The sequence below is a fragment of the Marmota flaviventris genome, chromosome 8 (genome assembly GCF_047511675.1).
Source record: "Marmota flaviventris isolate mMarFla1 chromosome 8, mMarFla1.hap1, whole genome shotgun sequence".
NCBI lineage: Eukaryota > Metazoa > Chordata > Mammalia > Rodentia > Sciuridae > Marmota > Marmota flaviventris.
The window spans coordinates 47,815,414-47,887,502 of NC_092505.1; the positions used below are offsets into that span (position 1 = coordinate 47,815,414).

Below are 72,089 nucleotides of genomic sequence, written 5' to 3' on the forward strand. Positions count from 1 at the left end.
AATAGTTATGATAATTCCCCAGAAAGAAAATAAGTATCTGGGCACATCATAGTAAAATTGCTGCTAACTAAAGATAAAAAAAAAAATGTCAAAGTCAGAATTAAAATACTTTAAATGGAGCCACATGAAAGTTTCACTTCTCAATAGAAATAATGGAAGTCAAAAAACAGTTGACTGAAAAACTAGCTGTCACATCCGAATTTACATTAGTCAAAAATATTATTAAAAGGGGAGGGGGTGCATAGTAAAGAAATTTTTGGCAAAATGCTAAGAATTTTTTACAAGGAAAGTAGTATTAAAATAAATAGTAAACTGTGTATTTCAGACAATGTAAGATGACTCAGTATCACAGAAATGTAGAAAGTAATAAATACTTTCTACTATGGGTGTGGGGAGCAAAACTGATGACAAAAAAATCCCCATTGGAAGCTTAAGGAGCTCTATTGAGAAAGCCATTGCCTGTACCTCTGTGCCAGAGTGTTGACCCTACATTTTCTTTTTTTGAGGGGTTGCACAGTTTCTGATTTAATTCCTGGGTCTTTGGTCCATTTTTAGTTGGTTTTGTTCATGGTAAGAGATAAGGATCTAATTTCATTCTTCTAAATATGGATAACTTGTTCTCCAAGAATCATTTGTTTAAAAGACTGTCTTTTCTACAATGTATGTTTTTGGCATTTTTGTCATGGATCAGATGACTATACCTAAGTGAGTTTGTAGTGTGTCTTATATTCTCCACCATTGGTCTGTTTTTTTCTCCACCATGTATCTGCTTTTATACCAATACCATGCTGTATACCATGTATAACAATACTATGCTCTGTAATAGAATTTGAAGTCAGATGATGCCTCCTGCATTTTTTTTTTTTTTTTTTTTTTTTTTGGCTTAGAATTGTTTGGCTATTCTGGGTCTTTTATTCTTCTGAGTGAATTTTAGGACAGTTTTTTTCTAGTTTTACAAAGAATATCATTGAAATTTTGATAACTTTTTCATTGAATCTTTGTATTGCTTTTGGTATTATGGCCATTTTAAAAATATTAATTCTGCCTATCCATAAACATGGAAAATCTTTTCATCTTCTTTCATCTTTCCAAATTCCTTTCTTCAATATTCTATAGTTTTCTGTGTATAAATAATCTCCTTGGTTAAACTTATTCATAGGTTTCTGGTTATTTTTTTATTTGTTGAGATTATTGTGAATTGGCTTCTTTTCCTGCTTTCTTTCACAGTAGATTCATTATTGTTATATAGGAAAACTACTTATTTTTATATGTTGATTATATAACATGCTACTTTGCTGAATTTGTTTATTAGTTCTAGCAGTTGTTTGGTGGAGCTTTTTGGATCTCCCAAATATAGGATCATATCATCTGCAAACAATGATAATTTGACTTTTCCCTTCCCTATTTTTATCCTTTTTATTTTCCTCTCTTGCCTAACTGCTCTGGTTAGATTTTCTAGCACTATATTAAATATTCTTTTCTAGCACTATATTAAATATTAAATAGGAGGGAGTGAGTATGGACAAACTTGTCTCATTTCAGATTTTAAAGGGAATGCTTTCAATATTTCCCCATTAATTTATGACATTGGCTTTAGATTTTTGGTATGTAGTCTTTGTGACAGTGTGGTAGATTCCTTCTATCCCTGATTTCTTTGGTGTTATTTTTAATCAAGAATGGATGCTAAATTTTGTTACAGGCTTTCTTTTCATTTATTAAGATAACTAACTGATTTTTATCCTTAATTCCATCTATGTGATAAATTATATTTATAGATTTCAATATATTTAATCATTCTTGCATCCTGGTACCCTGAGATAAAACCAACTTGGTCACGATGTATAATCTTTTTAATATGTTGTTGAATATATATAAAATTTGCTAAAATTTTATTAAGGAGTTTTGCATTTAAGTTTATCACGGATATTGTTTTGTAGTTTTCTTCCCTTGATGTGTCCTTACCTGATTTTAGTCACAGTGATAATGGCTTTATAGATGAATTTGGAAGGGCTCCATCTTTTTCTATTTCATAGAATAATCTGAGGAACATTGGCATTAGTTATTCTCTAAAGATCTGGTAGAATTCAACTGAGAATCCATCTAGCCCTGGGCATTTCTTTATTGAAAGAATATGTATAACTGCTTCTATCTCATTGCTACTTATTGGTCTGTTTATGTTTTCTATGTCCTTTTGATTCAATTTTGGCATATCCTACATGTCTAGAAAATTATTAATTTCTTCTGGGTTTTTCAATTTATTAGCATATAGGTTTTCAAAATACTCCCTAATGATCCCCTGGATTTCTGTGATGTCTATGGTGATTTTTCCTTAAAGTTAAAATACATACACACACAGAGAGCTTAGGCAGTGTGTGAGTATAAAAAGAGTAAGATATTAGATATAAATTAAAATAGATTAGTGAAAACATGAAATACAAATGAAATGCTTACTGTAATTAAAAGATAAAAAAATGACAGACTGATTTTAGAAGTATCCACTATTTCTTATAAACAGCAACAAAAATTATAAAAGTGAAAAGGAAAAGGATATACTACATAAACTTTAACTTCAAGGAAACCAGTTTATCTATACTAATATCATATACTATAGCCTTTAATAAGGAAATATTACCAGAAATAGAGATGCTTCATAGTGACAGAAGAGTAAATTCAACAGGAAGACACAGTAGTTTTAAATTTTATGTACTTAAAAAGAAAACTTCATAAAATGGACAGAAATTGTAGCCAAAATAAGAATATCAATAATCAATGGGAAATTTTAAGACCCTGCATCAATTGCAGATGAGAAAACAAAAGGGCACATGTAATCTGAATAACACAAACTTTTTAGTGTGCAAAATCAAATCATATATCTCCAGTTCAAAACTTTCTGCATAGTAAACTCCAATTCAGCTTCTCCAAAATTTTCTCAAAAATGTTCATAAAGATATGAGCAAGAAAGAAACAACACAACTTCTCTAAATCAGATGTGTGCTGCCAGTTTCGGCAGTCAGAACTTGAAATTTCCACACAACCTCAATATAGGGTCTAGATCAGTGATTTGTTCAAATTGAAACCAGCAAATGGTTCAAAGATACTGTACCTTTTCTATAAGTAGTGTATAGTCAGTACACACAAAACTAGGAATTATCCCTCCCTTTTTTCTATTAATAAACTACACTTTTAGTGGTTAAGACCCACTCCTGCATTCTATGCTGTGGGGAGGAAAAGAAGTTTAAATTCAAAGCCATAGCAACAACAACAACAAACTGGAAATTTGTTATGTTCTTCCAGTCCTCCTCTTTGTATCTCTATTTAATCTACAACAGTGGGTTAAAGAAGAAATGTTTGTTCTAGGGAAATAAATCTTTAATGTTGCAATTCAGATCTTGGTGGTTCTAGCAGGAGCATTTATTTTTTCAGGGGTGTCTCAAATATCCCCTCACAGATGTGTCTACTACACTGACATTTTAATGTGCCTCTCTCAAAAGCAGAAAGTTTCCTCCCAACAAACTAATACACTGTGACATTTATCATTCTAGTTACATATTTGGTTAGTGATGAACTTTAGAATTTTTTTTTTTTACTTTTTAAAAGTAAATTGTGGTATTGATTTTTGGACATTTCTCATCTCCCATCATTATTTGGTTATCTATATCATTTCAATTGCTCTAGATACTAATGTTATCGGAACAAGTTAAAATTAATATCCTCCAGAATTCTTTCTCCTATCATTTGGTCTGCAGAGAGCATGACTTTCTTTAGGCAGAGGCTACACTGGAATCATATCTGTTCTTTATTTCTTAGCATAGTGCCTGACGAAAAAGGATGCTAAAGAGCTATTTGAAGAATAATGTGTTGTGATGATTAACTGTAACATAATCTATTGCTTGATATTATAGTCTCAGTAAATTTTTTTTCAGTGTATATTAACTAAAAACAGACAATGATATTTCTGTAGTTACATTATGCTACATAACTCTTTAAAAGGATGTGGTCCACTGGCATATAAAGGAATTTCAGTCCATTTGTGGATTAGAGATATTAAAATTGGATCTTAAATGGCTATTTTATTGGTAATCTGTATTTTTCACATATAAACGTTTTAAAAATGCATTTTGATGCCAAGAGGGGAAAAAAAAGTTCTGAAACATTGGTCAATTTCAAAGAATTTCACTGACTGATCTTAACATATCTTAATATAGGCATTTGTTAAATTTTAGGCCCTTCTTCACAGAAAACATCATTTAATTTATTGTGGAATCCAATAGAATCTTTGCATATACCAACAGATGTTTAAGTGCGAAAGGAAAAATGTTTGGAATATTTTTAGATGTAATTAACACAGCACATGTTATAAGTAATTTGTACCTTTAAAAATTGCTTGCAGTAGTTTTCTTCTTTATAAATAATTTGACCTTGAATAACACAATTTTCAGGAGGTGGCACAAAACTTCTGGCACATTTAATCTTAGATTTCTCTACAAATTTCTTCTGTATTTGTTTTCTTTGCTCTACAAAGAACTACTTTCAGAAATCAAGACAATTACAATATAGAGTCAAGGAAAAGTTTCAGATCTTTTTAGATATTGAAGCAGTTAGTTTGTTTAAATCAATTAACTGTAACTTTTACCCAAAGTAAGCATCAAAATTCTGATTGAGGGAGATACCCACTGGAGTCAGGCTTGGCCCAGGACTGCCTTGCTGACCTGTATGGGAGCCAGGGCCCAGGGTAGGCCCAGGTCCATCCAGCCACTGGCAGAGCCCCACTAGAGCTCAGGCCCGGCCCCGACCCACCTCACTGACCTGTGCAGGAGACAGGGCCCAGGGTAAGCTTGGGTCCCCCCCACCACCACCACCACTACCTGGGAGCCCAGGTCTAACCCACTTCCATCTTGAGACAGTGAAACCATCCCCATAGCTTTCCCCATGCAGTAGCCTTTACCTTGGGACAACAGACAGAGCCTAAAAGCAGCTGCATCTTGGAACAGGCATCTCAAAGCCAGTGTAAGGCCCACCCTTTTAGCCGTACCTCTGAAGGATGTTTCATCCATCTTGGGGCACCTCCACTGCTATCTGGAGTTACCTCCTGCTATTGCCATCACCACCTATAGTTGCAGTTGCATCCCTCCTGGGACACTGCCAGGGTCTGGAAGCCCAACACCAAGATAAGATCCAGATAATCTGCACAGATACTATAAGATTATAGGGTAGAAACTGTAATACCTCAGATCCACACTGCAAGTAAGAAAATCAGATAGACAACATGAAAAAAAGGACGGGGGTATGGGAAGGAAAGTGTCCCAAACAAACCAGGACACTATAATAACAGAACCCATGGACAGCGCAGTTGATGAAATGTCAGAGGAGTTCAGAATGTTCATAATTAAAATGATCTATGAATTAAAGAATGACCCAAATGAGCAAATACAGGCAAAAATGAATCACTCTAACAAGGAGATAAGAGAGCAAATACAGGCAACCATTGATGACACCAGTAAACAGATAAAGGAGCAAATATAGGAATCCATTGATCACATCAACAAAGAGATAAGGGAGCAAATACAGGTAGCAAAAGATTACTTCAAGAAAGAGATAAAGATTCTGAAAAAATACTCAGAAATCCTTGAGATGAAGAAAACAATAAACCAAATAAAAAACTCAATAGAAAGCATAAACAACAGACGAGATCACTTGGAAGACAGTATATCAGATAATGAAGACAAAGTATACAATCTGGAAAATAAAGTTGATCACACAGTGCCATGAGCAGAACATCAAAGAATTATTAGATAGCGTCAAAATTAAGAGTTATTGGATAGAGGAAGGCACAGAGTTACAAACCAAAGGAGTGCACAAATCTCTTCAATGAGATAGTATCAGAAAATTTCCAAACATAATGCCCTCTTTCACTGCTTCTATTTAACATAATTCTTGAAACACTGGCCAAAGCAATTAGACAGATGGGAATGGAACCACCATTTAACCCAGCTATCCCACTCCTTGGCTTATACCCCCAAAGACTTTAAAACAGCATATTATAGGAACACAGCCATATCAATGTTTATAACAACACAATTCACAATAGCCAAATTGTGGAACCAACCCAGATACCCTTCAGTAGATAAATAGATAGGCAAATTTTGGTATATATGCACAATGGAACATTACACAGCATTAAAAGAGAATCATGGTATTTGCAGGTAAATGGATCAAGTTGGAGAATATAATGCGAAGTGAAGTTGGCCAATCGCAAAAAACAAATACCAAATGATTTCTCTGATTTAAGGATGCTGATTCATAATATGCTGTGGGAGGTGATTAAATGCACCTTAGATAGGACAAAGGGGAAAAGGGGAGGGAGGGGAAGGGAGGGAGCATGGAAGTAGAAAAGATGGTGGAATGAGATGGATATCATTAACCTAAGTACATGTATGAAGACATTAGTGGTGTGACTCTACTTTGTGTACAACTAGAGAGATGAAAAATCATGTTCTATGTGTGTAATATGAATTATAATGTATACTGCTGTCATATATAACAAATTAAAAAAATTTTTTAAGTGAAAAATATAATTCTGATTGAGGTTCCAGTGTACTGGAAAAATGTGCAAATGTAGGTTATTGGTCTCATTCTAGTTTGTCACATGTACTTAAATATAATTGTTGCTGTTATGGTTTGGATGGAAGGTGTCCCCCAAAAGCTAATGTGTGAGACAATGCAAGAAGGTTTGGAGGAGAAATGGTAGGGTTATAGCCTTAACTTAATCAGTGAATTAATTTCTGATGGGATTAACTGAGTGGTTGCTGTGAGCAGGTGGAGTTTGGCTGGAGGAAGTGTTTCATGGGGAAGGAAAAGTATGGGGTATATATTTTGTATCTGGAGAGTGGAGTTTTTTTTTTTTTCCTCATGTGTGCTATTTCTCTTTGGCCACACTCTTCAGCCAGGATGTCCTGCTTCACCTTAAGTTCTAAGGAATGGAGCTGGCCTTCTGTGTACTAAGACCTCTGAAACTGTGAGTCCTCTAATGACTTTTCTTCCTCTAAAGTTGCTCTGGTTGTGTCCTTTAGTTAGCAGCAGAGAAAAAGCAGACTAAAATAGCTGCCTATCCTTGTCTTAAGAGGCTACTATAGGAAATAGAGATTAGTGTATTCAATAGGATTGTTTCAGATATCAAAATGTTCCTTTTTAAATGTATTCTAGGTATGAAGAATTCATAAAGCAAGATGTAAAAGAAATTGATTTTCCAAGCAACAGACACTTTAAGTATGTGTTGCCTCATTTCTTTCTCTAACAAGCATTTATTTAGTAGCTTGAAGGTACGAACACATTTGAGGCACTGTGGACATAAGGGAAGTCAGACAAGTCTTTGATCTTGAGTTTCCACCCAAACAAAGAAGATAAAAGAAATAATAATAAAAGGACACTTGTACTAAAATACAGAAAGCATAATGACATAGACAAGCTGAGTGTATCATGGCAATATAGAGGTCAAATAAACTAAGCTAAACGTGGAGATCACAGATAAGAAGAAAATTCTGGAAAAAGTAATTCTTGAAAAGTGTTGAACAGTAACTCCAAGTTAGATTGTAGTTTAAAGGACAAAGTGTTCCAGGAAGAACAGTGTGAGCAATGGAAGAGAGGCACAAAACAGTATACTTTGTGCAGAGTTGTGTATGATTACATGAGATTGGGTTTAGTCATGGTATAGACCAGCTGGAAATAAGCCTATCAATGGACAGGATCAGATCAGCAAGAGCCTAGAAAGCCTATTAAGACTTTTTCTTTAAGTGTGTAGGCAATTTAGAGCCAGCCACTGATTTGTACTCAGGGAGAAAGTCAAGAGGCAGATTTTGAATTCTAGACAGATAATTATGGAAAGAACATGGAATTAGTAGTTTTGAAATGAGCAAGACTGGAATCCATCAGAACTTTTGCAGTCATGTGAAAAATTATGAGAATGATGATAGAAACTGAGAGCAAGGAACAGATTTGAGAAAATATTTAGATAATACAATCACCATTACATGATTGCTAGGAAATGAAGGGTACACAGATAAGTCTTACATTGACACCTGGGAGAACGAATGAATGACTGCTAAATTGTCTGCTTGACTCCAATTTTAATACAAGATTTAGAAAATGGTATCAACATCCAGGTGAAAGAGATTTAATACCCCCCAAAATCAAGACAATTACCTTAGGAGTACTTTGAAGTCATGGCAGAGTGTCAAATCATTTAAGCAATTAAGAAGGTAGTTAATTTTTAGAAACTATTAATTACCTTCATCAAAATTAAGCTTCACATTCTGTATAAAACTCTAAACATGCTTTAAAATATTTCTACAAACGTTAGTTATTGCTGTCATAAGCCCTTAAATATAAGTTCTGCCTTATATTTAAGATATGTGAATATGAAGTTAATAAATGATGAATGATTATTAAAGTCCATACTTCCCAGTGTTATTATTATAAAAACATTCATATATAATTTGAATGTGAACTTTGTATCATACACACTGTACTGAACTGAAATAGCAGAGGAGAAATATACAATCCCTGATCACAAATAGTTGTTCTAGTTTAAAGAAGAATTGTGACATATTTTTTACATTAAAAATATCCTTTATGGGTCGCTATAATCCCCCCAGAATATGCTGTCATAACTCAACAGTAACACTAAAATATAAATGTATCCTTAGAAAAAATCTGCTACTGTTCAGTTATCAGTATGTAACCCCCAGAAATCAAGACAATTACCTTAGGAGCACTTTGAAGTCATGGCAGAGTGTCAAATTGTTTAAGCAATTAAGAAGGTATTTAACTTTTAGAAACTATTTAACCTGAATCAAAATTAAGCAGCACTTTCTGTATAAAACTCTAAACATGAGCAGTACTCAGTTATCAGTATGTAACCTACTGATAACTGAGCAGTAGTTACTTTTTTTATTACTTTCGTATTTTCAGACAATCAGTTTTTTGAATCATTTACATGACCTGGATATAATTTCATATGTCAATAGAATTCATTGCCGCTAGTAACCAAAGTAAGACTGATTTGTGTATTTTCTTTATCTACAATTTCTTACTCGCATACTATATTTTTGTGGAACAATCCGAAACTATAAAGCATAGATTCAGCCAAGTTCTGGGCACTTTCTATTCATGATAAGGCTGATTCAATCTCTGGAGCAATACATCTATATAGAAAAGCTAGTTTGTTTTTGGATCTGGGCCTTGAGATATGAGTTTTTCAAATTCTAGTTGTTCCCAATAATTGAGCAATGGGGAATGTAACCCCAAGATGTTTCTGTTTCAAATTGTCTCTAAAATATATAAAGGAGCTGTGGAAATTTTGGATGAAAACCTTCAAGTAAGGAGTTAAAAAGCTGCAAGGTGTATAAAATTAATGTGGCTTATTCACTAAGAGTAAATGCATTAGGCATTATCAGTTAGTTGAAGGGAACATTTAGGATTATGTAATAGCTTAAACATTTTATTTTACTTGTAAGGAATCTAAGACTCAGATACATTTTTAAAGTAATGTATTTCCTCAAGTCTGATGGCTAGGAAAAAGAAAATAACTTGAACCCATGTTCCATTGTTTTTAATAAATTATGTGTATTGAGATACAACTTAAATACATTAAATTTATTCTTTTTAGGTCAGTGGTTAGTTCAGAGTTCTGACAAGTATGTACAGTTATGTAACTAACACTCAACCAAGATATCCAATGTTTACATCACTATGGAGTTTCATTATGGATGCTTTTTAATCAGTATTCCATCTCATCTCTTGGCAACCTGATTGTTATCTCCTTGCCTACTGGTTTACCTTTCTAGAAAGCCATGGAAGTGAATAATATATTACATGGTGTTTGGGTTCTTTCATTTGCACAATTATATTTATATTAATGAATGTGTTGTACCTATCAGTAGTTCAGTCCTTTTAGATGATGACTAAACTTTTACTTTTAAAAGGCACTATAGTTAATTTATTTACCCACCAATTGATTTTTATTTATTTAATTTTGGTTATTTGGTTTCTTTTTATAGTTGCTTTTGGTTATTTTGAATAAAGCTGCTATAAATATTCTGTGTAGCCCTTTATGCAGATATATATTTTCAAATCTCCTGGGTATAAACATACTGAGTAAGAATGCTGTGCCCTAGAATTTAACTTTATAAATAATAGCCAAATTGTTTTGCACATGTGCCTGCAGCCATGGGCCATGGGCTTTGGAGAGGGATGAAAAATGGAATTGGATTTTTTTCAACACTTTGTAAACTCAGTCTTTATATTAAGTATCTCATTTTAGTTTAATTTTAGTTAGTTGGGCATAGAGCAAGATAGCACTGGAGTAATATCCTTCAGATATGTCTCCCCACAGACACAACCAAAGAGCTATTTATATACAAAACTATCAGCACAAGAGCTAAGAAAAGGAAGTGAGAGACCACAGTGTCTGATTTTAGCATAACAAAATGAAAAGATGCATTGAAGAAGACAGGAATAAAATTTGCCAGTGTCAAACCTTCTCCCTCAGTTCCAAGTTGCTTAGTTTGGAAAGAGGTATCTTCCACTTGGAACAGAGACAATTAAGTCCAGCCTTTTATGTGTGAAATCCACTATCAAGTCCACTCTGATGAAATGCCATACTAGGTAAAGTCCCATGACCTTTACCATCTGAGGACTGAGCCACTGGAATTGCATTAGGCCAGGCCACTGACTGTCTCACAGCTCAAGTGGCAGAGCTGGAAGCAAGACTTTACTTACTGGGGAGCAAAGCATGAAAGCTATCATAAGGCTCAAAATCAGTTCCACGTTAGTCATGGTGAGAGACCAAGCACCTTGTAGAAATGGAAGTCCCCTTTGATAGGCCAAAGCTCCTAGACAGAGACCCTAGACCTATACTAGTGTAGGTGGAGACCTGTATGCCTGTGGAACAGACCCAAGTTTCACTTGCATCAGTTCCAGTCCTGGAGTAGACCTGGGTATCACCCACCCCAATACTGTTTAGGCCCCCATGGTTGTGAGACTCAGTCATGTTCCAGCTTAGTTAGCACCTGTCCAAGTAACCAAGGATCTATTTACATCAATACTACCCCAGCCTCAGGCAGTATAGCATGGTGCAGGACCCCATTCCTTGGGAGTAAAACAAGGTAGTACATATAACCTTGCCCTAGAACTTAGTACTGAGCTGATAAAACCGAATACTGGATATATCCTAATCACCCTCATCCCTAGGGATGCATGTGAATGAAACTTCTAGAACACCTCCAGAGCCAGAGGACAACACATGGCCCCAATTTATTGGCCTTGTATTCCAGTTAGCATTGCATATGCCCAGTTGTAGTATGTAAAATTGTGTAAAGATGTAAAATTGGCTATCAAAATTCAAAATGGCGGGAGGAATGAAATACAAGTGGAGAGTTTTATTTAATGAGTACTTTTTTTTCTTTTTCTTATATCTTATTATCCATAAGATCATGTTAAGTTACTGAATCATATTAAAATAGCTTGTTGCAATCAAAAGGTAATTTTGAAAGCCTCAGTCACCACAAAATGAAAGTCTATATAGACAAACCAGAAATAATAAGGGAGGAATCAAAATATACCAAGAGTAATTTACTTAACCATCAAGGAATATTGTAAGAGAGGAAGAAAGAAAGAAAGGAACTGTAAAAACAAAACAAAACAAATTCCAACTAGAAAATAAGTTACATAATGGATATAGTAAGATGGCACTTATTAATAATTATCTTGAATGTAAATGACAATTAAAAGACATAGACTAACTAAATAGACTTTTAAAAGACCTAACTATATATTGCTTTCAAAAAATTCACATTGTCTCTAAAAGATCACACATAAACTGAAAGGAATAAAATAAGGCACTCTATGCAAATGGTTGCCAAAAGAAAGCAGAAGGATACTAGAATCAGATAAAATATACTTTAAGTCAAGAGCAGTACAGACAGACAAGCGAGGTCATTATGTAATGAAAAAGGTATCAATTTAGCAAGAGAAAATAACATTTCTAAATATGTATGTACCAAATATCAGAGAACTCAAATATATAAAGCAAGTATGATAGACATAAAGGGAGAGATTGATCCCAGTATAAAAATAGTTGGGGACTTTAACACCCCACTTTCAGCAATGGACAAATCATGCAGACAAACTCAACAAAGAAATAGCAGAATTAACTTTTACATTGGCTGAATGGACCTAACAGACACCTACAGAACATTCATCCAGCAGTTGCCAAATACACATTTTTCTCATAAGAAAATGCATATCAAGGAATTAACAAAACAAAACATAACAAACCACAAAATAGTAGAAGGAAGGAAACAATAAAAAGCAAAGCATAAATAAATTAAATGAGTCTAAAATCAATATAAAAGATCAACACAAAAAGGAGCTCATTCTTTGAAATAATAAACAAAATATAAAATTTTAGCTGAGAAAAGGAGAGAAAACATTTTAATACATAAAATCATAGCTAAAAAGGGAAAACAACGGATACCACAAAAATACAAAATATCATTAGGGATTATTATGAACATTTATATGACAACCAATTTTATAATCTAAAAAAAGTGAACAAATTCCTAGACATACATCTTTTCATTACTAAACAATGAAGAGATGGGAATCCTTAACAGACAAATAACAAGTATTGACATTGAATCAGTAATAAAAAGCTTCCAAAGAAATCCCAGGACCAGACTGCTTTACTGTTGTATTCTATCAAACACTGAAAGAATAAAAATTATCTTAGTTTACTACATAAAATAGAAGAGAGAGGAATTCTTCTAAACACATTCTACAAGGCCAGCATTATTCAGAATAGTGTAGTAAACTAAGATAATTTTATCCACAACCAGATAAGGACACAACCAAAAAGAATACTACAGGCTAATATCCTTGATGATCCTAGATGAAAAATCCTCCATATAATTGTAGAAATGGAATCCACTAGCACATTAAAAAGATTATTCACCATATTCAAGTGAGATTTATGCTAGGGATGCAAGGATGGTTCAATACATACAAATCAATAAAGCAATAAACTGCATCAATAGAATGAAGGACAAAAACCATATTGCTATCTCAATTGATGCAGAAAGGCATTTGATAAAATTCAACACCCATTCATGATAAAAGTGCTGATACAAATTAACCACATCAGGAACAAATAAAGGACAATTATAAGCTCACAACTAGAACAATATTGAATAGGGAAAATATGAAAGATTTCTATGATCTGGAACATGATAAAGATGCCTACTGTCATCGCTTTAATTCAAATTGTATGTTAGTAGGGTGAGAGAAATTGTTCAATAGTATATTTTATTTTTTTAAATATGTCAAGTTCTGCTATCAACTTTTGTTGGAAGATTACCTTTTTTTTCATTGAATTACTTTGTATCTTTATCATTTTTTCATGTATGTATGATTCTGTTTTTATACTCTGTTCTTAACCATTGATGTATATTTTCAGAGTAATATCACAGTCTCAAATATAGCTTTCTGTAAATCTACTTTGGTCATCAGTTAGTAGAATTTCTGTTGTTCTTTTCTTTCAATTTTATTTTGGCTATTCAAGAACATTAGCTTTTCCCAGTAAATTTTATGACAAACTTGCCAATTTCTATCAAAAGTAAAAGAGTCAGGATTATCATGGGGATTATAATGGTTCAATTTGGGAAGAACTCATCAAATAATAATGAACTTTTTAATCTTTGATTATGGTATGTCTCTGCAATAATTTATATGTTTTGGAAATTGAAATTTCTCTCATCAATGCTTTGTAGTTCTAAGTACACACACATTTTATACATGTTCTTAAGTTTACCTTAAGTATTTGTGGTTTTAAAACTATTTTAAATGATATTTTAAAATTTTAATCTAATTTTTTATTGTTAGTAATTAGAAAGACAACTCAATTTAGCATATTTTTATTGTATTCACTTCTTAGCTCACTTTTTGGATTTAGTAGTCTGTAGATTCCTTTGAGTTTTTGGATAGACAGTCATATCATGTGTGAATAAAGACAGTTTTGTTTTTCATACTGATCAATATGCATTTTATATGATATATGTGTGGGAGTGCCTTTTGTTTATTTACCTGATTGCACTGGGTGGGACTTTGAAGTCAAATATTGGGAGTAACAAGATGATACCCAAATTCTTTCCCCATTGTGTATGATATTGAATGTGGTCTTCTCGTGGAAGAATTTCCCTTCTGTTGCTAGCTTAGTGAAACTTTTTCATGAATGAGGGGATGGATATTAACACATTTTTCTCCTGTGTTTATTGAGAAGATCAAAGTTTTTTTCACTTTTTGTCACTTAATGTGAATTCCATTTGTTTAAAGCTATACTGAATTTTTACTTATATAACTCTAATTGTTCAGGAAGGATTAGTCTTTTAATATATGTCTGTGTTTGATTTACTAATATTCAAGCTTATTTTTCCATGTTTTTGAGGGATATTGGTCTATAGTTTCCTACCTTTTAATGTCTCTGACTAGTTTTGGAATTAGGGTAATGTTGATAGCATAAAATTGATTGTGAAATATTCCTTCATCTCCTAGTTTCATGAAAAGTTTGTGTAAAGTTGGTGTTACTTCTGTGTTTCCAAATATTTGTATATTTTCGAGATGTCTGTTTTTTTACGTGTTCTTATGCTTACCTTAAGTGAAGCAAACGTTTCCTATTTCAAAAGATTTATGATTAATGTCTAACTTAATTTCATTGTGGTGAGAAAAGACAATTTACATTTTTTTCAAATATTTTAAATTTGCTGTGGTTTTGTGATACAGAATGTCATCTCTCTTGAGTATCTTGGGTGTACTTCGCATAGATAGAGTTCATCTTGTATATGACAATTAATTGCATTTTTTGGTTGTGTTTTTCAGGTCACTGATATTCTTACAGATTTTCTGTCTACTTTTTCTATCAAGTACTGAGGAATGTTGATGAGCTCAATTATCCTGGTGGGTGTGTCTATTTTTCCTTTCTAACAATGTTCTTTCTTGGAAGGGATGTGGTTAGATAAATACAAAAGTATTACAATGTCTTCTTGATGAATTGACCCTTTTATCCTAGTGAAATCCCATTTTATCTGACATTAATATTATTCCTTCAGCCTTCCTGGTGTAAGTGCTTACATTGGTCACATTTTCCAACTCTTTTCAAATTAATACATTCATATTTAAAGTGGCATGCAGTATAGAATTGCACCTTGCTGGGTTATACAATCTGACAACCTCCTTCTAACTGAAGTGCTTGGATCATATAGATAGAATGAATATCATTGAACACATTAGATTTAAATTTACTGTCATTCTAGCTGTTTTCTCTTTGTCTCATCGGTTCTTCCTACTTTTTAATAATCTCTTCCTGACTATTTCACTGAGTTTTATAATGATTACATTTTATCTCCACTATTAACTGATTACACTTTTAAAAAATTTCTTTAGTGGTGCTCCAGGAATTATAATAGTTTTATTCCACTTATCAAACTTGAAATTCAAACAGTATCTTTTGGGTTTTTGTGTAGTGTAAGAACTTCTCGAGGAACATGAGCATCTCATTTCTTCAATACTTGTGTGATTACTCTTATACTCTTCCATTTCTACCTATACCAAATGCAGAAGAGGAATGTTGATGAGCTCATTATGAAAATTTTGTCTTAGGGGCTATGATCTCTTAACAATTAAGTACAATTTAAACTATTTCTGGTGTTCTCCTTTTGTATGGATGCAAATGTCCATTCCTATTATACTTCTCAATGAAGCAAATGTTTCCTATTTCAAAAGACTTTGGTAATGAATAATCAGTTTTGTTTGACAGAACTTTCTCTGTTTTGCTACTTCTGAAAAATACTTTTCTTACATATTGAATTGGGTTGAATTTTTTTTTCTTTCAACTTTGAAGATATTGAAACATTGCCTTCTGAATTTCATAGCTCCTGAGGAGATATCTATTGTAATTTTTATGTCTTTTGTTTATAAAAGTTCTTTTCCTCTTACTGCCTTTAAATTTTTATTTGGTTTTTAATAATTTGAGCATGATGTGTGCATGTCATTTTTTTCCCTATTAAATATATCCAGCTTGTAGTTTTCAGAGTTTTTAAATCTATATTTTATTACATTTAATTAATTCTAGAAAACTCTTCACATTATTTGTTTGAATGTTTTCAGTCTTCATTATTTTTTTCTGGAAGTTATATTACAAATGTGTTAAACTGTGTGGTGTTTAACAGATCATGGATACTCCATTTATCTTCTACTTCTCCTTTTGTCTTTCCCTTTCATTGTAGATTATTTATTTATTTATTTTTAGCATTCACTACTTCCATCTGTGGAGGTCTCTCTCTCTCTCTCTCTCTCTCTCTCTCTCTCTCTCTCTCTCTCTAATATCATGACTTTTAAATCTAGTATTTATATTTTGCTATATTTTATAACTTCTATCACTTGGCTGAAATTCCCTGTCTTTTACGCATGTTGTCTGTCTGTTACACTAGATAGACAATATGTATAACATTTAAATTATCAAAATAATAATGATAATAACAAAATATTAATCAAAGATCTTGTTTAATAGTTCTAATATTTAGTTCATCTCTGAGTCAGAACTTGTTAATTGCTTTATCTCTTAACTAGTAGATATGTTTTTCATCTCTTGCTTTTTTTGTGAAGTCACATGATTAGTGATCAAATGCCAGATGTTGTATGAAGAAGGGCCAGAGGAATTAGAGTAAATAATATTTATGCCCAGAAATGGACCTACCTCCTTTTTCTGGCTGATAGTGTCAGGGATTGAGTCTGTCTAACTAGTAATAGAGTAAGGCTAGGTTTCATTGTTCCAGGCTTTGAACATCTATGGTAGAGGCCTCCCATTACCTGTGGTTTGTTTGGGAACTGGGATTCTGGCATATTTTGTTGTTGTTGTTCTTATACTACCCTCAGCTTTCTGAAATCTCTGATGATCTGAGTCAGAGAAGGGGGTTTTTTCCATGTTTTTTTCTTCCCTTACTGGTATTGAGACAGAAAGGTAAACCACCCTTAGGTAGCCAGGAAAATGGTTTCAGAAAAGAAAAGGAAGAAGAAAAGATAAGAAAATCAAGCTTCTAGCCCCAGATGGTCCTAACCACAAGGACAGTCCCTTATTAGTTCCTAGATATGGCCAACAAAAAAAATTTACCGAAAAAGCACTTCTGTTTATAAGCCCTTGCCCCCACCTTTGTGCCGATTAAGGCTTAGAAGTCATTTTTCTCCAGGTTTGTTGAAGAAAGCAAAAAAGGAGAGTTGATTGGCCTTTTTCTGGATCTTACTTTTATGTGTCATCTGACTAATCAACTATAGGGATAAATTAAGCCCATAAAACCCCTTTATGGAAGATAGTCAGCATTGGGACCCCCTCCATGCTGTGGGATTCTCCTCATTGCTCTAAATAAATCTCTCTACCCTCCATTTGTCCATGGATTTTATTCTTTAAATTTGGGTGCCAAAAACTCACCTGAGCTGTGGCTGTAGCTCAGTGGTAGAACGCTCACCTGGCATGTGTGAGGCACTGGGTTCAATCCTCAGTACTACATAAAAATAAATAAAGGTATTGTGTCCAACTACAACTAAAAAGATATTTTAAAAAAACACCTGATATCCACACTCTGTATGACAGTATATTATTGCTGATTATAATTCAGTGTTGGGCTAATGGATGGAACTATGGCAATTGTCATTTCTCTGGACCTCTCCTCACTCTTAGGCAGAATCCGTTGTGTCTGAGTCTTGGGGATACCCTTGGGACTCCTATTCCTACTATCTATTACAGCAAATCTATGCCTTCTATCTCACAGGACCTGAGCTGGAGAGTTTCTCTTCTTTCTATCAGTAGCATCAGATCTCTACTTAATTATTTCATTATCCTGCTACCAATTGTTTTTTCTGTTCCTCTCCAGAGTAGAAGGTTTCATTTTGACAAATCCCTCAAGAAGCACCGGATTTTTTGTCTAGCTCCTGGTGGTGTATGGGAGGATTCCCAACTTTTCTGCAGAATATTGGATTATCTCCCTTATGTTTTAAGTTTGCTTGTTTTTTTTTTACTTCATATGAAGAAATTATTCTGTGCCCACTGCAGTCTGGGATGTGGACAGATCTTGCTCCAGTTTCCTGCAAGCACCCAATAGGACCTTATGGAAAAGAGCTTTGTTTCCGGGACTCCACATCCAGGAATTATGAGTTCTTCAAAATGTAGTCAATTTCTGTAGGAGTTCTGTGTTTGGGACTGAGGTCTGTGATAAACTTCGTGATTGTGGCATGCTTGGTGGCTAGGAAGTTTGTGTGCAAAGGTATAGAATGTCTGGCTGCAGGGAAACTCCCTTGTAAAAGACATAGGATGCCTGGCTACTGTAGCAATGTTCTTCAAAAGGAAGCTCTGTGTTAAGAGTTTTATCAGTTTCCACCTAAATCTTAGGCACATAACTCCTGGGAATAAAGGAACTTGCTAGATAACTACAATGTTTCACTAAGCTCCAGTGCTTCTGGAGTAATTTTAGACAATGGACTTTCTTGAGAGCTGCACAAAGCTCCTGGCATTGCATATTGTAACTGTGAAATGTAACTGCAAAATAAGCATCCTTACTGATACTCTAAACAATAATGTGGTTATGGTACTAATGACCTAATGTAACCTATTGGTATAAATAAATGTGGCCACTTGAACAAGGGGCCACCTTCCTGCCTCTGCACCTTGTCTCTGTGTCTCCTTTTATTATTTCCTTACAAATTTCTTTCTTCTGTCTACATTTTCTTAGCATTTCTGTCATGGTGAAAGTACTCATGGTCATTTCTCTTTGTAGAGGGTTTTTTGGCTTTTTGGAATTCTGTTCATGTGGTTAACCCATGATCTGAGCTTTCTGACAGGCTCAAGAAAATAATACATTTTTAGATTATTAGCTTTTTCTTACTGTTACAATGAGAGGGACATTCCCTGGCAGGATTTTTTTTTCCTTCTTAACATCCTAAGCACAGATACAATTTGAACTCATGAGTCTTGCAGATAATTTTTTATTGAGCTTTAGTCATCTATTGAGAAATTTCTTTATTCCTTTCTGTAGCTACTCTGCTGAGATTTAGAATATAGAGCAAGGAAAGTATACTTTGAATGATGTGTTATCTTTCATCTTACAAAAAGCAAACAAATGCCAAACGAACAAATAAAAAATAAAGAAATAATAACAGTATTATCTGGTCAAATTAGCATGAGCAATGCCTAATTCACCAGAGTTCATGGAGTACAAATGTTTATGGCTATTCCATTGTGTTATATTTTTAGGCTTTTGTAACTCTACTGTCAATTCAAAAGATAAGGACATTTATATTCATTCAAGAGTCGTTTAAGGATTCTAATACAATTTGCATCATATTTCCTGAACTTCTTAATATTTAATTTTGCTTGCATATTTGAGAAAGAGACAGAAAAATGATTACAAAAACACATATGTGAAAAAAATGGGAATAAACAAATATGGGGATAAATTTGGATTAAATGGTAGAAGGCTAGATATTTGTTCCTATTCCACTAGATTATTGCTTTGTTTGGTATTCTATAGGTATTTACAACTTCATGTATGCCAAGGAAATTTGGATAAAATGACAAACAATTCGGTTTCAATTTGAAGATTCTGAGGGGTTTGTATCTGTAATTCAAGTAAAATTTACCTCAAAGATTTGATTTCTCATGGAATAATCCTGTTATATGCTAAATAAAATTTTTAATAATATATAAATTTTGATTCTAGGAATATGAATCCGAGGACCACTAGCACCCGCTATAAGTTTTGCTCCTGTGAGGTTTAAGTTCTAGCTCATCTTTTCTAATACATATTGTTTCTAATAAAAGTGTTGTCCTATCCATTTACTCCAATACAGCAGAATTCAAGTACTTTTTAAAAAAATGTAGATGCATTACCTTAGCAGTAATAGAAAAATAGAGAATCTATGTGGCATAATTTCCTACAAACTGTGCTTATGTATCATTAACTCAGAGAGAGTAGAAAAGGGGAGGTTCATAGTTTACAGAATACCTTTAAGTTTTATTTCACTTTCAGGAAATTGCATAAATTTAAATAAATAAACACATTTTAAATGCTCAGAAGTGCTGGTGGAGTTCAGAGAATGTGAAGATGGAGGAACTTTGCACTTTGGTGTAAATAAAAATGATATGGGGCTAGCAAAATTCAGCTCATCAGCAGTTTCTCCCCTCACTAGCTATATGAGTTTGGATGAATCATTTCTCCTTTTTCAAAACAAATTTTCTCATCTATATAAACTGAAGTTAATTATATCCTCATATCCTTTATCCTAGGACTGGAAAGTGCTGACTGCATCCACAGTAGCCTTAAGACAGTATTTCCTAAGATAATCTTAAATAAACATATTGCTTGACACAATTTTAGTCACTGTCCTGACTGCCTCCCATGTGTTTGGGAATGGTGTGTTAGAGAGTGATGCTATCTCATTGTATAAACTCTAACCCACAAGAGATGGCAGGTCTGGCTATGAGGATTAAGACATAGCCTCTGACTCTCTAGAGGAGGTGGGAGGAGGTATATAATAAATTAATCAGAGAAAAGACCAAGTAAAACACATAGCAGTTACAATTTTGGTTGACCTACATTCTTTTTTCTTTCTTTCTTTTTTGTTCTTTTTAATTATACATAACAGTGGAATGCATTTTGACATATTACACATGTATGGAGTATAACTTCCCATTCTTGTTGTTGAATGTGATGTGGAGTTATACTGGCTGTGTATTCATATATGAACACAGAAAAGTTCTGTCTGATTCATTCTGCTGTATCTCTTATTCCTATCCTCCTGAAGCCAGAATTGGACAGGCAGTCAATATAGATAGGTAAATCTAGACAGGTCAGATCTAGGAGGTCAATTTAGAATGAGTCTGGCAAGTTGGAGGATGTTCCCTGAGGGACTGAAATGTTAATTCCTTCAGAGCCCTTTCTCCACCCTTATCAAGAACCTCCCCCCTGCTCTAACCGGTTGCTAAGATAACCTGTCCTGAACTGCTCTTCCCTATAGGAAGCTATAAAATGTTAATTAATGTGTCCTTGGCTGCTCTATCTTGCTCTTCCCCCTTTAGCCCACTGGTTTCCCACCTTTTAGCCATCCCACTGAGCATTTCCTAGGCCTACTCAAATGCCTAGACAGGAAGGAGAAAGATAAGGGGAAGAGGGCAGGAGAACAATGGAAGCCTAGGACATATAAAAAAGGCAGAACGCCAAGCTTCTGAGGATGCCAGGATATCAGCTACGGCCACCTTCTCCCTCCAGTGAGAAGTCTATGTTATCCCTTTTAAAAATAAACCCTGCTTTATATGCTTGCTTCAGCATTCTTCTCTAATGTTCAAATTTCAACATGTGAGGAAGCAGAACTCATCACCAATAACCATCGTTATCACCCCCTCCCTTCCCTTCATTACACTTTGTCTAATCAAATGAACTTCTGTTTTTCCCTCCTACCTGCCTATTGTGTTTAGCATCTGCACATCAGAGAGACATTGGCCTTTGGGTTTGGGGAACTGACTTATTTCACTTAGCATGATATTCTCCAGTCCCACTCACTTACTGGCAAATGCCATAATTTCATTCTTCTTTATGTCTGAGTAATATTCCATTGTGTACATACACCACACTTTCTTTATCCATTCTTTTGTTGAAGGGCACCTAGGTTTGTTCCATAGCTTAGCTATTGTGAACTGAGCTGCTATAAACATTGATGTGACCGCATCATTATAATATGCTGATTTTATGACTTACATTCTTTATGGAGGAGCTGAAGACACACTTTCTTGAAGTTAGAGACTAAGTCAAGAATTAGATTTTGTAGGAGGCAGAAATCTGGAATGAAGTTTTTTCAAGCCACCAGGAAGAAAATTTCTTTCTGATAATTTCTCTTGTTATTTTTAACAAAATTTCTTTGCCTTTCCCTTAATCATTTGTCTCCTAATAATGCTGAGACTCTCTTTCTCCTATCACTTTATACTTTCAAAGTGAGTTATCTATTGCTATGGTTTCAATTATTTAAAATTCCAAATTTGAGCTTCCAAGATAAATCTGTCATAAGTATGTCTTCCCCATACCCAAAGAATTACAAGTGTCACAAATACTTTAGACAAGTCAAATTCAATAAATCAGTAATGTAGCTTTTTCTGTCTCCACCAAAGTCTATAACTCTCTAATAGTCTGTGTTTCATTGAGTGTCGTCACCATCTACTAACTTTGCAGACTGGGAATATGTGTATCATCCTAGTCTTCTCTCCTTTATCTCTCACTATCAAAATTCAGCCAGTAACTCAATCTGAATCCTGAATATCTTCATCTCAGTGTCTTCCTCTTTCTTTCTCTACCCTCCATTGCCATTCACTCCAGTTTCTGTTTCTGCCTTGTTTCAGACTATGCAACAGTCCCTCTACCAGTGTCCCTATCCCTGTCCACCACCACAACCACCACTTTCCTATTTGGCCATACTGGGGATGGAGCCCTGGAGCGCGCTACCACTAAGCTATATCCTTAGTCCCACCTCCTTGCCTGTGTTTTATTTGTTGGTTTTTGTTTTGTTTTTGATATAGGATCTTGCTACATTGCTCAGGCTAGCCTCAAACTTATGATCCTCCTCCTCCTTTGTCTCCCAAGTTGCTGCTGTTCAGGTATTACAGGTACTCACCACCACACCCATCTCATTTTTTATATTTCTACTTCTGTTGTCTCCAATGTCTTTCTTACTTTCTAGGTAGATATTCAAAATAAATGGATTGTGATAAGAAAAAAAAACTTGATCGATACAAGGTCTCCTCTTTTTTTTTTTTAACAACCTGCCCAATGAAAAGAATAAAAGCTTAAACACTCATAATCTTTCCCTTCTCCATCTTCTCTATACAAAAATGCATTTTATTCATTTTAAATTATCAATCCATGAGCACATTTCAATAATAAAAACTGGTTATGCAGAGAGGCCCCAAATTTTAATTTCATATCAAATTCCTATGTACTATAAAAGCTTAAAGCTTAAAATTCTCTGGAAGTTAAAGAAAAAAGACTTAGAAATTTAAAATAATAAAATTCAAATTACTTTTCTGGACTAAATTAAAGGACTGAAGAGTTTTCAGAGCTCTTGAAAACTTTGTCCTGCTCTGTCTCAAATAGAATGGCCTCAACATCTAGGGAAAGATGGTTATTCTTTGGGTAGCTGATTCTCACTAGATTCAGAGTCTCTGAAGATGTGTTAGCTTAGTGCTTAGTGTATGATATGCTTCACTTTTTGAGAGTCCTGAGAGTCAGTGGGACATACAAGATTCCCAGGGCATTATTACAACCACTATTTCACTCAGAGAATAAATTCTGCAGCCCCAGGGCACTTTTGCTCAGCAAAATTATGTACCTAGAACCCCCTGGGAAGGATAGAAAGTAGAGAAATCTTTTTCTTAGCTTCAGCAAGATCCCAATTTACTTCAGGGGGCCAGCAAATGCAACATGAGGACCTAAACACCCAGAAGAAATTTAACCTCCTTCCTTTAGTATGGGAGTGGGTTAGACTGCCATGTGTCCTTTGGACCCTACTCCTGAGAAGAAGGGACTTGGAACTTTCCTAAGACTAAGGAAGAACAGTGATTATATTTAACAATATGAAAGAAAGAAAGAAGAGTAAAAGAGTATGATTCTTGACAAATAAAACAATTTTATTTTTGTCTGCCTTTGCCACATAACATTTCACTCACTGGGGATCATGTGTTCCTGTCCGCAGATTAAAAAATTTGGCAAAGTCACAGGGCACAGCGGCACACACCTATAATCCCAGCAGCTAGGGAAGCTGAGGCAGAAGGATTGGGAGTTCAAAGCCAGCCTCAGTAAAAGCAAGGTGCTAAGCAATTCAGTGAGACCATGTCTATAAATAAAATATAAAATAGGGCTGGGGATGTGGCTCAGTGACCAAGTATCCCTTAATTCAATCCCTGGTTCCCCTTCTTCCCCTGCCAAAAAAAAAAAAAAAAAAAAAAATCTGACAAAGTCATGAATTTTCTCTCTAGGTTTAGCTACTAGACTATCCTATAGTCACCTTAAATATCCTCAGTGGAGTGGTAAATATCCCCTTTCCAGATTAAGCCACTGTCCCTTGTGTCAGGAAATCTGGACAAAGTTAGCTTCCCTTCCTTTTCTCTCAGTGGTCATTGTATCCACTACTCTCTGGCTGCTCTTCAGCTTTCTCACCAAAGTTGAAATGGGGAAAAGGCAGAGGGTGAGTTATCTGAACTCACACTCTTTTATACTAGTTTTGAGTTCTCTGGGAATACCAAATATTTAAAGTTGATTCTCTCCTGAAGCATTTAAAATGGTTCTTCACAGGACTCTAGGTACCCTCTAATTCTGCTTTCCTTGCCCAGCAACTTTTGGGCAAGAATGCACACACATCATTTCCAACACAATTGCACTCTCCTAGCTTAGCCACCAAAGCATGTAGTTATTCTTGTTGCCTCTAATATTTTGTAAACAAGTAATACTTGTTTTTGTTGAAGATTTCTCTGATAGCTAAGGCATAATTCATCTATTTCTGTCAACAATTTAGGGATACAAACTTCTTTCCTTCTGAGAATTGCCTATGACTGTTGAATGGCAGGTTGTCCATAGATACTAGGTCTGTGTGTAGAAAGCTCACAGCCTAGGAGAGCTGTGAGTTCTTGCATTCTTGGTCCCTTTACTCAGGACATCCTTGAATTTTCACCTATCAACATGAATCACATTCAGGATTGCCAAACTACCAGGTACAAGAGAATGTACTTTACAAGACAATTGTTGGATGATGAAAATGTCATAGACTGTAAAAAGCTTGAGGGTGAAAACCCATACACAATGGGGTTTTTAAGGCTTTGGATACAAGTGAATATTAGGGCTCTATTTTGAAGACTGGAGTCAGAAACTATAGGTTTCAGGAGAATCCCTTTCTTTGGGAGTTTGAAGGCAGCAAAGTATTGAATTGGTTTGGAAATCCATTGAAATTTCATTTCCTAAGTGTTTTTTATCACTGATCTCAATTTTCTGTATAAAGCAAAGAAAAGAAAAGATTGTTAAGAAAATGGTGCAGGAGTAAATCACTTGAGCACACCTAAACTAAGCAGAAGCAAGTTAATCGTCAGGAAATCTGACAAGGTTGCGTCTGTGCAGAGAGAACAGCAGCCGACTTTCTCTGAAGTAAAATTTTAAGTCAGAGCCTGGGTTATGCATTGGGGGTGGGCTTAGCCCCTGCTATTAAAGGTGGAGAACAAGCTTCAAAACTTCAAGAACCACAAAGGGGCGGAGGCAGGAGGAACAGGCACATTGCCACCAGCTCCTGGAATTGTCAGGCCCCTGTTTGTGAGGACCCGTGGTCAGGGTGCAGGTGGGTTCAGGTGTCAGCCTCTGGGTGAGCGGGCTCTTACAGAAAGAAGGAAGGAGAGGGGGAGCAGGTTGAGATGTCTGGGCAGAACGGAGTTTTAACATGACTTATCTTTCTAAATTAACTCATAGTTATGTTAATAGGCTAACAAAGATCCCTTTGGTTCTAGAAAAATTCCTGAAAAAGAGGTTTATCAGGCCCTCAAAGTTACCCAGGCAAAGCAGGCACTTTTGGGAAAGAAGTGGGTAATACTGTGGATCTAGAAAGCTTCCTGCAATTTTTGGCAGTAATCAGGGTTAGCAAGACTGGCTGCTAAAGTGGGCTTTGGAGGCCTGGGCCCTCCAGTGTGAGTTAGAACAGATGTTTCTATGATCGATTAAACACAGAGCGGGATCTCTCTTCCCACACAAGCACACAAGCAGTAATCGCAGCATTGGAAAGTTGGTGGCAGAAGAGCAATGAAAAAAATATCTCTTTGGTTCCAGAAAATCTCCTGAAAAAGAGGAAGGCTTATCAGGCCCTCAAAGCTACCCAAGCAAATCAGGCGCTTTTGGTAAAGAAGGAAAGAAAAAGAAAATAGTTCAGATTTCAGCAACTGGAATCATTCCTACATAATTCTTGGTGGCAGAAACATGACCACATGTGCCTCAAATGACTAGAAGTGAAACTGCTTTGGAAATGCCTGGTAAACATTATTTATTTATTTTTTTTTGTACACATCCAAAGGATTGATGGGGTGAGTTTATTGGTGCAGAGAATCAATGCAAGACTTGTGCCGCAGGCTGGCTGGGCACAATCAGGAGCCACTTGTCAAAAGAAACTAACTTTATTTTTAGAACCACACACGCCAAACAAAACAGCCTCTCAGGAAAAACCCTCAGAGCCTCAACTGCCACCACCGGCTTTCCACAAGCCTCTCTCTCCCACACAAGCTTCTCTCCATCTCCCACAATCCTCCTGCTCTTGAGGCCGATTGGCTGGGTCACGTGGGCGGAGCCAAAAAGTCCCCCAATGAGCAGCTCCGTGGTCTGAAAGGGCAGGGAAACAGCCCAATGAGCATCACCGCAGAGGAGCCAATCAGCTAGATGTTGCTGGGGCCGCTGTGAGCCAATCATCAGCCATCAGCTGGAAGTTTGCTGGGGCCCCTTCGGCTGTGGCTCTCAACATCTCCCCCTCTCTGTTTAAACAAAAAGCATGTGGCTTAGGGACCGTGCCTGCCTTAGGTTGTCCAATAGTACATATGGTCCTTACCTGTTAGGTTGGTACCATTGCAATTGGATCTTACCCGTCATTGACTACCGGTCCAATATACAGCCACACCTGTGGAGAGGTCTTTGTACCAGCGGGGGGGTGAGGTTCTTTGCCTCACCTCTGTTGGCCCCCAAATTTTAGCTGGACAATCATGACAAGCAGAAGGGAGGAAGATACACCAAGCCAATTGACAGCTCCTTTTGGAAAAATTGTACCACCGATGACATCATCAGCAAAAATACCCCAACACTACCACAAGTCGCTGCACCAACAGATAGTTCACAATGCATACAGGTGAGTTCACAATGTGTCCAGGCAAGTTCTGCAAGCAGTTCAGTGATGGCTATTGTAGAAGCTGTAGATTGGTTTTATCTTTGACTTCACCAGCACTGGGATGAAGATAGGAATTCTGGCAATAATGGCTAAAGAAAAAATTATGTAACATTATAGAAGGCACTAAAAGAAAACAATTTTCTTAACAATTTACATTATCTTTAAGAGAATTATTAAATATAATGAAAAGGAAAGGTGAAAGTAAACAAACAGATCTGTTAACCTTCTTTTTTGTTTACATATTAAAACAATCCTCAACAGTTGTTTACCCAATTTAAATTAAACCATATAAATCACGTGAAAAAAAAAATTTGGATCCATTTTATCATGAGCGCTCATCATATATGATATATGGACATACATACATTCAAACATATAACACAAAACACAAGTGTGCACACATAATATAATACATGCAACACATAACATTATAGTAAAGGCCTTATAACTTTTTACAGGTGAAATCTCCATTGCAATGTTTAAAAACTCTATAGTCAAAAAATAGAACTGATCAGCAAAACATTAACCTAGGTCTGTATGAGCTCAAAAAACAAAATAGAACTTCATGATATGGCAAAGGGCAATAATAAAATAGATATTGAAAAAAGCATCCTGGTTCTGTTGCAGATGTAAGAATAGCCAAACTGGAGTTTTGGATATCAGTTGTTATGGATTTGAGCCAAATCATCTTCTTTTTGGTCTGTAGAAATCGCTTAGTTAATCTTTCTGGAATCCAAATTGGCTGCTGTTCTCCCTGTGGAAACACATAAACAGACCCCTGACTCCAGACAATTACTGGGTCAGGACCTTTCCATTGTCCTGTTAGAATATCCTTCCAAAGTACCTTGGGCTTATGCACATTTTTTGGACACATAAGCCTTTCCGCAGCACTAAGTCCTGATGAATCCAAATTTAAAAAGTTTAGAGTAAAAAGGGTTATTTTAAGTTTATCTTTGGGGAATATATACCCCTTCCCAATTCCTTCTTTTTGCTTTAATAAGTACATTTTAATAGTTTGATGAGCTCTTTCAACTATGCCTTGTCCCTGTGGATTGTATGGGATTCCTGTTATATGAGTAATGCCAAATGTTGAGCAAAATTGTTTAAAAGAGGTAGAAGAATAACCAGGGGCATTATTTGTTTTTAACTGTTTTGGAACACCCACAGTGGCAAAATTTTGTAAGCAATGAGCTATAACATCTTTAGTTTTTTCTCCGGCATGAAGGGAGCCCATCAAAAATCCAGAAGAAGTATCAACTGTAACATGAAAATATTTTAATTTTCCAAATTCTGGCAAGTGTGTGACGTCCATCTGCCAAATATGGTTAGGTATCAATCCTCTAGGATTGACTCCAAGATTAACTTGTGGTAAAAAGGTCACACAATTTTGACATTGTTTTATTATTTGTCTAGCTTGTTCCTTAGTTATTTTAAAATGCTTTTGTAAAGTATTAGCATTGACATGGAACTTTTTATGAAAATTTATAGCTTCTTCTAGTGTAGAGAAAATATGTATGTCATGTGTAGTTTTATCTGCTAAATCATTGCCCAAACTAAGGGCTCCAGGAAATCCTGTATGTGCCCTGATATGTCCTATAAAGAATGGATCTTTTCTGTCCCAGATTAGACTTTGTATAGTGGAAAGCAAAGAGAAAACAGTAGAGGAAGGGGAAATCCTACCAGCATCTTCAAGGGATACTATAGCGTTAACTATATACTGACTATCGGAAAATAAATTAAATACAGAATCTTTAAACATCACAAAAGCTTGTAAAACTGCATTAAGCTCTACCTTTTGAGCTGATTGTTTGGGTACTAAAAATGTAAAAGTTTGATCAGGGGTAACTACTGCTGCTGTACCATTATTTGACCCATCAGTGAATATATTTGGAGCATTCATGATGGGTGTTTTTCTTGTCATTTTTGGAAAAATTACAGGATGCAATGACCAAAAAGACAATAAAGGATTAGATGGTAAGTGGTTATCAAATGAAACATTAGATTTGCACATGATTATTGCCCAAGTATTTAACTCATTAGCTAACTCATCAATTTGATTCATAGTATATGGAGTAATAATTTTATTGGGAGAGATTCCAAACACTCCCTTTGCTGCTTTTATTCCTTTGAGTATTAATTGTCCTACAGCCTCAGGATACCTAGTAAGAATAGTGTTAGGAGAATAAGATAAATGTATCCATAATAATGGACCTTCTTGCCAAAATACTCCTGTAGGAATATTTTTTGTTGGTAGTACAATAAATAATAAAGGCAAACTTATATCAATTCTATCCAAATGCATATTTTCCATATATGTTTCAATGATTTTAGATCATTGAAATATGAGGATATTTTTTTTTTCTGAAGAAAATATTTAGTGGTGTCTTTGTTAAAAGTCACCCCCCTCCAAAGTCTAAATACTCTACGGATAGCAGGTTCCTATGTGACCTGGGGTTTCCAAATCTGAAGTCTGTCAAGGAACTCATCTTGAAATGTGGACAAACAAAGTTCAAGAATTAAACCATCCCCCTGAAAGACAATACAGTGATTAAGGAGAACCTGAGAAAGTTTGATGTCATTCATCAAGAAGACCTCATTTATGAATTTGCCTTCCTCGAGAAGTATATCCAAGTCTCTAGATTCTTGTTCCCTTTCCGCCTCTCTGTAGTCCATCATGCTACCAAAAATAGAGTGGGCTTCCTTACCTGGCTCTCAGGGTAAAGGCATCAATCAACTCATCTGCCGGCTGAACTATACCCAGAATATCTGAAAGCAGTGCATTGGAAGCATGTGTTTTTGTTTGGTTGAATTGTTATCAAGTACCTATATTCAGAGAAGATTATTTTCGGCCTAAAGAAACTGGAAAGGAGGGATTGGGAAAGGGACAGAGGTTATGATCATGGCAGGCATCTCTCATCACAGCCCTGTTCTAAGGAAAATTCCATAGTTTTCCACATTGACCACCTCTGCCTCTGAAATCAACACATGCCATGGAGAAAGAAGTCCTGCTTTGTCACATCTCCTGTCCTGAGGTTTAATATTGGTGAATGAATAATCCAAGCATGTATACAAGGCTCCCTGAGTCTCTGGCAGTAGTAGACCAAGTCCAGGAGCATACTTGAATCTAGAGGTCCCAAGAATCTTGTTTTGAAAAGATTTGAAATACTTAGGAAGAAAAGCATGCATGTGTGTGCACGAACACACACACACACATACACACACACACACACACCAAAAAAAAAAAAAACGTACTCAGATTCTCTCTCTTCTTGGCCAGGTCCAGGTTTAGTGTGTGTCTGTGTGTGTGTGTGTGTGTGTGTGTGTGTGTATGTGTGTTTACATGGAGGGAGGGAGAGAAATTTGGTTCCTTGAAGATTTGAAGTTTTGTTTTTGCTTTAAATGACAAAAAGAAAAGAGAAATCTCTTAGAGATATGAAAAAGAAAAGAAGGGAATATACAAGGAAAACCTATATTCATGTTTTGAGTGACCTTTTACATTTCCTCCTCTATTAAAATTTTCTATCTTTCCAGAGAAAAGTTACTTTCTATCTTGGAGATTTTCCTCCTCAGGAGTATAGGGGCCAGGGTTCTCTGGACTATTTCACAGCAGGATAGTAATTTCTAAGTGCCTCCTGAGCATGATAATTTGCCATGAGCCACAATAAACTTTATCTTGGATTCCCTGATAAATACACAAATCAGAATGCTAGATGGATGAACTTGCCTTCTCCATCAGATAGGGGCACAGTTATTTCTTTTGCCAAATGGAGTCTCTTTTGAAAAAATTGGGCCATTAGTTTTTCTGATCCCTACCACCATCCCATCTCCATATCTTACATATTCATTTACTTCTAAAAAAAAACCCTCCTTTTTATAAAAAATATAATTATACCAAATTTTAGTGATTCTAAGGTATACTTTATCTCTCAGCTGTTAATGGCTCTGAGGATGGAATATATTCCTAACTGATGATGTGTCATAGTTTCATCTGTGGTTCATTTTTGTCTTTAGTGGTACATTGGTTAGCATCTAAGACTTCATAATATTAAGATCAGAGAACAGAATAATGAACATTCAGTATTGAGCCCCTAGATATAATAATCATCATTTCATTATAATGCTTTATCCTTTTTAACCTTTTTATTATTGTGAAATGTCTGTATAAGCACTTCAGTAGTTTTACTACTTGTTAACCTGAAATACTTACTTCCATTTCACCCAAAAATTTTAAGTATATTTTCTTACAGAACCAAGACACGATTGTCACACCATTAAAATTAATGCACATTAACATTTTCTAATATCAAAACTATTTTCATATTTTTCCTGATTGTCCTCCAGGTAAATTTTTATATTTGGTTTGAATCAAATTTCAAAACATGTCTTAATCTTGTTCATTGGTTCCCTCCTTTTATTCTGCCATTGACTTGTTAAAGACACTATATCATTTGCCTCCTAGAGATGTTCAGGATTTGGCTTTTTACCTCCTTATGGTATATCTTAAATTGTTTTTCTATCTGCCTGGTTTCCCATGAATCAGGAGTTAGAGATAAAGTCTTGATTGTTTAAATCTAAGTTCAATATTCCTGATAGATGTGTACTTCAGAGCTGGCACTAGGTATGTCATATAGTGTCACATCTGGGAGTTTGTGGTGACTACTTACATAGTGTCCTCCTTTATCCATCAGTTTGATCTCCACAGATTTAATTATGTGTGTATGGCCAACCATGGTTTGAATCTATTAAGTGGCATATTTCAGGCATAAACAATCCTTGCTATATTAATTATTCACCATTCTGAGTAGTGTGCTGAAATCTCATGCTATCCTGTTCCATCCCTTCTGAAATGTGAATTATCCCTATGTCCAGCATAGCTGTGCTATGTATACTAAGCTACGTCTCCCCTAGTTATCTAGTAGCTGATTATCACATCCACCATTGCAACATCTCAATGCTTGTGGTCAAGTAACCTTAATTTTACCTAGTGATGGCCCCAAAGTGCAAGCATAGTGATACTAGCCATTCATTTGAACAGAAGCTATAAAGTGTTTCCTTCCAAATGAAAAAGTGAAAGTTCTTGATTTAAAGAAAACTGCATGCTGAAGCTGCTAAAATCTATGGTAAGAGAAAATCTCTGTGTGAAATTGTGAAGAAGGAAAGAATACTGTGTTAGTTTTGCTGTTGTACTCAATCTGCCAAAGGTATAGCCACAGTGCATGATAAATGCCTAATTAAGAGGGCAAAGGCATATACTATATTTGTGTAGTTATGTATCAGAAAAACACAGCATATAAAAAGCTCAGTGCCATCCATATCAGGTATCCACTGAGGAGCTCAAATGTATCCCCCATGGATAAGGGGGCTAGTAGTCCACTTTTAAAAATGAGTGATTTCAAAACTGATCTTTGTCTTTTTTTTTTTAATTTTTTTATTGTTGGTTGTTCAAAACATTACTTCTTGACATATCATATTCCACACTTTGATTCAAGTGGGTTATGAACTCCCACCTTCACCCCATACACAGATTGCAGAATCACATCAGTTACACATCCACTGATTTACATATAAGTCTTTTCTTTTTCAAGTAACAAAATTGTCTTTCAAATCTTTTCAAGGATATGAGTTGGAAATATGTTAATATTTACCTGCTTCTCTGAGTCCTCTTTCAAACTATTTTGTTTCCACAAATCGTGATCATTCATCCACATAATTTGTGAACAACTTCTTCTGCAGAATGTTATCAAAAAATTTCGTCCTAGAATAAAAGGACTAATCAGGATTCCTGTGTGAGTTTGTGTGTTATGTGGATATACAAGCTTTCCCTGTAGGTTCAAGCCGGCAGGCTAGGGACATGCTAAAATCAAAATGAGACTGAAGCAAAGTTCTGAAGAATATTCCCTCCAGGAAAACATTTTATTATTTTTTAACAATTTTCTTCTCTATTTTATTTAAAGAAGAAGGAAGTCATGCTTTTGTCATGAAAAATATAGACAAAAAATTTTCAGTACATATAAATAGAAATTGCATGGAGAAAATATTCTTTAATCTCCTCAGAAATTAAATAGATAGAAAGTTATTTGATCTACTTTAGAATTTGCTGAGTCATAATGGCCTTTTCATTTTTTTTCTTTTTTAATGAGAACTAGTTAAAATGCATGTTCTATCTTTAAAATGCCAAATTTTTACTTTAGTTTAAATACCCAATTCTGAATAATTGTTTGAGTTAGAGAGGTAGTCAGAAGAATTAATCATCATAATTCTATATGAATAATCCCCAATTTTACAAATAATAGAAAAAAAATTTTTTAAAGTTTCTTAAGAACAAAACACTTTTCAAGGACTAGAGTAGCAGAAACTAATAATGATATTAAGCATGAAGATGCAAAATAGAGCAATCAAGAACTCTCTTGGAAATTATGTTTAAAAATTAAACATCATTCTGTTTTAAATATGAGTACACATTTGTACTAATGTAATAATGTGTGGTGTTAAACCCAATCAGTGGGATAATTGGGCCTTAACCCAATCAGTGAATTAATCCCCTGACAGAATAAATGAGTGGTAACTGTAGGCTGGTAGGGTGTGGATGAAGGAGGTGTGTCCCTGGGGGGCATGCCTTTGGGGCATATATATTGGCGATCTGAGCTTAGTCTATCTTTTTGCTTCTTGGTGGCTTTGTCCAAACCTGCTTTCCTCTACCACACTCTTCCACCATGATGTTCTGCCTTACAGAAGAAGCCTGGAGGAAAATGGGCACTGCCTATGGACTGGGACTTCTGAAACTGTGAGCCTCCCAAATAAACATTTCCTCTAAAATTGTTCTGCTGCACACTGGACAAAACTTGATTTTACAACTCTTGTTTCCATAGAAGCAAACTCTTGCTCATATTTCCCCCTGGCTGTTTCAGGGTTTCCTTGGGACTTTGGGTAACAAATGTGTACTTCAGGACTAGGCGAAGGATTTAAATACTTTATGCATATTTTAATGTTCTCACTTTGTAGAGGGGTTTTCCAAGATTTCCCCCTCAATTTCACAGCCATTCTAGCAACTCCAAATTCTGACTTCTGAGTCATCTATCCATTCAGACTTTGTCCTTATGAGCCATACTCCGTTTGCCACATCAACTTGTTACAATCCTGTTTATAATACAGTTTTCTGTGTTGTTTAAGGGCACACTTTAGTAATTACTACTAAGTAATGAGATCAATGAATTTAAGAAAATCCCAAATAATCTATATTTAAATAAGTAATGTATTGTCATTAAGATAATTTGAAAATTAAGAAAAAAAACAAAAAGTATATATTTGCCTGAACCAAATATCACTAATGTTAGTACTTTGTTGTATTTTCTTCTAGAATGTTTCAATACCGACAACACTTATGAATACATGGTTATAACTACCTAGTGTTTACAATACTGTCACTTACCTTTGTCACTTAGAAATATATCAAGTGGTTTTTCCCTTGAAGTAACCACTTTAAAAAAATTATAATATTTCATCTAGTTTATTTGACTTTTCCCTATTATTTAAATTAATTTTCCACCTGATTTTTTTATTTTTGTGAATTCTGCTGGAAGAATTTTTTTATAAATCAATTTTAACTAAACATTTTCATAGATATGTTTATGAGGCACATTTTCTAGATCAAGTATATAAACAAATTTAGAACTAATCATATGCACTAAAATAACAATGTATATAAATGCTTTCTTCATGCATTTAATTAAATTTGTATATGGTTATTCCAAAATAAAGTATGTTAATGTAGTACATTATTGGGATTGTTACATTATTATTATTTTTTATCACTATTGTCAGTTTGTTTAATTCATCTCTGAATGAACAAGTTTTTAATCACTTAAGTATAGAGGTTTTAGTATTAATATCATCAATTTGTATGAGGTTTTATGACTGATATAATAACCTTAGTCATTTACATTTTCAACAAGTAATTTTCACAGTTTTTTATTGCTGGATTATATGCTTTAGTTGTTAGGTTGGTACATATTCAATTAAACACAACCAAAACCACCATTATCTTTTGCTTGTGTTAAGCTAGTAGCTTCCTCTTAATTGTTCTTTGTCTTTGTTCACTAATACAACTTGCATTGTGTCCAGTTAGCAGCCAAAAAAGTAATAACTTTAAACCATAAATTACATCATATAACATCATTCTCAAAACCATTCAAAGACTTTGCACCATAAGCAGAATAAAATCCAAAGTAATTTACATGATTTCGAAGGTCTGTGTCATCTCAAATCCACGTTCTTCAATTCCTCTCGCTCAATCTACTCAACCCTCCACAGCCTTCTTATATTTCAAAGAATCTCTGAACACATTCATAACATGGAGACCTTGTATTTACTGTATCTTCTCAGGTGAATGAACCTACCCAAATATTCATATAGCTCAATTCCTTTCCTTATTCAAGTTATCTACTTAAATGTCAAATACTCAAAGAAAATTTGTCTATCATGGTGCCTTTACTTTACTCTGTATCTCCACCAATGTTTTATCACAGCACTAGTCAGTACCTCAAGACACACACACACACACACACACACACACACACACATTTAATCATCCTTATGGAAACAAATGCCCCCAGAGGGTGAGGCTTTATTTCACTTTAGGGTTTGTTTTTCATGATGTGTGCATTTGACCTAGACTAAAGCTTGTAATGAAATGTGACCAAAAATTTTCAGAAAATACTTCAAAGGTATAACCCCCCCCCCCCAAAAAAAAAGTCAACATATCTATAATGCAACCACAATATGAACATTTGGACATTATTTTTGGTCTAAAGTTTTTATGATAAAATTTTGAATTTTACATTGTAAGTAAAGGGTTTTCAGATGTTTTCTTCAATTTTTTTTTTAATTTGGCTCTATATCCTAAGCCTTTTAATGCCATCATGTAGTCTCAATAAACATTTTAAAAGGCCGAAGATTATTCCCCAATTTTAAACTGGCATCACAGCAAGGTAACACTGCTTTCTTTAAATCCTAGCTTACATATTTTTATTAACTAATAGAGATCCTCTCTACATTAATTGGCAAAGTTTTCATTGTCATTTTTAATTATTTTAAACTAAACTCACCATGAAAATATTTATTTTTGTTTAATAATTTATATTTTTAAAGTTATTAAAAATTTTAAAAATTTTCATTAACATTAAATTGTTTATGAAGGTATAATGTTTGCTAAAATGCCCAATGTATAAGCCCCTTTCCTTTACATGGGAAAGCTCACTTCTGTATTTTTGACTGAATTTTCTAGATATTTTTGATTTGGGTTACTTGAAAAAAAGCATAAACTATATTTTTCAATATGCTGTTCTTGAGCTTAATTTATTTCTTTTACTCTCTACCCTTTGTTTATTCAGTTTAGCTAATTTATTTTCTCAGTGCTTTCAAAGAAGGAAAATATTAAGTTTTGTAAACTTATCTTTGTTCAAATTCAGTTATTATTTTTCTGTCTTCTTAAATATTGACTTATGGTGTATTGGAATCCCACCTTGACTGAATATTTATGTAAGAGAATACTTTTGAATATCTAAGTAGTTGAATTTTTTTTAATTATTCAAGTTCAATTACTATCAATTTTAATTAGAAAATATACTTTGCATGAATTCTCATTTTGTTATTAATTTTTTTTTCCTTAGAATCAAATGCAATTATTTAAAAAGTGATTCCTTTGATATGTATTATTTTCTTGGCCACAGAAGTGCTTATTATGGTTATTTTTAATGATTGTTTCTTTAAGTGAAATTTTTGTGTCTATATATGTGTGTGTGTGTGTATTAACTATTACTTGTTTGTTTCTCATTGATGTTTATTAATGCAGTGATTTTAACCTTATTATAATATATTGTTTAAACCACATAAAAGTTATTTTTAATATAAATTTAAAATTTTTTCCATAGAATATAATTCAGTGAGAGACAGTTTCTTGATTGATCTGCTATTTCTTTCCATGGCATTTTATAAATATGTATAAACATGTACATCAACAAATGTTTACCTAATTTTCAAACCAGAAAAATATGTGTGATACCCCTTTCATGAAAGATGAAGGTAAATACTTTTCTTCACTAATCAATTAATTTTAACTCGGTCAAAAATCTAAGGTTCTAATTACAGTATTGATAGGAAAAAAAGAAAACTTCATGTATAGTCTCATCATTTCATTCCTTATAATTACATTTTCAGTAATTCTTTAGACTTACCCCTGGTCTTTCACCTGTTTCATTAGACACAAAGGTAGTTCTTTTCTCCTTTATTTTTTACACTTTTTTGGTTTATTTGAAGCCATACATTCTTTATCTGAATCATATGTTTGAATATTTTTTTTCTGGGATAATACACCTAAGAAACATAATTTGCTAAAACCTTCATATAAAAATGTTTCTTTTAAAGCTCTTCAGAGCAACAACTTAGTTGATAAGAGAATTTTGAGTTCTGTCCTCTTTTCCTTAATACATTCCCAACATTATACCAGTGGTCTCTAATATTTAGGCTATAGATGAGAAGTCTAAGTTTTGTATTTTTAAATTTAATCAGCTATATTCTGGATTAATTTGTTTTAAGTGTTTTTATATATTACTTATAATTTCTTAATATTTTATTCTTTTCTTTTGAATTTTGTATTGTTTTTGCAATTACCATCTAAATACTTGCTTTTCTTGTTTGACATAGTTATTTCTTGCCTGAAATTTGAATTTAATATCAAGCCATGCATGATGTTTTTTTTAAATTTGTTCTAATTAGTTATGTATAACAATAGAATACATTTTGATGCATCATACATAAATGGAATATAAATTCTCATTCTTTTGGTTGTACATGAAATAAAGTCATACCAGTCATGTAATCGTATATACAAGTAGGGTAATAATGTATAAGATCACATCTTACATAAATTTTACCATAAGCATAACCTTGATCACTTTTAATGACAATGAGGTATGTCTTTTTTGGGTATTATCAAACTGAATCTTCAGAACCAATCTTTAATGTGGCTTATGTCTTAATTACAAATGTGGTGAAGAAAATATGAGAAACTAATTAATTCAAAGTCACACAATTGGTAATTGTTGAATCAGGTGTTCGAATCCTAATTCATCAAATTTCAGAATCTAAAATTGTTCATAACTGGGATCAACTGCCTTCCAAACGTTTACCCTGTATTTTGCAATGATTTCAGCTCAGAGGAAGAATTGCAATTCCTTTGATTTCTTTTCTCTTCTGCTCCAGCAACATACAGGAGTCTTAAATGTTTTGTCTTTCATTCACTCATTTGGCTATGAAAAAAAAAATGCTTAGCCAGTCTACAAATGGTGAACAAAAGGCTGTCTAAACATCACTTTACTGCTTCATAGTTCTCTGAGTATCTGGCAGAAGGATGGTCTTTCTTTGAGGTTGAGGTTGAAAAGAAGAATGGTGTGTAGTTCTTAAAAACCATGATGCAATTGGGTCATGATTATTCTGATTGTTGGATAAACATATTCTCATTAATCTAGTCTGATGGTTTCAAACACAATGTGCTAAATAGGCTAAGGTGACCCACAAGGATCTAAGTCTTTATAACCCCCTCCTTTTCATTGACATAGGATCTATGATTTGCTTCTAATTTGTTCTGTATGTTTAATAATCTGGAAAAATGATGGGATACCACCACTGTGTTTATGTTTTGTTATATAAGGGTCTATCTCAGCAGACTGAAAGATTCTCTTGTGGCCTTTATTACATAGTCACCATGCACTCTATCTGTGAAATGAGTGACATGTAAGGGAACAGTGAGCAGCCTCTAAGGACCAGAAAGTTGCCTTCCGCTAGCAGCAACATGTTGGTGATCTCAGGAAACACACCTTGTCATTCCTAGGTTTGCAAGTTCACTAGTGATTTTTCCTTTTTTGTTCAGGGTTTTTGGTTGAACTTAGTAAGAAGGATAGAAAAAAACCCATGTCAACTCGGTCTTTCTAGAAGCAGAAGTCCTGAGTAGAATTTTAAAAAATTAATGGAAGTATGTGAGAACTAAGTATTTTATAATCAACCAAGCAGGGCTTCAGTCCTTGACCCACATGCCATTAATCTTACTTAGTTTTTAATTTAGAGACATTGAACTTATTATCTGTAGAAGTTTGATCCAGGTATTTTTTGAATATATGTATCTCTAGAACATTTTCTGTTTTTTTCTTGAGCATAAGAAATAGAGTCAGAAAAGCTCTTTAGTATATTTGGCCCCTAATTCTATCATTTGTGTCATTTTGGGGTCAGTTTTCCTTGATCTTTCTCCTTATAATGGGTAGCACTTTCCTGCTTCTTTCCATTCTTAATAATTTTATTGGATTTTAGATATCGTAAATCATATATGTTGATGCTAGATATTTTCATATCCTTATAAATATGCATGAATTGCATTCCAAAGCACCCAATTTTTTAAAAAAAGTGTTTGATCTTACAGAGTCTTACTTTTATATTTTGTTAAGTGACATCAGAGCAGCATTTGGTCTAAGTTTCATTATCCCTTTTCTCCGGATAGATTTCTCTGAGTTTTCTATCACATCTCCTGTATATAATAAGGATTTTTTCCTCTGGATGAAAGTCAATATTCCTAGTTCTTTGTATCCTTCCAGGAATGTTTTCTTGGGTTCTTTCAGGTGATTCTTTCCATGTTCTTACAGACTTAATGATGTCTTCATTAGGAATCCACTAAACCTGCAAGAGGGAAGGAGAGCCTCTGTTAATCTCCAGAGTTTTCTTTCTGTGTAATTCTCTACTTCACAGAGCAAATATGATTGAGGAAAGTTGCTTGAGAGACCTAAATAAATTTCATATCTTATTTTTCAAATTTTATGAATCCAAACTAAGTTTAAAGTGAAATATTTAAAAATTTTTCAAAGTATCAATACATAGAAATATACTTAGCCAAGTTTGGGCAAGAAACATACATTAGATTTATAAAATATTACCAAGAAGAAATCAAGAAGGCTTAAATTAATGGGGACAGAATACTCTGTTTACTGATGAAGGAAGATTGAATATGACTATGATTATTATTATTCCAAACTTTATCAATCAGTTCTCTAAAACTCCAAACAAAATCCAGCACAATTTTTAAAATTAATATGGAAAATTTTATTTTAAATTTATTTTTTATTTAAACTACAATTCAATTTTACTAGATACTAAGTAACTTAGAATTGGATGTCTTGGCCTAGAAAAGTTACATGTTATGATCTACATGAGGATAACTGTAAGTGAATAACAGTGAACATAAAGAAATTTAAGTATTTTTATTTCATTATACCTCACAAACTATAGAATTAGGTATAGTTGTTGCCCTGGTTTCAAAGGTATTAATAAAATGTATTGCTAAATGTATTAATAAAAATGTATCCATTGGTCTTTCAAAGTGATTTAAGACTTATTCTTTTGGATTAAGGCATCATATTTCCAAAAATTGTCAAATTAAGAAAAATTGTAAGGGAATATCTTTTTACCTATATACCCAATCTTTTTCTTAATATTTATTTTTTCGTTGTAGGTGGACACAATACCTTTATTTTATTTTTATGTGGTGCTAAGGATTGAGCTCAGTGCCTCACGCATGCTAGATGAGAACTGTACCACTGAGCCACAACCCCAGCCCTATACTCAATCTTTTTCAACAATCTTGGTTAGGATTGGTAAAATTTATTTCTTTATATTGGAAGAAAACAACCAAACCAAAAAGAGCCTATATTGCCTGATTCCATTTTTTAAACTCTAGATCAGGCAAAACTACGGTACAATGACAAAAAGATGACCAGTATTTGCATGAAACAAAGGTTGGAGGATTTATCTACAAAGAGCAGGAGGAAATCCTCTGAGTTGATATAAATGTTGATTGCATTTGTGTCTGCAAGAGTAAGTGTGTATGTGTCAAAATGTATCTAATTATGCACTTAACAGGGCATTTGGTTTATGTAAATTATACCACAATAAAGTTGACTAAGAACCATAAAACTCTTTCCTTAATTGTTCATTGGGTATTTGGGGAAGGAGTTTTGATCATTAAACTTTTCCCCATGGCTACAGCAGTAATATCCATATCAGCCAGTGGTAGACACCTGATCTCATTAAGGACATCTATAAGAGTAGACGTTCACATGTACACCATGAGAATGATGAAATTAAAGAACCTGAAAGAATAGATGTGAATTTATATGAGTCAGTGCCCTGTGAGTCTCTTAGAAAAAGTTAAGGAACACTTTGTTCAGGATCTCTCATTAGAAAGGCTCAAGGGTCATCCTATTGTAGTTTATGTTTCATTGAGATGTGTTGATAGCAGATAGAATACAGCAAGCATGTTTGGGTACCTACTGTATTCTAGACATTGTTGAACTACAAAGATGAATCAAACAAAGGCTGGACCAAAAGGAACTGTAAATACAAAGGGGAAAACAGACATATGCAAAAGAAATTTTAAGGAAGCTACTTTCCGACAAAGATGTGGTAAAAAAGAATATTCTAGGAAGTAGCACATTTATGATGCAGAGGAAACTTTAACAGCCACCTGAAAAGGCACACTTGGCAGACAAATTAACATATGAAAAAGACATCATCAATCTAAGCTTTTTTAAAACCATAAAATAAAAAGCATGCTCTATGTTAGCATTTGCAAATATATCTTTCTAGTGATGCTCAAATAGTATTTGGAATTATCTAAAGCATTCAGTTTAAAATTAGTATTGAAATGGAGTCCTGGAAACTCAAACAATCACCTTCATCTGAGCTATGAAAGAGTAATTTAGTTCCGCCTAAAGGGCAGTGTTTCATAACACCCTTATCATTTTATTTTTCATTTTTATTGTATAGTTCAAGTAATCTCAATGGTTTTTGCCTTAAAAGTTTCTTAAAGTCTATAGCAAAATAACCCAGAATTATCACATCTTCAAATAAGCATACTGTGCTGCTAGAGAAGGATTGTATTTGAATACAGTGTTTATGAAGATTGCAAAACCTGAGAGCTACTGCTATTCCATTAACTGACTAATCTTCCCTCAAATGGGGACATTACAAGGGAAATACAGTTCTCCAACAATAAGGGAAATGATTCTTTATCTGACAAGTTTCTTTTCTTCCTGGGTTGCTGGTTCTAAACACCCTAATTTACCGTCCATTTTGTTTTATTTTTAAAACAGCTTTATTGAAATTTAATGCACACATCATACAATATACCACTTAAATTGTACAATCCAGTAGTTCTTAGTATGATCAGAATTGTTCAATCATCACTGCTATCAATTCTAGAACATTATCATCACATAAAAAGAAACTCCATAACCATTAGTAGTTGATGTCTATGTATTATGACTTACAACTGTAAGCTACAAAAATAGCTTTTTATTTCATAAAAGACATAAAGCTGGACCCCTACAAAACTTAGTTGTACAGTATGATTTTTAAACGGGCAAAAAAGAAAAGACTGGCTACATCAAGTGTTGAGAGGATGTGGAACAATTATTATGGTAAGCTGTCACTTTGCTGTAACTAAAAGTACCTGACAAGAACAGTAGTTTCAGAGGTACTCAGTTCATTGACAGCCAGCTCTATTCCTCTGGGCTGGAGGTGAGGCTGAACATCATGGCAGAAGAGTATGGTGGAGTGAAGTAGCTCACATGATGATTAGAAAGCAGGGAGCCTCCACTCACCAGATAAAGAATGTATACCCCAAAGTCATGCCCCCAATTACCCCCCGCCTCTTCCAGCCACACCCTACCTGCCTTTAGTTACCACTCATTTAATTGCTTCAGGGGATATCACTGATTGGGTTAAGGCTCTTATAACTCAATCATTTCTCCTCTTATCCTTCTTGCATTGTCTCACACATGAGCTTTTGAGGGACACTTCACATGCAAACCATAACAAAAAATTAAAAATGCACTACTGTACACTTCAGCCATTCTCCAACTACGTATCTTTTGAGAAATAATGCTCATATTCATATAATGATTTGTAGGAATGTTCAGAGCAACTTCATTTGTAATTGTCAAAAAGGAGAAACATCTACAGGGTTTATCCAGAGAAGGCCCTTGGTGGTATATCTGTAATGAATCCAACTCAGCAACCAAGAAGAATGAATAAAATCATATATAAAATGACTCCATTTGTATAAAATTCTATAAAGTACAAACATAGTGACATGAAGCACATCAAAATTCCTTGCCAATTTGAGAGAAGGGCTTGAGGATGAAATATTATGGCAAAGATGATTGTTTGGGGCAGTGGTCAATTTGTTTATTATCTACATTGTGTTAATGATTTCATGAATGTATACATGGATAACAAAAAAAAAATCATCAAACTGTATACTTTGAATTTATGCTTTTTACATCAATTAGATCTTGTTATGGTTTAGATAGGAGATGTTCCCCAAAAGCTAATATGTGGAACAATGCAACAGAGTTTGGAGGTGAAGTGATTGAGTTCTGAGATTTTAACTTAATCAGTACATTAATCCCCTGATCTGGATTAACTTGGTTGGTAACTATAAGCAGGTAGGTTGTGGCGTTGTGGGCAGGCCCTTGGGGTTTATATTTTATATGTGGTGAGGGTATCTCTCTCTCTCTCTCTCTCTCTCTCTCTCTCTCTCTCTCTCTCTCTCTCTCTGATTCCTGGTGGCCACGTTCTGAGCCACTTTCCTTCATCTCACTCTTCCACCATTTTGTTCTGCCTTGCCTCAGGCCCTAAGGAATGGACCCAGCCAGGTATGGACTGAGACCTCTGAAACTGTGAGCCTCCAAATAAACTTTTTCTTTTCTAATTGTTCTTATCAGGCCTTTTGTTCACAGCAGGGAAAAAGCTGACTAACATAGATCTCAATTAAGCTGTTAAAAATATCTTAAGCAATTCTGTTCCATGGTTGCTTTGCTTTATATGCTGGTTTTGAAAATTCTCATGCTAATTCTTTTGCCTTTATTATGCATTTTTCTGGATATTTTGAGGATCTTACCTTTGACTTTGAACTATAAAATCTTTATTAGACTTTGTTTCAGAATAATAATTCTGGCTTAATTTTGCCAGATACTTTGTGAGACTTTTCTATGTTCCTATTTAGGTCTTTATTTGTGGTTTGGATCAGAATTTAAAATATCCTCTCTGGTCCATTATTTTATTTGTATATGAACTCTATTAATATGCAAAGTATTTCTTTTTTGTCTTCCATTTCTACTTCTTTTAAAACCATTTTAATTTTTTTCATTATTTATATTTTCTTGTTTTCTAAATTAAATGTCAGATATGCCTATTTTCATTCTCCCTTAACTTTAATTTTTTTCTCATCTCAGGTCCACAGTAAACCTGACTTTCTCTTCTCTGTATGGAGTTTTAGTAAATGCATCTGGGAAGAAACCCAAGGCAATTATGAGGCTCATGTTGTTTACTTTTTTTCCTCTCAGATTTTCTCTTTTACAATGTCTGAAAGAAATTATTTTATACTTAACTTCCATTTTTCATTTATTTTTGATGCAAGTGTCTTCACAAGACAATGAAAGTAGTTTTGCTAATAAATTTCTCAAAGTGTGGCTTCCCTAATATATTTTCCATCAGTTTTGGTTATACTTCATTTTTAGTAACTGAGTATATATCCCCAATTTAAGCATATTTCTTTATAAATGCTATATGTTCTAGTGGCTGAAGTATTGTCTGCATTGTAGAACATAAACTAGAAATGAACAAAGGATGTGATAAAATTATTAAGTTCTAATTTCCACTTAAGGTGTGTTGGGAGCTATAAAAAGTATCACTTCCACCATTACAACAACAAATATCAGGGAATTCTGCTGAATAATGACATTCATTGTACTTTATCAGAGAGCTGAGATTGCTAGGCAATCAAGTAGGCTGAAAATCTATGGAAGGATAAGACCCTCTAAGGAAAGATGTATCAAAGCAAATGTTACCCCAGAAAAGTTAAACATGCAGGGATGACTGCATTCAAGGCTGTTGCAATTGAAGAGAGTCCAGAACTCAGCCTGGACCCAACTCCCCTGAACTACAGAATGCTGTGGAAAATACTGAAGGACATTGCCAGAGAGTCACAGGTCATTTGTACATTCTATTGACTTGATCTAATGGAAAAATTAACTTCTCAAATTGTTATGACAGGAGAGAGTTTTGCAAGTTTAGCAAAGCATCCACTGAAGTTAGTCCCTACCTTTCCCCAAGGACTGGGAGGCAGGGGTGCTGTCTTCTTTGATGGCTATATTTTAAAGGGAGACCTCCAACGTCCTTGAGAAAGATATTCTTAGGTTGTAAAAACTGGCAAGAGGCTTTTAAAAAGATTTACACTCAAAGAGACAAAAAAGAATTTACAATTACAAGTGCTTTAGAATAAATGTTCTATGAAAAGGGAAGTCAGAGGCTGAGTGGGGAAGATGGCTATGTAGCTGAGGGTGAAAGAAAGACCATCCTGGTGAGGTGGATGTAAGTAAGTGTTTTCTTACCTGGGGTGGAGATTGGAGTATCAGATAGACTTGAAAACAATCAGATAACATTTTCAGTAAATTGCTGAAAGCCAAACATGTTCTAGAATGAGACCATGGAATGATGGTAGGCTGGAGATAAAGAGGAAATTATAACCCACATTCACGCTCTTCTCCAGAGACTTCAAGAGGTGTCCACAAGAAAGACTGAGGGCAGGGCCAGAAACCAAAGTCAAGGCCTGAGAAGGAGCAGCAGCTGTCACTGTGGACAAGGCAGGAAAATGCCAGGAGACTCCTGACCTGTCTTCCCCCCAAAACAAAAGTGTTAAGCTCTTGGGGAAAGACAGCAAATCTTATTACCCTCAGTCACAGTAGAAGAACCATTTCAGAAGTATATAATGGTCATAGAAAAAAACCCTTCCTCAAGGGCAGGATCAAGGTCAACAGCAGGGCTATTCCCTTTAGAGATCTGCTCCTGCAGGGACAGGGCAAGACTGTCCTGAAGGCCCCACCTCTGACTCAAACTCTATGTGCAATCTCTTCTGATACGATACAGGTGTCATATTTTAAGGATTCATTAATGTATGGCTTTTTATTTTCTTCCCCACAAAAATAGCCTAATGTATGTATGGAATTTAATACCATAAGAAATATAAAACATCTCCCTGTGAAGTATATTTTGGAGAAAAAATAGCAGAGTTTGTGACTATGAAAGATTTGTAAGTTTTTCTCTGTGTGTCCCTACCTGAAAAACAATGACATAGAATCCTATTGTGCCTTTTTAATTGAAATTTCTTATTCTCTGAAGCCACCCTCACAGCATATTCCCACGACCCTCATCATGCTGGTGGTGATGATTAAGACTGTTCCACAGATGCTATTGCTCTACCATATAACTTTGGTTGAGTCTATTCCTGCACCATAGGGATCCAGAAAGAGTCCTCTAATCACTGAGTTTAGACCTACTCAAAAAGAGTATGCTGTGCCCCTGGTGCCTAGAAATTTAAAGACCCCATTGTGAGATTTTCGGGGAGGATAATAATAACGAAAATGGCTAACATGAAAATTCCATCATATTCCTATTTGTTATTACGATCTTACACATGAGTTTTTTTGAGATGTAGAAAGCTTTAATACCTAGTTGAAGTCACACAGAAAATTAGATGCTGAAATTCATATTCAGACAATCTTACATAGATTATGACCTCAAGTTCCTTTTTTCTTTTTTAGCAAATTATTGTTGATCATATGATTTAAGAAGCATAATATAAATACTTTGATATATCATCATATTCCAGATTCCCTGGAGTATTTTATTAGTTTCTTGAGTTTCATTATGTCTCCCCAAGCCTAGACCTACTTAACTAGAATTAATCTGGTTATAACTCTGGAGTGTGTATTTATAATGATCACCCCTAAATAATTATATGTGCTGTAAATTAGAGACCCACTTTGGTGATTGCTTTCAGTGAATGCCATCTTCCAGCACTTCATTAATGAGTTTATTAAATAATACATTTGGGATTGCTTCTGAGTTTTTATGCTGGTCCTTTGAGTATGGCAGGCATTTTTTTTGAGCAGCATTTTAAGTTTTTCCTATTTACATATGACAATAGTGAACTTCCTGAGCTGATTCTGCCAAGCACAATTATCTTTCAGCAGTGGTGTTGGCATCTGCCATTCTCCATTGGCTTTTTTCATTGTTGCCAAACCTATTGTGGCAACAATATATCCTTTCCTAGAAAATTTTATATATGCAATATAGTATCATTAGCTATCATTCCCATGCTGCACAATAGACGTCTGGAACCATCCATCCTATATGACTGAAACATCTTTGTATCCCTTCACCAGTAAATTCCCATTTTCTATCAATGTCCCTGGTAATACCATTATATTCTTCTTCTATGAATTTGAGGTTTTTTAGATTCCACACAAAAGTCAGTTCACACAATATTCGTCTTTTTGCTTCTGGCTTATTTTACTAGGAATAATTTCCTGAATTTTCATCCATGTTTTCACAAGTGACATAATGCCCTTTTTTTTTTTTAACATTGAATAATATTCTGTTGTTAATCTACACCATAATTTCTTTTGATATCCATCCATTCATTCAATGATGGCACATTGTTTGTGTATCTTTGCAATTATGAATAACGCAATGAACTTGGAATGCAAATATAGTGATGTTCCTTCCTTTGGATATAGCCTCAGAAATTGATTGCTATATCATATAATAGTCCTATTTTTAATTTTTTAAAAAATATCCATACTAATATCCATAATAGCTATACCAGTTTATAACCTACCAATTGTGTATAGGGTTTCCTTTTTTTACATGTCCTCCCCAATTTCTTTCTTTCTTTTTTTGTGCTAGCTGATCTAACAGGTTTGTGGTGATATCGCATTGTGGCTTTGATTTGCATTTCCCTGATGATTAGTAATATGATTAGTGATGCTGAGCATCTTTCATATGCCTATTGGATGACTGTATTTCTTTGAAAAAGTGTCTTTTCGACTCCTCTGCCCATTTTCTATCAGGTTTTCTTTTTTCAATGATATGGAGTTATAGGAATCACTTATATATTTTGGATATTAACCCCTTACCATAGTTAATGATATAGTCTAAAACTATTTTCTCCTAATCTGTCGCTTGCCTTTTGATTTTGTCAAGTATTTTCTTTACTGAGTGGAAGACTTTTGGTTTGATATTGTTTCCTTTATTTTTTGCTTTTATTGCTTGTGCTTTTTGTATCACATCCAAAAAAATCAACATCAAGTAGCTTTTTCCCTGTTTTCTCCTGGGATTTTTAGGTTTTTAGACCTTAAACTTAGACTTTCATCTATTTTTAATTAATTTTTAGCTGTTACGGGGAATTTCCTTAGCTGATTCTGACAAAATCAGCAATCAACTGTTTCTTCTCCTCCTCCTCCTTTTCTTTTGTGTTGTTTTTGTAGTGATAGGGATTGAACCCACCACAGACTACAGCATGCTACGCAAGTACTCTACATTGAGTTATATCCCCAGCCCAAGTGCAGCCTTTTCTTATCAGAAGTGCTATTGGCATCTGCCAACTTGTCCCATCCGGAATCACGTTACCTGTGGCAGTTTTCCTGCATCAGAAAGAATTTAAGCAAATATAAAATTAAAGCCCTCTGAAGCCTAAGGGTAAAACTAGGTATATGAAAGATGAATAAAGAAGCGACACAGGGAATAAATTTGACCTCTTATAGGAAATGTTGATAGTTTAAAAAGAAATGAAATGTGTTATATATAGTTATTTAAAAATAATGAAGATGTTCAGTATTTTCATTGAACATCCATAATATGAATTATTCTCTACTGGACAAGATAAATGTAGGAGACACCAAACAAGAACCTCTACTAATAATTTCAATAATTCATATTTAAATAGCATTTTATGGTTTTATAAAAGTTTTGATCCAGTTTATTTCATTTAACCCCCCAAAACCTCTTTTGGTAGATAGGCTAATAGTTTTTCTCTCTCTTAAAATGAAGACTAAAGGCTCACTGAATAAATTTTGAATGCATTCAGAAATGACTATGATTTGCTGCTAAGAATTCTTATTCATGGTCACACAGTCTTTAAATCATCCAAGTCTTATCCAAATCATGAGATTTCTCTTTGTATTTTTTTAAACATTCTTCAAATTTGTCCATACTTCTTCTAGTTCTTCTGAATATTGTTGCATTAGGCTCTTTCCTCGGAGTGTTATTTGTCTCTGTCTCTTTTAGCTTCTAACATAATGCCAATTAATTAGTGAATATACTATATCTGTGCTGAGGAGTTTCTTATCCATTAGTGGAAATTTCTCTCTGTAAAAGAAGTATATCAGAAGACAGGACAATTCAGAAGCAATCTTTAGAAATAAATTTATCAATGATTTGCATATATTAAAAATGTAAAGGCAATTGAATTGTTGTAATTTTTAAAATACCCGATTTTTAAAATACCAATATGTCCTATTTGATCACCTTTATCAGTAAATATGGTGAGATGTCACTCCTGTAATTATGTGATGTGACCTTACATGGGGATATCATCCAGGTGGGTCTGACATAATCACATAAGGACCTATGTGTAGAGCATTTTTCCAAGTGATGACTAAAGAGAAGTCAGAGATTTCAAGTTGGAGAAGGAATGGCTGAAGTATTTTTGGCTTTATGAGCACCACATGAGAAGAAATTCAAGCAGCCATAGGGCCTGAGAAATTTCTCTGATTCATAGACATAAAAGAATGGAGATCTTGCCTGCAGCTTCCAGGAAATGAATGAACTCACAAGTGGATAGGCCTGGAAGCAGATCCCAGGGCCTTCAGATAAGGGCCCATGCTGGCCAACACCTTGATTTCTGTGAGATTTCATGCATAGTACCCAATAGAGTACACCTGAGCTTCTGACCTATAGAACTGTAAGATAAAAATAGATGTCATGAGCTAAGATATTTGCAGTAAATTGCAGTAATAAAGAAATCCAATAGCAGTGGCTAAAGCTTTCAATAGAGCATTTGTGGAAATGGTTTTTATGTAAATGGAATAGGGACTAATTGTAATAGTTTCTTGTTGTAACAATCAAAAACTTAAAGGCTTCAAACAGTAAGAATTTATATTAACAGTCCAGAAGGTCAAAAATCAGAAATGGCTCTAACTGAGCTAAATCAGGCAGAGCTACATTCCTTTGTGAATTCCAGGGAAGACTCTACTCTTGGCCTTTTTCAGATTCTAGAATCCACCTGCAGTTACTGGCCCCTCACCTTGTGTTTCATCTTTAAAACCAGCAACACTTTTGCAAGTCTCTCCCAAATGCATCATTCTGACACTGACTCTACCACCTGCCTCCTCTGCATTTAAGAGGTCTTGTGATTACATTGAGCCCACCCAGGTAATACAAAATAATCTACCCACCTCAAAGTCAAGTACATAACAATCTCAAACTCGCTGGCAACCTCAATTCTTCTTTGCCATGTAATCTCACATATGCACAGGTTCCAGGGTTTACAGTAGAGATATCTGTGGCAGGTCATTTTTCTGCCTACCAGATAATACATTTTTTTAAAGAAGAAGAAGATATGTTGGTGGGACAATGAATTGTGCAGAAGCTAGCCTCAGTCAAATATTAACTGTACCTTACTTTTTCTTATGGTTGAGGTATTATGAATAGATGGAAGAAATATTTGAAAAGATAATGGGACAATAGGCGTTAGCAATCCATGCAATATTTTGAATGCTTTGCATGTGTAAAGTTATATCATGCTGTGAAATGTCCTATTTACTGAAATGGAGATGGAAGAATTTATAATAACAACAATAATTTCTTAAATGCAATAAATATTTACTGTTTGAAAAATACTTTCCCAGACATCATCCCATTTATTTATAATGACATCTGTGAAGGCTTTGCCAATTATGGTGGGCTAACTTCCTCTCTTTTCTCAGAAGCATTTTAAAGATAGTCCTGTTAAAGCATGCATAAGAGTATTTTGGGTAATTTATTTAATATTTTTCATCAGTGCAAGTATTCTCTATATCACTAATGCTTGGAGAGAACCTGATGACTACCTATGCTAATATATATTTACTTACTAGGACTGTGTCTTGAATAAATCTTCTCTGATAATTTATCCATAAAGAAGGATAAACAGACCAGTGACAGTTGAGGTCAGCATTACAGAGCATTTCCTCTCTGACTTTCATCCTGAAATGAATATATTTGTGTTCAAGATTTAAAGTTAAAATGTCATCAAATATTACCTCTTTTGTTAAAAAAAGTGTCAAAATCTAAATTCATTAAATTTAAATAATACTTAACTAAATGATACATATCATTATGTGGTATTGTTAGGCATATAATATTAATTCATGTTATACACATACAAATAATTATGCCTATGAACAAATACACAAATATGTATCAATTTCCATATGGAAAAGCTAAGTTTGTAAGGGTAACACATAAGTACATTTTAACAAATTTACCAAAACTTTTAATGCGTGACTAAGAAATTATATAATATTTTTCATGATAACAAAGGGACTATTTTTCTTTTCTTTTTTTAAAACCACTTTATCTATGTATGAGAAATATGTAGAAAGTTGAACATAATTAATGTATACATATTGATGAGTTTGGGGATAAGACTATGTTTCCAATATGGAATTTTTTTTTAATATTTACTTTTTAGTTTTTTTTTTTTTTAGGTGGACACAATATATTTTATTTTTATGTGGTGCTGAGTATTGAACCCAGTGCCTCACGCATGCCAGGCGAGAGCGCTACCACTTGAGCCACATCCCCGACCAATATAGAATGTTTTTAACAAGAATTTTTGTTTATGTATTCCTTTAAAAACTGTATAAAATGACATAGCAATCTCCTTTGCTTGATTATGTTTTTTTCTCATTAAAAAAATCAAACATCTTTATAATTACCTATGTGTCCTGGTATTCCCTCTCCTTGCTCCCACAAGCTCCTGGTAGCTCAGATTTCCACAGATTTAATTGTTTCATTTTTCTTACAATATTGAGGCACCAGAGTTTCTCTTTCACATTTTTTTCTAAGTAATTATTTTAATATCTTATGGTGATAAGAAAACTTAAACTACCATCATTCTGTGATCTCAGACCAAGGAATTTCTTAGCTTTTGTGACTTGTTAATATTAAGATAGAAACAGTGATGTGAATGAGTGAGCACTGGACCAGGAGAAGGAAGGTTTAGATTCTAGATTAAATTTTCAACTCACTAGTTATGTGACCTTGGTAAATCTCAGAACCTTTCTGATCTAAATTACCATATCTATAAGTATGGAGAATGACCCCCATATATGTTAGAGGTGTTTCAAAAAATACCTAAGTATAGAGCATAATATAAATACTAACTTACCATGCTTTGAGGAACAAAAACAAATCTTGAAGCTTCTATATAATCCTCCCCAATCACTTGCCCTTACATTTATGAATTGGGATTTAAATATAATCCTCCCTAATCCCATTAAACTTCACTTTGTTCAGATAATTCTTGTGTATGTGTTTAATTTTACTACATGTGTATGGATTCATAAACAACATATTGTTTGTTTTTCATGTCATAGATTATTTATCTTAATATCTTTTGATGGGTATTTACATTTTCCACAAAGTTTTATTATTATAATATGGAAGTAAGCAATTTTGTACAACATGTCTCCCTGTGAATATGTACAAGAGATTGTGAAGGAATAACATGAGAAGAACTGTTGAGGGAGGGGAGTCACATGACTTTCATCTTCAGTTTGTTGTAACAATTTACACTCCCACTAAAAAAGCATGACACTTTCATTGTTCTACATGCTCACCAACACTTGGTTTGGATTAAAATATGAGACTTCAATATTTGTGTTTTTGTTTTTAAGATTTTTAACAGATTTATTGACATTAATCATCTATAATAAACTGCACATATTCAAAGTGAACAACTTACTTGATATTTTGATATTCTGTATGCAAATAAAACACACATGCACACACAGATTTGTAAAACAATAACCACAATCAAGATAAAGAATACATTCATCACCTCCAAACATTTCCTGTGCTCCTAAGTAAGCCTTCCCTCCTTATATCCCTGTCCACTAACACTGTCCCAAATACTGATGTTTTATTTTACTATAAATTAGTTGGAACTTCTTAAAATTTGAAATAAGTGAATGTCATACTGCATGCATCCTCTTGTTTTCCCCTGATTTATTTTGGTCAGTCTTTTTGTTTTGAGATTCATCTATGATGTAAACTTGTTTGAAGAGTTCAGTACTTTTTATCATTGAAAGTTATACTGTTGAGTGGATAGTTGCTTTATCCTGTCAATGTCAAATCAGAAATTGTAAACAAACAAAAAACAACAACTTTATTTGGGACCTGAGAATTGTAAATTAGGAAAAAACAGATTGAGACATTTTTGAATAAGTGCACTGAAGACCCTGAAAAGTTATAATATTTTAAAGAGAAGGAGAAACTGAAGGTAAAGGAAATTTTACAAGCTGCATAAGCAGAAAAGAGACTGGTACAGAGAAATTAGCCTAACACTAAGCTGTACATCAATGGACTATGCATGATTGATAACCAGGAGTATCTGCAGGGGTAAACGATGGTCACTGTGACAACTTCTGAGCTGTAACCATTCATAAAAGGTGTTAATGGTTTTGCAGGGTCAAAGTTAGCATTCCTTGTTACTTTCTCATGTACAGTTAAAAAGGGAACTTTACTTTTATGTGCAAAGGCTCTGGTCCCCTAATAGCCTCTCAACTCTATTTTGAAATGCAGTTTTAAAAGATTTTTTTAGTTGTTGATAGACCTTTATTTTATTTATTTATATGCAGTGCTGAGAATCAAACCCAGTGCCTCACACATGCCAGGCAAGTGAGGAACCGCTGAGTCACAGCCCCAGCCAGTAAAAGTTATTTTTTAATCAATCATAATCATTTTCCTGTATTTCACATTCCATTCATCTATTGATAGGCATTTAGGTTATTTCCAGCTTGGGGCTTGTTATGGTCTAGATAAAGATGTCCTCCAAAAGCTCATGTGTAAGGCAAAGAAGAAAGCTTACAGGTGAAATGATTGGGTTATGATAGTCTTGACCTAATCAGTGTTAATCCCCTGAAATGGATTAACTGGGTGGTGACTATAGGCAATTGGGTGAAGCTGGAGGAGGTGGGTCATTGGGGGCATGACTTTGTATTATATATTTTGTACCTGAAGAGTGGAGCTCTCTCTCTGTTTCCTGATGTGATTTCTTGGACAACTTTTATCTACCATACTCTTTGGCCATGATGTTCTGTTCTGCCTCACCTCTTGCCCCAAGGAATAGAGTCAACCATCTGTAGACTGAGACCTCTGAAACTGTGAGCCCACAAATAAATTTTTTCCTCCTCTAATTGTTTGTCAGGTCTTTTGGTTGCAGTAGTGAAAAAGCTGTCTGAAACAGGGCTATTAATACTAAAATTGCTATATACATTCATACAAATTTTTGTATGGACATACACGTTAATTTTTCTTGAGAAAACTTGTAGGAATGAAATGGCTTGATCATGAGGTAAATTATGTTTAATTTTGTTTTCCAAAGAGGTTTTTACCACTTTACAACTTGAAAGTAAGTTTTATCAAAAACACAACTGGTAGGTATCTTCTCCTAGATTTTGCCTTGACTCTTCTTATTTAACAGTGATTTTCAGAGAACAGAAGTTTTTAATTTTGATGAACTCAAATTACTTAGTTTGTATTTTTACGGAACAGCTTTTTGTATCATGGTTAAAAATATTCTAACAAAAATTTTCTCACATATTTTCTTCTAGAAATTTCATGGTTTGAGGTTTCTTAACTAGTTCTGTGATTGTTTTAGTCAGCTTTTTTTGTTGCTACAACCAAAAGACCTGACAAGAAAAAAATTTAAGGAGGAAAAGTTCATTTAGGGAACTTTTAACTTTTCCTCATCTGGGGACTCCAGATGAGGCAGAACATTATGGCAGAAGAGTGTAGTAGAGGAAAACAGCTCACACTAAGATAAAAAATCAGAGAGAGACTCCACTTGCCAGAGACAAAATCTAAACCTCAAAGATTTAGATTGACCCACCTCTTCCAGCCATATCCTACCATCTTCAGTTACCATTCAGTTAATCCCATCCCTTTCTATCAGAGGGATGGTTGACTGATTGGATTAAAGCTCTTATGGCCTGATTGTTTTACCTCAAAGCCTTCTTGCATTGTCTCATACATGAGCTTTCAGGGATCACCTCCCATCCAAACCAAAACAATGGTCCATTTTAAATTTTTAATCTTTTGTGCTATATCATGAATGAATGGATGATCCTTTGTTATTGTTTCTATTTTTAAAATTTAGAGTATCTAGCAACTAAAATAATTGGAGGACGATTCCTTTTGTCTCTCATGTCTCAGGATTCAGAGATCTGTCTTAGCTTATGTTCAGTGTCTTGAACACCATGATTTTATGTATTTTGTCTTTTTTTTCCTTTTGGTTGTTTTATGGGGAAGTATAAATCCAGTTCTTATTATTCCATCTTGTCTAGAAGCAGGCAGACTTTGGTATCTCATCATTTTTAAATAAATTTTCTTAATTTCTCATAGAGTTGGACATCTTTTACTCTATTTCTTTTATTTGCTTCAACTAATTAGGTTTTCAATTATGGTCTTTCTTTTGGGAAGTCTGTCTCTTTTCTTTATTAGTTTTTAGATATTGTTTTCATATGTTCTGAAAAATGACCTTTAATCAATTTATGTCATATAAATATTTTCTTCTAGTATAAGGTTTACCATAGTCTCACTTGTTCATAAGGGATGTTTATTCAGAGAAATTTTAAAATTATTGTCATCATACTTATCAGTTTTTAAAGAATCTTGCTTAAGATATCTTTCCCTGTCATGTAGTCATAGAGATATTCTACCACATATTCCTCCTAAAAATAATTTTCTTTTTTTCAACAGGTCTTTAGACATCTGAAATTTATTTCTGTGTAGAGTTTGTAGTAGAGATATTCCCATTATTTTTATATGAATAGAAAATCAGACCATTTATTGACTAATCCATCCTTTTCACAATGATTTATTAAATCCATTGTCATTTCCTTTAGAACGCTCTTTTGGTAATAAATTATTTTTTGTCAGAAAAATATCTTTTATATTGCCTTCATTTTTTAAAGGCTATATTTATCAAGAAAGCAGTTACAGTTTGTTAGGTATTTTCTTTTAGCTATTTAAGATACTATTCCATTGTCTTTTTATTTTCCTTTTTTTAAATAAATCATTTGTAAATTTTTGCTCTCTTTTTGATGGAAATTTTCCTCTCTGGCTGCTTTATGATTTTCTTTTCTGTATTTGGTTTTCAGAAGATTTACTATTATATCCCTAAATGTTATTATCTCTACATTTATCCTACTTAAATTTCACTGCTTACATTTTGTCTTGATATATCTTTTGTCAGTTTTGAAATGTTCTTGATTTCTGACTCTTTTTCCATCTTTCCTTAAATTTCGATTATGTATATATTACATTTATTTCTCATTTTCCATTTATCTTTTATTTATTTTTTGTACTTTCCACATTTTTTATTGTCTGATTTTTTACTGATCTATCTTCCAAGTCACAAATTTCTATCTTCATCTGGCCATAAAATATTATTAAAGTCATGCATTGATATTTAAATCATTTAAATAAAGCATTATATAGAATTTCCACTTACCTCCCATCATTCACCATCTTATTTAAAGTATCAAACATCAAGCACTTTAAAGTATAATTCTGATTTTTTGAAAGCCTGAATTTCTTGTGAATCTTTTTTCATTTTCTATTTTTTTTTCTCTTAATTTTTAATTCTTTTTTGTATGGCTATTTGTTTTGCTATAGATCTTGAAATTGAGGAAGAAAATTAAACAACTACTTTGAGGTTTTCGATGATATTATCTTTCTTCAGTATGATTTGCTTTTCTTTCTGAAAGATGGTTTTGAAATTGAGTTGACTTGTATTTGGGCTTCAAGATTAATTATCCAGCAAACAAGGTAGATGGTGAAGTATGCCTCCCAAAATCAGAGTTTAAAGGTCATAAACATTAAGAAGAAAAAGTCCATTTTGGGCAGAAGAATCAGGAATGTCTTCTTTTTTTTTTTTAAGGAACTTAAATATTGTTTATTTTCTACATGCTACTACCACTTGAAGCACAACGACTAGAAAAATAAACAGCACTTAGCTAGAACTAATAAATCCTAAGATGCCACTAGTTTAGTCAATGAAATAATTATTGTGTTGAGAGGTAAGATCTTCATTCCCCAGTTATCATCAATTTAATATTAGCTTTTCAAAATACGAAACATTGTAAGATGTATGCAACACAGATAACAGAGCCATGGTTTAAATGTGGTGATGTGGAGAATATATCTTTCATTCTAAGAAGCACTGTAGTTTTTCATTTTCACAAACTCATTATCATAAAAATCACATCTTAACAGACATAGAATGAACTTCAAGGGAGGAATGTCTTCTTGATAGATCTGGGCTTTGAGCAAGCTGTGTAAGAAGAGTTAGAAGTGTGACACATGACTTAGGGAAAGAGATTGAGCAAGAAGAGACAAATCAGAAAAGTGAATCAGAAAAGTGGCTTCATAAAACACTGTTGAGGTTGAGCTAATATATTCAAACACTTATAGAAACAAGCTTTTATTATCATCACACTACTTTTTTTCTGTAGATAAGCTTAGATCATCCCTGGCAACAGACTCACTTTGGTGTAATCAAGTGAGAAATAAGAAGTAGTGGTTTTATGATTGTTCTTTCTCTATGCAAAATATATTTAAATAGAGTTACTCTTAAACATTATTGCTATTATCCTATGAGGTATTATCTCAAAGAACAAAAGTTTATAGTCTTTTCAACAATGTATATGTTAAATGAATTTAAATGTTAACTATTTTAATCAAACTAAAGCTTCATTTCAAAACATAATTTTTAATGGAACTTAAATGATCAATACAATGAGTAAAATTATATTATACAACTTTTCTTTCACAGCTCAGGATTTCATTTGTAAAATGGGAATTTAGTGATTGATTATTTATGAAACACATAATAAGAGAGCACCTTTGTGAGCTAAATATCTTGTTAATAATATAATAAAACTTCTATTGTAGAGATGTTGTGAGATGTAAATAAATAATTATTTAAATCAACACAATAGCTGGCACATAATAAAATCTTAATAAGGGTTCCTAGTTAATATATCATTTTTGGTACTGGGGATTGAATTCAGGGGCACTTAACCACTGAGCCACATCCCCAGCCCTATTTTGTATTTTATTTAGGACAGGGTCTCACTGAGATGCTTAGTGCTTCGGTTTTACAGAGGCTGCTTTGAACTCTTGAACCTCATTCCTCAGCTTCCCGAGCATCTAGGAATACAGGTGTGTGCCGCCACATTCAGCAGTCATTAGCTATTTTTATATGGAAGGTTTTTCTTGATTCATTTGTTAAAGATTATGCAAGTTCACCAAGAGGAAAATAAAATATTTTCTGTGTTGATCTTCCTGAACAATTTAGGACCAGTCACAGTGATACACTCCTGTAATCCCAGAGATTCTGGAGGCTATGGCAGGAGTATCACAAGTTTGAAACCAGCCTGGATAGTTTAGCATCCTGCATCAAAATGAATAAAAAATGGCTGGGATTATAGCTTATTGGTTATAGCATCCCTGGGTTTAATCTCCAGTAACTAATACACACACACACACACACATACACACACACACACACACACAATTTAGAACATTAATGTCAGGTAGCAAAATACCTCTTTAGAAAATATTTACCATATATATGTATGTGTATATATATATATATATATATATATATATATATGCACAAGTATAATAAACACACACACACACACATACACACACACACACATACACACACACACTTTCTGTTTATATCTTACTATTTCTTTTGTAAATGCCTACCATGTCAAATGTATTATGTAATTTGCCATAATAAACAGTGCTTTGTATGAAATATCTTTCATTCTGTGCTTAAATATAAGGAAGTGATTTATCAGAAGAGAAAAAAATATGAAGGCTTTATTTGCTTAGATCTCTTTTTTTTATCTAGATGCTACCCCTCATCTCAATTTCATGTTATTTACAAGTTCTTATTATCCCAGACTAATTCCTGAAATATAAAGCTAATGCTACATCTAGAGGTTTTAACCTAAGATATTTTTTTACTCTATCCTCTCTTCTGAGTTTCTCCTTCAGTTTATTTACCGTCTCCCTCCAGAAGATTACTTTCATTTCATCTCAGAAGTATCTTTCATTTTTCTATTCCAAAGACAACTGACATTTTTTTCTTGATTGCAAAAGATTTCAGATAATGCTGAACAAAATACATGGTGAGACACTGAAGTGCCCTTTTAATTTGTTTTCTGGAAAACAGCAGTATCTTTAACACTAAGAAAGTTTTATTGCACTTTTCTGGGATGGTCTCTTGAAGATAATATAATAGAAAATAAAATCGTAAGTCATTTCAAATTCTTACCCTTGATATATGTTATTTTATATCAGCTTTTAGTTCTGGGAGCTGGTGTACTTTTATTTGCAATTGAGATATCCACAACTCCGAGATAATAAAAAATTTATTTTGATTTCAAATAAATTATTTACTGATTTCCCACTAAATGGGAAGTACTATGGTGTACTCAGGGGGAGACACAAGGACATACTGACAGGATGCTGGCTTCTGGAAACTTGGGGGAATGTGCAGGATTTTAATTCTTTATCTCAGTGCTCTATCCTTTTAAGTTTTGTGTTGAGGTAGTAGTGAACAGGGACCACATATATCACGTTTCTGATCGGCCAGCGAACACCCTGATAGGTTATGCAAAGAAAGAGGGTTGAAGAAATATCAGACAGTGAGTTCTACCCTATACTGGCTCTTCATGTTGTAAGTACAAATCAACTACATTTCTTCACTTTATCAATGAAAATCGACCCCAATTACCTCCTTTATGTCTTCATTCCCAAAGCTAACCTCATTGTGCTCCCTAGACCAATAGTCATATTTTGGCATGGAACATAATTTGCAAGAACTCTTGGCACAGAATAATATGTTTATTATAAACTAAACAGTAAGCTAAAATGAAACTCACTTACCCATAAATGACCTGAAAAAGACACTACACTCTCTACATTTTTTAACATCAAATTCCCTCTCGTGATGTCTTCTATCTCCTTCATATTGATGTGATTTTGACAGCTCCATCTGGGCCTCATAGCTATATACTGATATTCTTTCTATTTCTATTGAGCCTCATTTAGGTATAGAGCTTCCTGTGCTTTTGAAATCTGTACCCATCTATGGCCAGAGAGTTATTTAGTTTATTTGTGTACTTGTATTATCCTCTGTTTGAAATATCACAAAATTTGCTTGAAAGCAGAATACATGTAAATTTCACCAAATATGATGGAAAAATTCTAATAATCCTCTAGTTTCCTTTTCCCTTGTACTCAAGATATACTCTTTCATCTCATATGCACATTTCTTCACAACAGTCCTGTGGATTTTGGCAATTTTTAAAAAATACTTCTTGACTATCTTGGAGTATTTTATTTGTGTATTACTGTTCAATGATTAGCTATATGACAAAGTCTTTGTCCTGACTCCTTCCACAGTGCCCAGTCATTTGGTGTCCACCAATGCTAATACATTCCTCATATTGGAGTTTGACACTCTTGAATGAAATGTCATATACACTCTATGTGCTACTTCCTGGCCTGGATCATGAAAGCTCTCACAGTTGTTTGTCCATGCTCTTCTCCTGTCCCTTTGACTGGAATTCTGAGATGATGACGTGGGATGACTTAGAAATCACATGTGAAGACAGCAAAGTTTCTATTCATCTAAGTCTTGGAGGTTAAGGGGAAGAGTTTTCTCTTCTCCTTAAGTGCTGGCTGAGATCATTGTGTCAGCAGGACAGTGTTCCTCACTTAGTCTCTGGGGAAGGATTCATTTCCAAGCTCAGTCAGGTTGTTGGTAGATGTCATTTCCTTGTTTTGTAAGGACTGAGGTCCGTATTTCCTTGATGCATGTCAGTTGGTACTGATTATTGTCCAGAGGCCCCCAACATTTAAGAGCATTCAAGTATTTTCTGTGGTCCCTTCAAGCAATGGGAAATTTAGTCTCTCTCACACTGAATCTCCGGGACTTTCTTCTCCAGTGTGTCCCTTGATGTCCTCCTTAGCTGGAAGAAAGCTCTGGTTTTAATAGTGCATGTGTTTTCATTGGGCCCACCTGAATAATCTAAAATAGTCTCTGTAATTTTATAGCAGTTGATTAACAACCTTAACTGTATCTGCAAAGTCTCTTTTGTTCATGTAATGTATTCATAGACATAGCACTGAAGTCCAAGGTCATGGGGATCAAAATTCTATCTTTGCAGAAAACCATCCAAAGCAAGCTCTTCTGCATTACAAAGTGCTCTCTTCTCTCAGTATCTTTCATCCGGCACTTCCCTTATCTCACTAATGTTAAAGTCATTTATGTCCACGCCTTAATTTTCTTACTCAATATTAGCACCCTTCTGTTGATAGTTATCCATAGTTTTAACCCTTTTAATGGGTGATTGAATTGGGACACTAAAGAGATGTGATTTTTGAATGGAATAACTCAGGGTTTCACAGTGAATAAAGGTAGAAATGTCTAGAACTAGAACTAGAATAGGACCCTTAATCCAACATTTTCTCTTCAATAATACATGGTCTCTTGATCTGGCGGGTGCCTTGCTTTTCTATTCTAGGGTTGTTTGCATAAACAGAATGAACTGTCTGCAAACAAAATTGCTGAGAATATGGCCACTACTTTTCTTGAAAAATAAGGAAATTTCCTTGAAAGATAGGAAAGAGAGAATATGGGTATGTTGACACTTTTCTCTTTGAGAGCCCACAAGACATATCCCTTACCCAAGAATTGGAGATCCTTTTTATGAATTTTATGCATTTTAAAGAAACACATGGGCTGAGGATGTGGCTCAAGTGATAGCGTGCTCGCCTAGCATGCGTGAGGCACTGGATTCGATCCTCAGTACCACATAAAAATAAAATAAAGATATTATGTCCACCTAAAGCTAAAAAAAATAAAATAAAAATAAAGAAACACATTTTTTTTTCAACAAAAGAAAATATAGGATTATGTGATGACTTTAAAAAAAGTCTTGATAACCTGGGCAGAGAGATCTGGTACTATCTTGCATTATATGCATCAGTAACAGTCAAATTCGAGCACCAACAAAACTCCAATGTATTTCTTAGAGTCACTTTTATTAACCCAGGGATTTTATTCCTTTCCTTTTGGGGAATCTTCCCACTGAGTTCTTATTTGTACATTCTAGAAGGGGATTCCAACTTTGGTGGAGTGATGATGGTCACATGTGTGGCCGACACTGTAAATCTTTCAAGTTGGTGTCTTGGGACTGAACGAGAACAGCATGGTGAGTGATAGCAGGAGACATAGGTGAAAAGCAGAGGTTTGCTATCTTTCTGAAGTTAGAGGAGAGAGCAGTAGTGTGCCTTCTTAAATCCTGAACTGGAGTGAGAGAGATGAATTCAAGTACTAGCTCTATAGCCCCTGCCCTTCTTGACCTTAGGAAAATTATACAATCTTTTGACCTCATTTACCTTACTCACAGAGGGGAAAAGGTATATGTTACTTATTTGCAGTGATTTTGAAAAGAAAATAAACACATTTTGTAAGTTATAAATAATAGTAGAAATCATTACTCAATATAATAACTCAATTCATTTTAAGCATGCATAAGTTACATCTCCTTCTCCTCCTCCTCCTCCTTATCATCATCATCATCATCACCTCTATTTGATACTGGAGAATGGATAGACTTCATGCCTGGTTTGAGGTTAAATAGCAGTTGAGTCAGAGCCCAAAGGTTAGAATTCGATCCAGTGTGATTCCCATCAGATCCTTTAATTTCGGGCTATTCAAGCCAGTTTCTTTACAAAATTCCTGCAATTAGAACATGATGTGCATCTTAAGTGTAATTTCCCAGCATTTTTTTAGAATTAAATAAATGGAGGACTTTTAGGGACTTTTTAACTCACTTTTCCAGGAATATTTAACCTTTTAAAAAAATGTACCCATATTTTCTCAACCAGACACAATACCGAGTCTCCTGATGACTCTTTTCTTGAGTTTGGCTCCTGAGTAGGTAGGTGATGATGTACCAGAGTGGGAAAACCATAAAACTTTGCTTTTCTTCATTTCTACCTCCAAGAAACACACATTTTAAAATCTCTAATGATCAGTTATTTGTATGATGCCCTTTGTTAAAGGATAACAATGTGTCCTCTACAATAACAACCAAATAAATAACAGGTAAGAAAATCTCTATACATGATTTTGCTTCAAAAGAATCCAACTGTGCTCACATGTTAAAAACAGGCTGGCTGGCTGCAGGGTCTGGTGACAACGGGTGAGGGTGGCTGTCTTATCCTCCTGGTTCACTTCCTGCTTTGCCCTTTGGTTTTGGTGCTTTGCTTTAGGATTAAAGGTCTGTGCTGCCCATGAAAAAAAAAAAAAAAAAGAATCCAACTGGCAGAAGGAGACACAATTGAAAATGGGCCAAAAAAAAGCGAGATAAAGATGAGCCAAGACTGTTCAGGAGTTGATAAATAATAAAGCTGGGTTTTGAGAATCTGGAATTCTTACATAGTTCTGTCTACTTTTAATGTTTTAAAATTTCTAGGAGAAATGCTAAGTAAGTTCATTTTATAAAAAAGTTTAAGGGTATTCAAAAAATGTCTATTGACATTATCATGAGGTATAAATCTTTAATCTTAAGCATGTCCATGCCTGTTTACCAACATGGAAATGCTTTCAGGTGTCCTAAATTGCAACCAGTTGGGAAAGTCTCTCAATTTTTTATAGATTTGATAAATGATAAAGAAGTTGTTTCTATAATTAAAAACAAAGATTGGCATCAAGTCCTATATGTAGGTCTTTCAATTCAGAAATCCCCTTGTTCTCTGCCAACCTTTGTCCTAATATTTGGGTTTAGTAAAATTTTCCATTCTAAGACCTATCTTCATGAAAGTTATCAAATGCTATATGGAGTCTGTGTTTCTCAAAAAATATCAAATAATTTAGCTACTAGTGGATCAAAATGTTTTAGGACTGGATTTTGGATTGAGGATTTTAATAACATCTTGTCTGCATTTTAAGATGACATTTCTTTTTGCAAATGTAATTTAAAAAGCTCTAAAAACATACATTTAGCTAGATGTAGTTTCTTCATTAAAAATGTTAGAGATTTTAACAGCTGTTATTTTCCCAATATGTCTTTCATGGTCACATTGATCCATCTTTTTCCGTGTCCTTTCCTTTAACTTTCAAATTAATCCTTTTGCAAGATGTTTGATGACAATCAACTGTTCTGTGTGTGCTATAATAACTTCTCAAATAAAAGAATAAGCAGAACTGGAAGCATCAGTCTTCAGGATAAATATGAAATGTCAGTGCTTAATAATCTTGACAGGGTGCATAAAATGTCTTGGGAGACTGTGTCCCCAGAAGGGAGACTCAAATTTGATAATGTAACATATTATTCAAGGTTACAGTAAAATATTTTATAAAACTGTGTCGGTGAATGACCACCACAAAGAGACACATGTTAAACAAGATCAAATTCACATTAATAGCAACATCTTTATCTGAAATTTTATTCAGAAAGAAAGCACTTTAAAAAAGTCAACCAGTTTATATTAGGAGATGTTATATTACCTAGAATATGGTAATATCCTCTAAATGAGTTTGAAGTTAATGAGTGAGAAGTTTCATGTTCATAGTCTTTTCTTTTTCATACAAAAAGATGTAATAACCATAAATTGTGGCAGACTGATAGTCCTCTATTGTTGATTCTTGAAATTCACTAAGAATGAAAAACATTCAGGATACTTGAGTCTAATGGATTCTTCCCTTGATTCAAATAGCTTTACAAAATTTAAATTCATGATTGGCATCACAAAAACAAAGCACATTAAGTATCTCAGAGAATTTATGTCTTGGAGTATATTGTCAAGTAACCCAACCTAGCTATAGAAGCTGATTTTGGACAGAAGTCAGTGTCCAAGAACATAAGTCTTAGTAAAAATTCTGGAAATATTCAGCTCTAATGGTATCCAAGTGAGTGCCTGTATTGGTCTACATTTTAATTATTATTAAAACAAAAGAAAAAAACAGAGAAAATGAACTCAACATGAGGAAATTTTTATTTTGGCTCACAGTTTTGGATGTGGCAGTCTATGGCTCATTGCTTTGGGGCCTGTGGCAAGACAACACATCTTGATGGGAGCATGAGGTAAGCAAGTTGCTCACCTCCTTGTGGCGGGAAGTAAAAGAGCGAATAAGAGGAAGGTCTGGGGGTTCCAATATCCTTTCAAGGACTTGCCACCAATTATCTAACTTCCTTCTATTTGGCACCAACTCACCATCTTGCAATGGTGCTGTGGGTTGGAGACTAAGCCTTCAACTTACTGGGCTTTTGGGGAAGACATTCAAGAACCAAATAGCAGTGGCTTTCTATTAGGGGGAATTCTAGAGAAATTGGGAATCTGTTGTTACTGTGAATTCAGACTAGCTTGGTGATTCGCAAAGGAAAGACATGTAAGAGTTGCCAAACTACCATATTTGGGAGAGAAAAAAAAAAAGTTATCCTGGGATAAAAGTGAATAGAAGAGAAGTGAAAAAAGGACCCTTCCTATGAAGCCGATGTTCGGTGCCTTCATAAAGCTCATTTATTAGTTAATCCATTTGGGTGTTTATCAATTCATCATGTAGAGTAAAGTAAAGGGAAATTTTCTAATTCTGATTACATTTAGATCAAACAGAAGGGAAAGGGCAAAATTATAACTAACAAAATGAGAGAGAAAGGGACACACTTGAAAATAGATGTAAAGTAGTAAACAAATTATTCTTGAAAGAAAAATATTACTTGTGTCTTACATAGGTTATTGCTAGCTAGATTTTACTATTTAATTCCTCAACAAAAATATAGCAGTCATATCATTCATGCTTTTAGTTTGTAAACTGCCAATAGAGTTTATAAAATAAGCAACTGTTCACTACACGCTCTCTAAAAATAGTTTCAAGATCTTTTCTGCTAAATATAATAAAATTAAAAAGAATATTCATAATTAATTCATAGTTTAGTATCTAGTTTAAAATAAGTGCAGAAATCTACATTAATACAACCTTTTATTTCTAAAAAACTATTCATTGTATACAAAATTATAAATTGGCTTTAATGATTCAAGGGGACAGAACTAGTTACAGGTGCAATTTGGTTTAATATGTGGAAAGGCCTTCTAAAACCTTAGTCTTCTGGCACAGTAATGAACTACCTTAGCGTGTATGAGGTTGTTGCCATGAGAATTATACGGAAAGAGACTGAAAAATATTGAGTGTTTTGATGGAGGGCCTTCTACAATGCATACAACAGGTACTTTCCTTCAACATCTCTTTTCTATCCATAATTTCATGGATGAACAGAATTCAGAAAAAATATTATAACTCAATACAATTACAATTACAATTCACCAGCACTGTCCCCTTATAACTTATTATTTGATGACTATGCACTTTACTTGCTTACCAAAAAAAAAAAAAAAAAAAAATTAGTCCATCATAAAGCCCAGAACAACTCCATTTGTTCTGATTTTGAAGAATTCTAGTACTTAAGGAAAAATAAAGATATTTGATATTTCTTTGCAGGCTAGCCATAATAAAATAGAATTAGGATGTCCAATAAAAAATAATAATAAAAAAATAAAATAAAATAAAAAAGAAGTCTTCCCTTAACAAAAATAAAATAAAAAATGAATTTCTAATATCTGAATATATTTTTAAAAGTAAAATTACCCTCTATTTTCCTTCTTAAGAAGCTATTGTGTCCATAGTAGTTTGTTTACAAGTGGTATGTATGACAATGCAGTCTCCATATTTCATTGTGAAAATTTACATTAATTATAAAAACTAAATCTGCTGGAGAGAATTCATGAAGAAAACATGTAGAGTTTCATACTGTGACAGTTCCTAGGGTTCATATGTGTTGGTGACTACAAAACTGAATGAAAGGGATCAATATTCAATTTTGTAATGCAATACCTTGGAAGAAAAAATGTTTATCAGGAATGTTTCAAAGCATAAAATTTTGAGATGTGAGATGTGAAATCAATTCTTGAAAGGTGAAACTGCTGGAAAGATTTTTGGAGAAAACAACTGGATTAGAGACAACTTCACTGTTAACAATGGATTTTCTGAATTTTGGTTCAGAGAATTCTGGGTTCCCTAGCCTTTCCCATAATTCTAGGGGCACTAATATACAGCTGCAGAATATGGACAACAAGCCCATAAATGAGTTGCCTCCTGAAATGAAACACAAGGCTATTTTTCCAAATTCTTCCTTCTGTGATTCCAAATATAAAATAAAAGAAAGGACAATGATTTGGCTGACATTTAAAAACAACTTTAAAACATTTTAAATAAAATTAGACCTCTTTATGGTGATGTTAAATAAATGGTCAGACTTACAGGGGAAAGGAAGGCATCTTCATCAAACTTCTCTGGTCAAGAATCACAGCAAGGCATCACAGTTAAAAGTCAGACATAGGAAGATTTCAGGACCAAAGGGAGTTTGAGAAATTGGCTAGTTCAGTTTTCCATCTAGTGCTTATCTTTACCACAGACCCCTGATAGTTCAGTGTGCATTGACACAGGGCACCATGTGGTCTAAAACAGTGGTTCAACATTCATAATTTAATTTTTTTCATTTCTAATTAAATATATCTTTCTAGAACTTTTACCTATCATTTATAATTTGAAATTCTCTGTACTAAATCAAATGTGTCTTCCACCTGTCACCTTTCTAATCTTCTTAACAGTAAGCATCCTGAGTCCATTCAAATTTCCACCCTATGTATTGTATTTTTCTATGGCTTTCACTACTTGGTAAATTTCCTCTGGAGGGACCCTTATTGGGGTTTTTAGCATCCTACTTAGAGAAGGCTAGCCCTAACTTGACATAATTCCCTTACCAGTGCTGAGTAAAATATGTCTTAATCTGAATATTCTAAATATAGTATATTATGAAAGTAGCCACATCTCACCAGAAACAGATCACATAATGTGTTCACTAAATCCCATTACGTTTTTTTGTCCTATGCCAGACTCCTCTGCAATTAGGTGGAGCCATGAAACTGATTTCAGGCCAATGGAACATATTTGGGAATTATTTATTAAACTAGAGGTGACCCCAAACCATTTTCATAAGACTCCTTGTGTCCTCTCTCATGTCTTTCCTCTCCTGGATTATTGGAAAGAATCAATGAAGCACTGAAAGTACCAACGGAATGGAAAAGGTACTAGAGTGAATCTAAATCACTGTATAAAATTTGGGAGAAGAGTCCCCAACTCTGCCTGCCAGCATTAGACTATTGTAATCTAATGAACTTTTATTGTGTTAAGCCACTGAGAACTTGGGTATGATCATGAAATTTGAACTCAGTGAAGTGTCCACACCTTAACATACACAACAAGGTAATAACAAATAGGAAATAATGTGGCCATTCTTCACATGATACATTAACTGGTAGACTTTCTTTTTCCCACTTCTATTGTTGGGTGTGTCAGGAGATGAGTAAATTACAGCACAATCTCCAGTATTAACAAGATGGTGTCATCACCATTTGGTGCCATGACATGCTTCCTAACACTGAAAGTTAAGTCTGCACACCCTTGGAAGTGTTAGAAGACCTAATAATGCATCACACAAGTTGGTAGTTACTGTGACACAATCACAGGAGTAACAATGTCTCTCAATATGTGCAAACACTGCTCTAGCCACCACACATTTAGCTGCCCTTCCACACTCTGCCACTGTTTGAACAAAACTATTACCCTCAAGTGCTTCTTATACTTACTCCCATTTCTATAAATCATCTTGCTTTAGTGATAGAGTACTGGTTTTACATTGTATTTCTTACTCATTGGTCGAAGGACATCTGGTGCCACATAGTCTGTTAAGATCAACATTCTATTTGACAGATATGTAAGTTAAGTTGCAAAATGCATTTTACACATTGATCTACATTTTGCAGAACTCTTGGAAAGGGTTTACCTAACAGTGATCTTTCACAGAATACCTGCTGGGAACTATAATCAAACTGTTTAGTTTTTTTTTCTGGAAATTTTTTCCTAATTATGGTGTCTTAGACAGCTTTTTTGCTGTTTTGACTAAAGGACCTGCCTGTAGCTCTCACTGAGTTAATCCCATCAGGGATTGATCCGCTGATTGGGTTGAAACTCTTACAATCCTATCGTTTCTTCTCTGAAATTTCTTGCATTGTCTCACATGTGAGCTTTTGGGGGATACCTCATATCCAAACCATAACATATGACAAATGAACCAAGATTTATACTTTCTCTTTTTTGAATGAAGTTTTTTCACTATTTCTATAATAATATGGAGGATAGCTTATGTAAGTGTAATCAATACGATAAATTTGGCAGTAGTATAGGCATGTTTGCTTGTATGTGTGTATGTATGTGTGGGTGTTTATGTGTACAGGCTACTCAAAAGAAGCAAATAGACTGGATTGGACATTGTAATTCCTCAGTAACAAGTGATTTCCACTAATTATGGCATTTGGATAAATTTATGACCTTTGCACTCTCTCCAAGGAATTGAGGGTTAATTTCAGCTAGAAAAAAAGCTCACCCTGGCTCTGTATTTCTTCTACCTCATTAGTAATATCTCACATGATTCCAGCAATCTCAAGAATCACTCCAACTATCTCACATCCTGGAATTGTGTTTGACCTATTCAGGCAGCAGTCTGACTTTGATAGATTGATACTAAAATTAAAGTCCTCTAAGATCTCCAATGTTATATCACTCTACACTTAGTGACATCTCTTCGTTGATCTCTTCTTCCCTCCACTTAAAGACTTACTCCCACACCACATCAAGCCACTCACTCTTCTCTTTGGGCTGTCTCCTTTCACCTCCAAGCCTTGGCATTGGCTTTTATCCTCTTATTATTTCCTGCTCCACTCTGTCTAAAATTTTGTAGATTTTCCAATGCCTGAACAATTTGCTTCTTCATTTGTGAATTGCTCTGTTTCTCAGTTAGAAATAATTCTTACAATCTTAGCATTCCTTTGTTCATACAACCCATGCAGGAGGATTTACAATGGTTTTTCATGTTCCAGTTTATTATTCCTACTGTACACAGGAACAGGAATCACATTTTATTCTTTTCTATATGGTCTAAAGAACTTGTTTATAAATGTGCTCAATATATGCATAACAGTGTGGGAGAATGCATGGATAGTTAGGAATATGTCAGAATGTGTTCATGAGGAATCTCCCAAATGTATTTTAGAATTATTTTAAAATTTCAGGAAGAAAAATTTAAAAAAAAACCTATGTTGGCTTATAAAAATGATTTAGAAAATTTGGGAATGCAAGCAATCTTTTTAAAAAAAATTAAGAAATAAAAAAACATCTTTTTTGTATGTATGCTGGAGATTGAATCCAGGGATTTGTGCATGATAAACACATGCTCTACAATGAGCCACATCCCCAGTCCTGTTTTTTGTTTTATTTTGTTTTTTACAGCAGATTTCTTCCTTAAAAAATATTTAAACCCAAATAATAATGTTTTAGCTTTTTCGCTGCTGTGAATAAAGGATCTCACTAGACAATATTAGCGGGGGCAAAGTTTATTTGGGGGCTAACATTTTCAGAGGTCTCAATTCATAGAGAGCAGGCTCCATTCCTTATGGCTTGAGGTGAGGCTGAACATCATGGCAGAAAAGTGTGGAAGAGGGAAGCAGCTCACATGATTATCAACAAGCAAAGAGAGAGAGCTCCACTTGTCAGATACAAATATATACCCCAAAGCCATGTCCCCAATGCCCCACCTCCTTCATGCACACCCCACCTGCCTTCAGTTACCCCTCAATTAATCCCATCAGGTGATTAATTCACTGATTGGGTTCAGGGTCTCATACCCCAAACATTTCTTTTCTGAACCTTCTTACATTGTCTCATGAGCTTTTGGGAACACCTCACATCCAAACCATAACAGGTAGGCAGTGGAAAATATCTCTTATCAAGTCTTTCATTTGGAAATGTTTTATAGCCATAATTAATTCTGAGATTCACATTAGAGAACCAAATTACTTATCAATATTATTTCTCATTTTTCTCAGTGTGCATTATTATAAATTGTGTATAAATATATTCAGCTAACAGTTTACTATTGAAATTAGAAGATAATTCAATCATAATAGTTATAGTTTGATACAACTTCATGTCATGTAATTGAGGCAGTGAGAATGATATATTAAGTGTCAAAAGAGCAAATAGATAATATGGTATAAATTAATGCCATTGATTACAATTTGATTAAAACTTAGACTTCTTAAAATTTATATATGCTTTTGAGGTTACAAGTAATAATTTCTATAGCAAATATCAGAAACTTTGAGTCAAAGACAGTTTGATGTTTTCATCCAGAAGAAAGTAACAAAAAAAAGATAAATGTGAGAAAATGGTCTTTAACACAAATAAAAGAAAATACCAATAAGACAAGTCAGTAATTTAATAAAGCTAAATTAAAGAATTAAAGCACATTACAAAATGGAAAGCAAAGAGAAAAGTTTTACATTGTTTAAGAACTGCTATTTTGTGTTGCCAAAGTATGTTATGCTAGATAACTATTAATGGGTAGAGGTGGGGCTCTCCCACCAGAGAAGCATTTCTTACATGATATGGAGTCTCAGGGTAAAATGGAATCTGTTTGGTCATTGCCCATAGTTTAGTATTTGTATTTGTTTGTATATGTGTATTGTTCTACCTGGTGAAACAGTTTACATACATGATAATATTTATTTTGTAAGTGAAATAGTCTCTCTTGAAATATAAATGGCATGCTAGGGAAACATATTTA

At 34.2% G+C, this 72,089-nt stretch overlaps 1 pseudogene; it reads left to right on the plus strand.

The window, feature by feature from the left end:
- The first annotated feature begins 24,818 nt into the window (after positions 1-24,818).
- On the plus strand, positions 24,819-29,815 carry LOC114093234 (large ribosomal subunit protein uL30-like 1 pseudogene; annotated as a pseudogene).
- The last annotated feature ends 42,274 nt before the right edge of the window (positions 29,816-72,089 follow it).